The following is a 72,089-nucleotide window of genomic DNA, read 5'->3' on the forward strand; positions in this document are numbered from 1 at the left end:
ACATGATATATAACCCCCTGGCATCTCAGAGACCATATATACATGATATATAACCCCCTGGCATCTCAGAGACCATATATACATGATATATAACCCCCTGGCATCTCAGAGACCATATATACATGATATATAACCCCCTGGCATCTCAGAGACCATATATACATGATATATAACCCTCTGGCATCTCAGAGAACATATATACATGATATATAACCCCCTGGCATCTCAGAGACCATATATACATGATATATAACCCCCTGGCATCTCAGAGACCATATATACATGATATATAACCCCCACATCTCAGAGACCATATATACATGATATATAACCCCCTGGCATCTCAGAGACCATATATACATGATATATAACCCCCTGGCATCTCAGAGACCATATATACATGATATATAACCCCCACATCTCAGAGACCATATATACATGATATATAACCCCCACATCTCAGAGACTATATATACATGATATATAACCCCCACATCTCAGAGACCATATATACATGATATATAACCCCCACATCTCAGAGACCATATATACATGATATATAACCCCCTGGCATCTCAGAGACCATATGTACATGATATATAACCCCCTGGCATCTCAGAGACCATATATACATGATATATAACCCCTGGCATCTCAGAGACCATATATACATGATATATAACCCCCTGGCATCTCAGAGGACCATATATACATGATATATAACCCCCTGGCATCTCCAGAGACCATATATACATGATCTATAACCCCCCTGGCATCTCAGAGACTATATATACATCGATATATAACCCCCACATTCTGTCAGAGACCATATATACATTGATATATAACTCCCCTGGCATGCTCAGAGACCCTATATACATGATATATCATACCCCCTGGCATCTCGAGATGGACCCATCTATACGGTGATATATAAACCCCCTGGCTATCTCAGAGCACCATATATACATGATATATAACCCCCCACATCTCACGAGACCATATATACATGATATATAACCCCCAACATTTCAGAGACCATTATTATACATGAATTATTAACCCCCTGGCATCTCAAGAGACCATCTCACTTACATGATTATACTAACTTCCTAGCATCTTCAGCAGACCATATATGCTGATATATAACCCGCCTGGCATCTCAGAGAGCCAATATATACATGATATCATAATCCCCCCTGGCATCTCCGGAGGACCATATATACATGATCTATGAACCCCCCTGGCATCTCAGAGACCATATATACGTGATATATAACCCCCTGGCATCTCAGAGACCATATATACATGATATATAACCCCCACATCTCAGAGACCATATATACATGATATATAACCCCCACATTTCAGAGACCATATATACATGATATATAACCCCCTGGCATCTCAGAGACCATATATACATGATATATAACCTCCTGGCATCTCAGAGACCATATATACATGATATATAACCCCCTGGCATCTCAGAGACCATATATACATGATATATAACCCCCTGGCATCTCAGAGACCATATATACATGATATATAACCCCCTGGCATCTCAGAGACCATATATACATGATATATAACCCCCACATCTCAGAGACCATATATACATGATATATAACTCTCTGGCATCTCAGAGACCATATATACATGATATATAACCCCCTGGCATCTCAGAGACCATATATACATGATATATAACCCCCTGGCATCTCAGAGACCATATATACATGATACATAACCCCCACATCTCAGAGACCATATATACATGTTATATGACATTATGCGATCTGGAATCCCCCTGTCCTCATCCCCAGGGGCTGCCCACCTCCCACTATACTCGGCACTGTAAAGCCCCCCTCTCCCTGTCACACATGGCTAATGTAATGTTGGGGTCCCCAGTGTAAAGTCCTCATCTCACCCAGCTCTATGCAGAAATCCTTGTATGCAGCTCCCTTCCCTCCTGGTATCTGGTTAACCCATTCTTTGCTGTCAGTTTTGAGGGTCAGCCATAGTCTTCATGCACAGGGTGTCCTGTTTTGCAGGGTTCTTCACCCCCGGGTGCAGGGTCTGCTGCAGCTGTACAGGCATGCAAAGGGTTAACAAGCAGCAGTTGTTGCAGTTGGACTTGTAGCTGCTGCCTAAAATGTGGGCGGTGACAGGAGGAGGAGGTAGAGGAGGAGGAGGTGGAGGAGGAGGGAGATGGAGCTGCTGAAGTCCAGAGAACAGCACTGGGTGCAGGGACAGAGGTGGCTGTCATGTGCAGCCGCTGCTCGGTGCCTGTCTTCGGGTGACAGGGGGACTGGCGGCTGCATGAGGGAGCAGGGAGGACCCCGGTGAAGACTGCTCATTTGCATAGCTCCTCCCAGTATGGTTTAATGTCTGCAGTGCTGGGAGCGGGAGGCAGGAGCAGCAGCAGGAGGCAGGAGCAGGAGGCAGGAGCAGCAGCTGGAGGTAGGATCAGGAGGCAGGGCGAGGAGCAGCAGCAGGAGCAGGAGGCAGGATCAGGAGCGGGAGGCAGGAGCAGCAGGAGGCAGGAGCAGGAGGCAGGAGCAGCAGCTGGAGGTAGGATCAGGAGGCAGGGCGAGGAGCAGCAGCAGGAGCAGGAGGCAGGATCAGGAGCGGGAGGCAGGAGCAGCAGGAGGCAGGAGCAGCAGCTGGAGGCAGGATCAGGAGGCAGGGCGAGGAGCGGGAGGCAGGATCAGGAGCGGGAGGCAGGATCTGGAGCGGGAGGCAGAGCAGAGCTGCGATCACACCGAGCACTGGCGGCTGCCCCGCACGCAGCTCCCGTCCTGCGCTCCCCGGGCTGCTCTCCGCTTCTCTTCCAGCTGCGCCCGGAGCGCACGGGAGCCGCCAGCAGGCGCACAGGAGGCCGCATCTGGGCGCACAGGAGACCGGGGCGCCGGGACACCGGAGAGATTTACCGCTGGGATTACTGTCAGATTAGGAAGTCAGCGGGATGTGCCAGGCGGGCACCGGGCGCAAGGTGGAAGATGCTTCACTCTCCTGAGGGGGTTTGGATAACGCTGGAGACCCCCCGGGAGGAGCTGCGGGAGGACCGGACTCCTCACTGCTGGCCCGGCTCTCACACCCCCAGGGCTGCTGGATTGAGCCGCTGAGAAGCTGCACGAACAGGACCCCCACCCCAAAGTTTTCCTGGATTTCATAATTATTTTGGATTCACCAAGAGAGGAAAGAGAGGAACCTATAGGGGCTTCATGATGAGAGAGAAGAGGAGAGCGAGAGGCTGCCAGGTAAGGGGCCCGGGGACATGGGCTAGACAGATCTATAGGGCTGATGTCTGTGGGTGCTGATGTGTATAGGTGCTGCTGTCTATAGGTGCTGATGTGTATAGGTGCTGCTGTCTATAGGTGCTGATGCCTGTGGGTGCTGATGTGTATAGGTGCTGATGCCTGTGGGTGCTGATGTGTATAGGTGCTGCTGTCTATGGGTGCTGCTGTCTATAGGTGCAGATGTCTATAGGTGCTGAACTGCTGCTGTCTATGGGTGCTGCTGTCTATAGGTGCAGATGTCTATAGGTGCTGAACTGCTGCTGTCTATGGGTGCTGCTGTCTACTTTTCTCGGAATCTGTAAGCGCCCGGATCAGTAGCTATCTGGATCTGGAGGAGTCTCTGGCATCTACACTGATCATCAGGATCTTTGAGTATCACAATCTATAGATATTACCATATGTAGGTGTCCCAATCTATAGATATTACCATATGTAGGTGTCCCAATCTATAGATATTACCATATGTAGGTATCACAATCTATAGATATTACCATATGTAGGTGTCACAATCTATAGATATTACCATATGTAGGTATCACAATCTATAGATATTACCATATGTAGGTGTCACAATCTATAGATATTACCATATGTAGGTGTCACAATCTATAGATATTACCATATGTAGGTGTCCCAATCTATAGATATTACCATATGTAGGTGTCACAATCTATAGACATGGGAATCTGTAGGTGTCAGTGACTTAGCGCCTGTCTATAGGCAGCTGCTGTCACTGGCAGACAGGATCTATAGGTGATATATATTCCATAGACTATAGGTGACCAGTGACTTTTAGCTTCCCTTGGTGTGAATGGTTATGGAGCTGCTGCTATAGGGGATATAGGGGATACTGGTATGGGCTATATGGGCTCCTCACTATACTCGATCCCTTATGTAGGGAAGGCTATGGGGGGCGGATGTGCACTGATCTATAGTGATCGGTTCTGTAGGGAAAGATCTATAATGATCGGTTCTGTAGGGGAAGATCTATAATGATCGGTTCTGTAGAGGAAGATCTATAATGATCGGTTCTGTAGGGGAAGATCTATAGTGATCGGTTCTGTAGAAGATCTATAGTGATCGGTTCTGTAGAAGATCTATAGTGATCGGTTCTGTAGGGGAAGATCTATAGTGATCGGTTCTGTAGGGGAAGATCTATAGTGATAGGTTCTGTAGAGGAAGATCTATAGTGATCGGTTCTGTAGGGGAAGATCTATAGTGATCGGTTCTGTAGGGGAAGATCTATAGTGATCGGTTCTGTAGGGGAAGATCTATACAAGCGCTTATTTTGGGGGAAATGTTTCGGTCTTTTCCCGGTGATCTGTAGGAGATTATAACCTATAGGATCAATTCATTCGCAGATGATCAGATCTCAGGAATAGATTCTATGGCAACAGATGGAAAAACTCAGATGATCTTGTATTTGGTAAAGATCTATAGGGGATCAATTACTTAGGGGGCGATATAGAAGATCGTGTCTCCAGGAGGGGATCGGTACAGGGAGGGGATCTGTATAGCGGATCTGTATGGAGGGGTCTATGGGGATGAGATCGGTATGGAGGGGTCTATGGGGATGAGATCGGTATGGAGGGGTCTATGGGGATGAGATCTGTATGGAGGGGGTCTATGGGGATGAGATCGGTATGGAGGGGTCTATGGGGATGCGATCTGTATGGAGGGGTCTATGGGAATGAGATCTGTATGGAGGGGTCTATGGGGATGAGATCGGTATGGAGGGGTCTATGGGGATGAGATCGGTATGGAGGGGGTCTATGGGGATGAGATCGGTATGGAGGGGTCTATGGGGATGCGATCTGTATGGAGGGGTCTATGGGGATGAGATCGGTATGGAGGGGTCTATGGGGATGAGATCGGTATGGAGGGGTCTATGGGGATGAGATCGGTATGGAGGGGTCTATGGGGATGAGATCGGTATGGAGGGGTCTATGGGGATGGGATCGGTATGTGGGGATCTGTAGGGATCAGTGTCTGGATCTGTAGGGATCAGTGTCTGGATCTGTAGGGATCAGTGTCTGGATCTGTAGGGATCAGTGTCTGGATCTGTAGGGATCAGTGTCTGGATCTGTAGCCCTGACAGCTTTGTAGAGTTTATTCTCGGTCTCTGGGGATAATCGATTCTTTTCGGTTCTTCGTGTTGTCAGGGTTTGTTGGTTATGAAGTTGTCACCTCCATAAGTCTAAGGGGACACTCCTGCAGCTCTGCCCCCCTGCAGTGTGATTGTCACCCCCTCCCCAAAACACAGGCTGCACCCCCAAACCCGCCAGCACATGATGGACACGCCGGTATGAGGGGAAGGGAAGAGCCCCCCGAGCCCCCCTCCTAACTGAGCCCGGTCCTGGCATCCCAACCAGGGGGATTCTTCCATGTACAATATGGGATAAATTAACCCCCTCACTCCTGCACATTCATAGGTGACATAATAGCTGTCAGGGTTTATGGGATGAGTGACCAGGCTGAGCAGCTCCCATATAACAAGGTGAACTCATCCTCCTCATCTTCCTCCTCATCCTCCTCCTCATCCTCCTCCAGCACTGTGTTCGCACCATCTTCTCCTTTGCCCACATTACTGCAGTGATGCCACCCTGCCCCTGGCTGCCTCTCAGATTATAGACAAGTCTCCATCGCCATCACAGCTGAGGCTGCTGCCAGGGAGGCCAGTCCTGAGCTGCCAGCTGCCCCTCTCACCCTATGGCAGGCACAGTGACAGGCACAGGCAGCAGCATATGCGGTGACAGCTCAGACACTGATCGGGTGGCAGGCAATGCTTCCATTATGGATAAGTGGTAGTTCCAGGTTATGAGGCTCAGGGCAGGAGAAGCCTCCATCTCCAAGCCTGGACCTGATACAAGAAGGGGTTAACAGGCAGGTAGATGCAGAACATCTCTGCTCACCCTGCAGCACATTGCACCCCTGAACCTGATCAATAAATCCTGTTGCATTCAGCAGCAGAAGAACAAGGCTTTATAGTAAGAGGAGAGCAGGGGACAGGAGCAGGGGACAGGAGCAGGGCATAGGAGCAGGGGGTAGGAACAGGGGACAGGAGCAGGGCATAGGAGCAGGGGGTAGGAACAGGGGACAGGAGCAGGGGGTAGGATCCGGGGACAGGAGCAGGGCATAGGAGCAGGGGGTAGGAACAGGGGACAGGAGCAGGGGGTAGGATCCGGGGACAGGAGAAGGGCATAGGAGCAGGGGGTAGGAGCAGGGGACAGGAGCCGGGGACAGGAGCAGGGGGTAGGAACAGGGGACAGGAGCAGGGGGTAGGATCCGGGGACAGGAGAAGGGCATAGGAGCAGGGGGTAGGAGCAGGGGGTAGGAGCAGGGGACAGGAGCAGGGCATAGGAGCAGGGGGTAGGAGCAGGGGACAGGAGCCGGGGACAGGAGCAGGGGGTAGGAACAGGGGACAGGAGCAGGGGGTAGGATCCGGGGACAGGAGAAGGGCATAGGAGCCGGGGACAGGAGCAGGGGACAGGAGCCGGGGACAGGAGCAGGGGACAGGAGCCGGGGATAGGAGCAGGGGACAGGAGCCGGGGACAGGAGCAGGGGGTAGGAGCAGGGGACAGGAGAAGGGCATAGGAGCCGGGGACAGGAGCAGGGGACAGGAGCCGGGGACAGGAGCAGGGGACAGGAGCCGGGGACAGGAGCCGGGGATAGGAGCAGGGGATAGGAGCTGTGCTGTATGGGGCTGTGGCCTCCAAATAACATCACTGCAGCCACTATTCTATAGGAACATGGGAGTCCACAAAGAGCAGCATCAAATCCTGCAGCACTCTCCCCATAGACCGGAGGAGGATGAGTCCTGCAGAGATGGAAGGATCAGGTCAGAGACACTGAGTTACAGAGACAGCTCGCCCCTGGTGGTCTGGGGACTGAGGACTTGGGTTATTTCAGGAAGAGTTGGGGGGGGGGGGGGGGGGGGGGAAGGACCTGGAGTGACCCCCTGTGTGATGGATGAGGGGGGCTCAGACCCTATGGTCCCTGCCCCTTCACCTGATGGTATCCTATACTCTAGCTGCTGCAAAACTACTACTCCTATCATGCTCAGATCCTATGGCCTCTGCCCCTTCACCTGATGCCATCTTTAAGCTGTTGCAAAACTACTACTCCTATCATGCCCTGACAGCCGAAGCAACAGCTAGAGAGTCTGCCACTGGGGGCCCCTGCTATAGGTGACCCCAGAAGCAGGGGCCCCCACATTCCTGCACTCTCCTGCACTGACTGAGCAGTCTGTAGAGAGTTGATTCACATTCAGTTCAGTACTGACCTCTATCTGTAAGAACTGTGCAGCCATTGTTTGTGTGGAGCCATGAAGCTCTCTGCTCAGCCGCCTCCTCTCCCAGCTCAGGGGGGACACCATGTATCCCCTCCAGAAACCTGGACACATCGCACATTATACATGGAGAATATAGTGTCAGGCGGCGGCTGGGGATGTAGACGGGTCGGGGCAGGAAGAAGGGAGAAAACTGAGACATTAGTCTCCAAACTGTAAGATATTAGGACTTGTGATATTGGTGCAGGAGAAGGAGAAGAGAAGAAGACTGGAGACAGGAGGAGATTAGAGAGAAAAATACACACGAAATAATCATAAATTAATATAATAATAATAATTATAATTATTATTATTAGTGATAATAATCTCCTCCTCCTCCTCCTCCTCTCACCCCTGTGTGTTCCCCGGCTCTCTGCTCCAGGATACTGTGTTACCAGTGACTGCTCTCAGTTATTACTATAGGATACATGCAGATCCTTCTAGTAGGACTGTGAGCTCCATCAGGACCGATCTTCCCTCCAGGAGACACAGAATCAGGGGAGGGAAGGTCTCCCAGTCACTTCTCCCCCTCATTATTATTATTATTATTATTATTCCTGTAAAAATATGTTGTAATAATAAACAAGGAATAATACAAATAAAGTAATAATAATAATAATAATAATAATATATTATTATATAAAATAGGAACACAAGATTACTGTATGATGATGGGGGATGGGGATAGTAGTGAAGGTTACTTTTTATATTACTCTACTTCTTAGTCCTTTGTAACTTCATATACTATATATATATATATATATATATATATATATATATATATAGCCATGGATGTAAAGAGAGATAGATGAATACATAAATATATATGAGATTGATAGATAAATTAATAGATGACATAGCTAGATACTGTAGATAACATAGATAGGTAAATAAATTGACAGATATAGATAGATAGGAGATAGATAGAGAGATAGTTAGATAGATAGATAGATAGATGTGGAGTATACAGAGGTATATAGTGGAGTATACAGCGGTATATAGTGGAGTGTACAACGGTATATAGTGGAGTGTACAACGGTATATAGTGGAGTATACAGAGGTATATAGTGGAGTATACAGCGGTATATAGTGGAGTATACAGAGGTATATAGTGGAGTATACAGCGGTATATAGTGGAGTATACAGAGGTATATAGTGGAGTATACAGCGGTATATAGTGGAGTATACAGCGGTATATAGTGGAGTATACAGCGGTATATAGTGGAGTATACAGCGGTATATAGTGGAGTGTACAACGGTATATAGTGGAGTATACAGCGGTATATAGTGGAGTATACAGCGGTATATAGTGGAGTATACAGCAGTATATAGTGGAGTATACAGAGGTATATAGTGGAGTGTACAACGGTATATAGTGGAGTATACAGCGGTATATAGTGGAGTATACAGCAGTATATAGTGGAGTGTGCATCCGTGCACCAGAATGTGAGGTTTCCCTCTTTGCTCTCGGCCGCTTTGTTATTTGCAGGAACATTTCTGTTTTGTTGCATTAAATTTTTGCTTTTTGGAATAAAGAGGAGAGAATAAGAACAGTCAGATGCAGCGGATATCACAGACGTTTAGAGATTGTTACAATCCAGACTCTGTGTGATTGGTTTAGGGTTAGTATTCACTCTGGAGGTAAATGGTGAAGGCGTGCATAGCTGCTCCTACACCAGTCTCTGCTCCTACACCAGAGTCTCTGCTCCTACACCAGTCTCTGCTCCTACACCAGAGTCTCTGCTCCTACACCAGAGTCTCTGCTCCTACACCAGTCTCTGCTCCTACACCAGAGTCTCTGCTCCTACACCAGAGTCTCTGCTCCTACACCAGAGTCTCTGCTCCTACACTACAGTCTCTGCTCCTACACCAGAGTCTCTGCTCCTACACTACAGTCTCTGCTCCTACACCAGAGTCTCTGCTCCTACACCAGAGTCTCTGCTCCTACACCAGAGTCTCTGCTCCTACACTACAGTCTCTGCTCCTACACTACAGTCTCTGCTCCTACACTACAGTCTCTGCTCCTACACTACAGTCTCTGCTCCTCACACTACAGTCTCTGCTCCTCACACTACAGTCTCTGCTCCTACACTACAGTCTCTGCTCCTCACACTACAGTCTCTGCTCCTCACACTACAGTCTCTGCTCCTACACTACAGTCTCTGCTCCTCACACTACAGTCTCTGCTCCTACACTACAGTCTCTGCTCCTCACACTACAGTCTCTGCTCCTACACTACAGTCTCTGCTCCTACACGCCAGTCTCTGCTCCTACACCATAGTCTCTGCTTCTCACACTACAGTCTCTGCTCCTACACTACAGTCTCTGCTCCCTGCACTTGTATGGGACCTGTGTGCTGATCTTGTATGGGGCCCCTGTGCTGTGCTTGTATGGGGCCCCTGTGCTGTGCTTGTATGGGTCCCCTGTGCTGTGCTTGTATGGGTCCCCTGTGCTGTACTTGTATGGGGCCCCTGTGCTGTGCTTGTATGGGGCCCCTGTGCTGTGCTTGTATGAGGCCCCTGTACTGTGCTTGTATGGGGCCCCTGTGCTGTGCTTGTATGGGGCCCCTGTGCTGTGCTTGTATGGGGCCCCTGTGCTGATCTTGTATGGGGCCCCTGTGCTGTGCTTGTATGGGGCCCCTGTGCTGTGCTTGTATGGGGCCCCTGTACTGTGCTTGTATGGGGCCCCTGTGCTGTGCTTGTATGGGGCCCCTGTGCTGATCTTGTATGGGGCCCCTGTGCTGATCTTGTATGCGGCCCCTGTGCTTTGCTTGTATAGGGCCCCTGTACTGTATAGATGGCGGTGCTATAGAGTCTCTTCCAGGTGTTGGTTGGAGGATTTCCTTGCTTGTCCGCCCGTCTTGTGTTTCTTCTCCCCTTACTGTAAGAGGTTTTTTTTGTTTTGTTTCTGGAATTAGTAACATTCTGGGCTTTATTGTTATTTTTCTAAATTCTTGTTGTGTAGAGAAGCTTCTCATTATCTGCAGTCACATGGCTCACACGCCTCAGTGATGTCACTCGGTGTCCCATGCCTCGGTGATGTCACACGCCTCAGTGATGTCACTCGGTGTCCCATGCCTCGGTGATGTCACACGCCTCAGTGATGTCACTCGATGTCCCATGCCTCCGTGATGTCACTCGATGTCCCATGCCTCCGTGATGTCACACGCCTCAGTGATGTCACTCGGTGTCCCATGCCTCGGTGATGTTACACACCTCAGTGATGTCACTCGGTGTCCCATGCCTTGGTGATGTTACACGCCTCATTGATGTCACTCGGTGTCCCATGCCTCGGTGATGTTACACACCTCAGTGATGTCACTCGGTGTCCCATGCCTCCGTGATGTCACACGCCTCAGTGATGTCACTCGGTGTCCCATGCCTCGGTGATGTCACACGCCTCAGTGATGTCACTCGATGTCCCATGCCTCGGTGATGTTACACACCTCAGTGATGTCACTCGGTGTCCCATGCCTTGGTGATGTTACACACCTCAGTGATGTCACTCGGTGTCCCATGCCTCGGTGATGTTACACACCTCAGTGATGTCACTCGGTGTCCCACGCCTCAGTGATGTCACTCGATGTCCCATGCCTCCGTGATGTCACACACCTCAGTGATGTCACTCGGTGTCCCATGCCTTGGTGATGTTACACACCTCAGTGATGTCACTCGGTGTCCCATGCCTCCGTGATGTCACACGCCTCAGTGATGTCACTCGGTGTCCCATGCCTCGGTGATGTTACACACCTCAGTGATGTCACTCGGTGTCCCATGCCTTGGTGATGTTACACACCTCAGTGATGTCACTCGGTGTCCCATGCCTCGGTGATGTTACACACCTCAGTGATGTCACTCGGTGTCCCATGCCTCGGTGATGTTACACACCTCAGTGATGTCACTCGGTGTCCCATGCCTCGGTGACATCCCATAATTTCATGAATATGATTTGTCCCATAAAGCTCTGCTCCCGGTGAGCCGGTGACTCTTCCTCTTTATTAAAGTAATAATTCTGGTGGCAGCCGGGTTTACGCCGGTGACATCTCGCTGCTCTGACATAAACAATCATCAGCGGCCGTGTATCCTCCTGTACACGTAATGTTATAGATTATGTCCGGCTTAGATACTCAGCCATGACTAGCGGTACCGCGGCCCATAAATTATCTATGAAGCCTCATGAATGAATCTGATGTCTCTATGATCAATCGCCCTTGTACACTATATACAGGCCGGCCACGCTCCCTGTATACACACCGTCAATTATTAATGGTGATGGATAGAAAACAGGAGCAGCCTCCACCACCGGCCTCAACTACAACCGCAGCCTCCACCACCGGCCTCAACTACAACCGCAGCCTCCACCACCGGCCTCAACTACAACCTCAGCCTCCACCACTGGCCTCAACTAAAACCGCAGCCTCCACCACCGGCCTCAACTACAACCGCAGCCTCCACCACTGGCCTCAACAACAACCGCAGCCTCCACCACTGGCCTCAACTACAACTGCAGCCTCCACCACCGGCCTCAACTACAACTACAGCCTCCACCACTGGCCTCAACTACAACCACAGCCTCCACCACCGGCCTCAACTACAACTACAGCCTCCACCACTGGCCTCAACTACAACCGCAGCCTTCACCACCGGTCTCAACTACAACCTCTAAGAGTAAGAGTCCTTATGGGCCACCATGCAGGGTTAACTATAGCCTATTTTTCTCTTAAATCAACTGGTGTCAGAAAGTTATAGAGATTTGTAATTTACTTCTATTTAAAAATCTCCAGTCTGACACAGTGCTCTCTGCTGCCACCTCTGTCCATGTCAGGAACTGTCCAGAGCAGCAGCAAATCCCCATAGAAAACCTCTCCTGCTCTGGACAGTTCCTGACATGGACAGAGGTGGCAGCAGAGAGCACTGTGTCAGACTGGGGAGAATACACCACTACCTGCAGGACATACAGCAGCTCTTAAGTACTGGAAAACTGAAGGATTTTAAATAGAATTAAATTACAAGTCTATATAACTTTCTGACACCAGTTGATTTGAAATATATATTTTTAGCAGAGTGCTCCTTAAAAGAGTTCCCTTTTTGTTGGAAACTACCTAGGGGTTATCGGCTGACAGGATGTCCTGCTGATGGGACCGCAGAGACCAATAATGATCATCTGCACTGCAGCGCCTCCACAGGGGATATGGAGCATTACACCCTTATCACTGGACAGAGGCTGCTGGGTAATCCTGGGTCCTCCAGAGACTGATAGATGAGGGTCCTAGCATTTCCGCTGTGTTTCTTAGTTGCCGTCTGTCCTTCGTTTTGGTAAAAATAGAATTATAATAATAGAAGTAAAGAGGAGTATAGTGACTGTGAACTACGTTGCATACATTGTCTGGGTTCTCACCGAATGAGAGGAGAGCGTGAATGGTTGTGAAGGCCACAGCCCTCCTGCCGCTCCATGCATACAGTGCATATATATATATATATATATATATATATCTCACCCTCCTCGCTTTATACATACAGTATATATATATATATATATATATATATATATATCACCCTCCTTGCTTTATACATACAGTATATATATAATATATATATATATATATATATATATATCACCCTCCTCGCCTTATACATACAATATATATATATATATATATATATCACCCTCCTCGCCTTATACATACAATATATATATATATATCACCCTCCTCGCCTTATACATACAGTGCATATATATATATATCACCCTCCTCGCTTTATACATACAGTATATATATATATATATATATCACCCTCCTCGCTTTATACATACAGTATATATATATATATATATATATATATATATATATATATATATACAGTGTATAGACATACTATCTATAGGCTGCATTATGAGTCTCACAGGCAGGTGTCAAGGTCGCTGTGAGGAGAAAAGAGAATAGAAGAGAGAAAGGAATAATAAGAATTAATGTGACCTGTGAAGAACATGGTGTGACCCCAGCCGAGCCAGAACCCCACACACACTCACACACAACCCCCATTGTCTCCTCAGCCCAGTGCAAGAAGAACAGAAAAAAGATGCAGTTCCTGAAGCAGCCATTGGTGGCAGCAGAGGGCTCATGTTTCTCCTTATTCCTGCCAATGTATAAATGTGAAAAAGAAAATTTTTTATAACTGTATAAAAGATATGTAAGTGTATATATATATATATATATATCTACAGTGGCCATAGTGTGCCATCATATCATGTGATCCTCTGTATGTAGAATTTGTCACCCAGACTGTCCCCAATGATGTAATAAGTGATTACATGACGGCGCCGGAGGCTGCAGATTGCTGACACAGGAGTTTACTCCGGATCCGGTTATTTTTAGTTTTTCGCCATTATTTTGAACGTGGAGCAATACGTGGATGAGTCAGGGACCCCGTGTTCCCGGTTATTACAGAACACTGACTAACCAGCCCATTATCAGCAGGGAGGATCCCCCAGGCTGGAGCACTCAGAAGCTCACTGGCTCCCCCTATTGGTCACAATGAGAATGACCCTTGTAGCAGGACACAGGGGCGATTATCCAGAATATCATATACATTAGCTAAAGCTTTGGCTGTCCAGGCATGATGGGAGTTGTAGTTTTGCAGGAGAGCCGAGGTTCCTTACCCCCGGTGTCGGCTGTGCGGTGGGTTACGGAGGTCACGTTCGCCCTAGATGCAGCTCTTTGCCGGTGATATCAGAGCGTCGCTCCTTGTGATGTGTAATGAGCTGCATATTTCCGGTGTCATCTGTAGGGGCACATGGAAAGACAAGGATAATATTGTCGATTTAGAGCGTTCCTTCAGGCTGCTGAATTATTTACCGATAATTTATCCTGAGCCGCTGCAGAAAGCAGAACAAACCGTTAATGCCGACTAAACAAAGAGGCTCCCCGCAGATACGCCGGAGGGAAGGAGAGGGATGAAACAACAGAGGAGAGGAATAAAGTCAGAGCCGCCCCTCACAGGAGAACAACACACTCTCAGGCACCCCCATACTGTTTCTGGGGTCCCTGAAAATCTCTGCCCTCCCCCCACTATTGTGTGAGATCCAACAGAGCAGAGGATAAGCAGATGTGACAATTCTGAGCCGAATGGAGATGTAACCTCTTGTTCTATATATATTATAGTATAACCCATCTTATTATATTATAGTATTTCCTCCCAATCTGCTGCTGTCCTACATAAAACAGGACATAATCAGATTCCTCCTTACTACAGCAGCCTCTAGGGGGAGCTCCAGAGCTGACTGTACATTATGGGGTTCAGAGAGAGCTGTGTAAGTCTGTAAGCTGGGAGCTCCCCCTAGAGGCGGCTGCAGACAGAGTTAGGGCTACAGGAAACCATATTAGTGCTCCCAACTCACTAGTTTCTGCAAAACAACAACACCCAGCCAAACTACAGGCTGTGACCCCAGTTATCGCCCAATGCTTCTGGGGCCCTCCTTTACAGAGGGGTCAAGAAGGGACAGGGAGGTCTCGATAGGGATAGAGGAGTCTGGAGGGTACAGAGGTAACAGATCGGTCTGATAGGGTCTGTAGGGGGTGCAGGCTTTGTATTGCTCCCCCTGTTGGTGCAGCTTCTGTATGGCTCCCCCTGTTGGTGCAGGTTCTGTATGGCTCCCCCTGTTGGTGCAGGTTCTGTATGGCTCCCCCTGTTGGTGCAGGTTCTGTATGGCTCCCTATGTTGGTGCAGGTTCTGTATTGCTCCCCCTGTTGGTGCAGGTTCTGTATGGCTCCCCCTGTTGGTGCAGGTTCTGTATGGCTCCCTATGTTGGTGCAGGTTCTGTATGGCTCCCCCTGTTGGTGCAGGTTCTGTATGGCTCCCCCTGTTGGTGCAGGTTCTGTATGGCTCCCCCTGTTGGTGCAGGTTCTGTATGGCTCCCCCTGTTGGTGCAGGTTCTGTATGGCTCCCCCTGTTGGTGCAGGTTCTGTATGGCTCCCCCTGTTGGTGCAGGTTCTGTATGGCTCCCTATGTTGGTGCAGGTTCTGTATGGCTCCCCCTGTTGGTGCAGGTTCTTGCTCTGGACCCTCCAGTCTGTGCAGGTGGCAGCATATTGGGGCCCGGGCTCCGGTGACCACTGAGGTGAGGCCGGATCTCTAACTACAAGGCAGAACATCCATCTGGAATTGTAAATGTAAATTATACACGGATATTACAGAGGAGACGCGGGAGCTGCGGAACGTGTCGGTGACTGGAAAACACAAAGCTTCTCATTCTGCTCAGAGGATTGTCAATAGCCGCCTGGTATCTAAGCTGAAATCTATGGCGGTGCGGGGGCCACAGGAGCGTGCCTTATGGAGCCCGACCCTCAGCACTAATGCCCGACTAAAAGCATTCCTATAGCGTGATAAGCTGCGCCATTATCTGCTGCCCGCGCCAGACCCCACATACAGGGGCTCACAGGCTGAGATACACCCGACATCATGCCAGCTGCTTCTCTGTATCACACTTATCACGCTTAGATACTGGAGAGAGTATCACAAATGAATGGCTTAGATACTACAGACTGTATCAAAAAGGAATGGCTTAGATACTGCAGACAGTATTACAAATGAATGGCTTAGATACTACAGACAGTATCACAAATGAATGGCTTATATACTACAGACTGTATCACAAATGAATGGCTTATATACTACAGACAGTATCACAAAGGAATGGCTTAGATACTACAGACTGTATCACAAATGAATGGCTTATATACTACAGACTGTATCACAAAGGAATGGCTTAGATACTACAGACTGTATCACAAATGAATGGCTTATATACTACAGACTGTATCACAAATGAATGGCTTATATACTACAGACTGTATCACAAAGGAATGGCTTAGATACTACAGACTGTATCACAAATGAATGGCTTAGATACTACAGACTGTATCACAAAGGAATGGCTTAGATACTACAGACTGTATCACAAATGAATGGCTTATATACTACAGACTGTATCACAAAGGAATGGCTTAGATACTACAGACTGTATCACAAATGAATGGCTTATATACTACAGACAGTATCACAAAGGAATGGCTTAGATACTACAGACTGTATCACAAATGAATGGCTTAGATACTACAGACTGTATCACAAATGAATGGCTTAGATACTACAGACTGTATCAAAAGGGAATGGCTTAGATACTGCAGACAGTATCACAAAGGAATGGCTTAGATACTACAGACAGTATCACAAAAGAATGGCTTAGATACTACAGACAGTGTCACAACAGAATGGTTTAGGTACAGTGGTTCAGCAGATAGTGTCACACATGATAAGCTTAGATACATGCACGATGATGAGTAAAGTGATGTGGTGCCTGTATCCCACCTAATAAGCTGAGATACGCTGTTCCTGATCCCAGAAGCCGCCATCTTTGATTCCCTCCCGCTGTGTGACAAGGCGCAGTGTCCGGTATTTATGTCCGTTTACGGCCGGTCGCTGTTATATACTCCCTGATGTCCAGTAATGTGGCGGTGGATAAACCACTTTAGTGCGGTCACCGCGTCGCCGCCGCTTTGTTCTGCTGTCAGATTTTATCGCTCGTCTCTTGAAACGCTCATAAAGTGCTCTCAGCTCCTGGAATCCGCAGCGTATTCCCAGCCTTCCAGGGTCACAGCGGCCGCTTACTGCAATAACATTTCACCATCTCCCTGCGAAGACGATGAAACCAAACCGACCGTAACACTCTCCGAGATGGGTCTGACTGCCTGACCGGGAGACTGCACTACTGAGACTGAGGCTGCACTACTGAGACTGCACTACTGAGCCTGAGGCTGAACTACTGAGACTGCACTACTGAGCCTGAGGCTGCACTACTGAGTGTGAGGCTGCACTACTGAGTGTGAGGCTGCACTACTGAGCGTGAGGCTGCACTACTGAGACTGCACTACTGTAACTGGCTAATGACATCATCTGGGTCCCCCTCATTGAGATATCATTAGTGGTACCTTCACTGTGACATCATCTATGTATGACACTATTACATCACTGGTGTTCCCTTCACCACTACTTCATTTGACTCTCACAATGACATCACCTGTGCCCTCATCATGACATCACCTGTGCCCTCACAATGACATCACCTGTGCCCTCACAATGACATCACCTGTGCCCTCGCCATGACATCACCTGTGCCCTCGCCATGACATCACCTGACCCTCATCATGACATCACCTGTGCCCTCGCCATGACATCATCTGAGTCTCCATCATCATGACATCACCTGACCCTCACCATGACATCATCTGAGTCTCCATCACCATGACATCACCTGACCCTCACCATGACATCATCTGAGTCTCCATCACCATGACATCACCTGACCCTCACCATGACATCACCTGTGCCCTCACCATGACATCACCTGTGCCCTCGCCATGACATCACCTGACCCTCACCATGACATCACCTGTGCCCTCGCCATGACATCACCTGTGCCCTCGTCGTGACATCATCTGACTCTCCATCACCATGACATCACCTGACCCTCACCATGACATCATCTGAGTCTCCATCACCATGACATCACCTGACCCTCACCATGACATCACCTGTGCCCTCGCCATGACATCATCTGGGTCCCCCTCACCATGACATCACCTGTGCCCTCGCCATGACATGATCTGGGTCCCCTTCACCATGACATCACCTGACCCTCACCATGACATCACCTGTGCCCTCGCCATGACATCATCTGAGTCTCCATCACCATGACATCACCTGACCCTCACCATGACATCATCTGGGTCCCCCTCACCATGACATCACCTGTGCCCTCGCCATGACATCATCTGGGTCCCCCTCACCATGACATCACCTGTGCCCTCGCCATGACATCATCTGAGTCTCCATCACCATGACATCACCTGTTCCCTCACCGTGACATCCTCTTTCCCCCCTGCTGTCTCCTGCCGGACCCCCACCAGTATCTCCGCCTTAGCGGCCTCCATATTGTTACGTGGACCCCGATATGGATGGGATCTCAGACAGTAGGAGGATTGTACAGGATTAGAGAAACATGGCTGCTTTCCTCTAGCACACAGCGCCACCCCTGTGCACAGGTGACACCAGGTACTGCAGCTCCATACAGTCTCTTCTCTGGGGCCGAGCTGCAATACCACTAATGACCTGGAGCGGCGCTGTTTTATTTCTAAGCAGTTTAAATGGAATCCTGTGATGTTTCTCACAGCTGACGGTTTGCTACAACTCCATCCTGTGTGCAATAAGCCGCAGCTGTCCTAGGTGTGATCGTGTACTCTATTCCCTGACAGACAGCAGAGATAGTGGAAAGAACTGCGACTATTAGAGAGTTCCAGCACTTTCCATACAATAATCCCTTTAATTCCCCTCTGACCTCGGGAGTCTTTGCCGCAGTCACTGGTGACCCCTCGGTGACTCTCCATTTAATCCACAGATTTGCCGTTAATCTCTGTCAGTGCCGGGTCATCTCCCTGTACGGCGGCGGCGGCGGCTCTGAGGTACCGAGCAGCCAGGACGGTTCCCCGGGGAGCCAGGAGGGGGCGATACTGAGCGCTCACTGATTGGTCACCAGGAGCAGCGATCTCCCAGGCCTGATGATAGACATGGAGGTCAGGCCGGGCTGTTGCTAGGTAACGGGCTCTCTGTGATATGGCGGGAGTCTGTGGGCCCTGGTATCCTGAAGCAGCGTGATGGTGGGGGGCGCCGAGCCCCCCAGACCGATACATTGTACCAGCACAGGGGGAGGACTGACGGCTGCATGTAACTGTAACAAATCCTCAGCTGTGAGAAGTATCACACCGCAATATCAGCCTGAACATATATATAAGGGTAACATCACAGAGCTCACAGAGCATTGTCTACACTGGATACAGCTGAGAGCAGGACTAGCTATGTACAATGTATCAGTCTGGAGCTCACAGAGCATTGTCTACACTGGATACAGCTGAGAGCAGGACTAGCTATGTACAATGTATCAGTCTGGAGCTCACAGAGCATTGTCTACACTGGATACAGCTGAGAGCAGGACTAGCTATGTACAATGTATCAGTCTGGAGCTCACAGAGCATTGTCTAAACTAGATAGAGAGCAGGACTAGCTATGTACAATGTATCAGTCTGGAGCTCACAGAGCATTGTCTACACTGGATACAGCTGAGAGCAGGACTAGCTATGTACAATGTATCAGTCTGGAACTCACAGAGCATTGTCTACACTAGATACAGAGCAGGACTAGCTATGTACAATGTATCAGTCTGGAGCTCACAGAGCATTGTCTACACTGGATACAGCTGAGAGCAGGACTAGCTATGTACAATGTATCAGTCTGGAGCTCACAGAGCATTGTCTACACTGGATACAGCTGAGAGCAGGACTAGCTATGTACAATGTATCAGTCTGGAGCTCACAGAGCATTGTCTAAACTAGATAGAGAGCAGGACTAGCAATGTACAATGTATCAGTCTGGAGCTCACAGAGCATTGTCTACACTGGATACAGCTGAGAGCAGGACTAGCTATGTACAATGTATCAGTCTGGAACTCACAGAGCATTGTCTACACTGGATACAGAGCAGGACTAGCTATGTACAATGTATCAGTCTGAAGCTCACAGAGCATTGTCTACACTGGATACAGAGCAGGACTGGCTATGTACAATGTATCAGTCTGGAGCTCACAGAGCATTGTCTACACTGGATACAGCTGAGAGCAGGACTAGCTATGTACAATGTATCAGTCTGGAGCTCACAGAGCATTGTCTACACTGGATACAGCTGAGAGCAGGACTAGCTATGTACAATGTATCAGTCTGGAGCTCACAGAGCATTGTCTACACTGGATACAGGTGGGAGCAGGACTAGCTATGTACAATGTATCAGTCTGGAGCTCACTGAGCATTGTCTACACTGGATACAGAGCAGGACTAGCTATGTACAATGTATCAGTCTGGAGCTCACAGAGCATTGTCTAAACTAGATAGAGAGCAGGACTAGCTATGTACAATGTATCAGTCTGGAGCTCACAGAGCATTGTCTACACTGGATACAGAGCAGGACTAGATATGTACAATGTATCAGTCTGGAGCTCACAGAGCATTGTCTACACTGGATACAGAGCAGGACTAGCTATGTACAATGTATCAGTCTGGAGCTCACAGAGCATTGTCTACACTGGATATAGCTGAGAGCAGGACTAGCTATGTACAATGTATCAGTCTGGAACTCACAGAGCATTGTCTACACTAGATACAGAGCAGGACTAGCTATGTACAATGTATCAGTCTGGAGCTCACAGAGCATTGTCTACACTCGATACAGCTGAGAGCAGGACTAGCTATGTACAATGTATCAGTCTGGAGCTCACAGAGCATTGTCTACACTGGATACAGCTGAGAGCAGGACTAGCTATGTACAATGTATCAGTCTGGAGCTCACAGAGCATTGTCTAAACTAGATAGAGAGCAGGACTAGCTATGTACAATGTATCAGTCTGGAGCTCACAGAGCATTGTCTACACTGGATACAGAGCAGGACTAGCTATGTACAATGTATCAGTCTGGAGCTCACAGAGCATTGTCTACACTGGATACAGAGCAGGACTAGCTATGTACAATGTATCAGTCTGGAGCTCACAGAGCATTGTCTACACTGGATACAGCTGAGAGCAGGACTAGCTATGTACAATGTATCAGTCTGGAACTCACAGAGCATTGTCTACACTAGATACAGAGCAGGACTAGCTATGTACAATGTATCAGTCTGGAGCTCACAGAGCATTGTCTACACTGGATACAGGTGGGAGCAGGACTAGCTATGTACAATGTATCAGTCTGGAGCTCACTGAGCATTGTCTACACTGGATACAGAGCAGGACTAGCTATGTACAATGTATCAGTCTGGAGCTCACAGAGCATTGTCTACACTGGAAACAGCTGAGAGCAGGACTAGCTATGTACAATGTATCAGTCTGGAGCTCACAGAGCATTGTCTACACTGGATACAGAGCAGGACTAGCTATGTACAATGTATCAGTCTGGAGCTCACAGAGCATTGTCTACACTGGATACAGCTGAGGACAGGACTAGCTATGTACAATGTATCAGTCTGGAGCTCACAGAGCATTGTCTACACTGGAAACAGCTGAGGACAGGACTAGCTATGTACAATGTATCAGTCTGGAGCTCACAGAGCATTGTCTACACTGGAAACAGCTGAGAGCAGGACTAGCTATGTACAATGTATCAGTCTGGAGCTCACAGAGCATTGTCTACACTGGATACAGAGCAGGACTAGCTATGTACAATGTATCAGTCTGGAGCTCACAGAGCATTGTCTACACTGGATACAGCTGAGGACAGGACTAGCTATGTACAATGTATCAGTCTGGAGCTCACAGAGCATTGTCTACACTGGAAACAGCTGAGGACAGGACTAGCTATGGGTCCTCTGTTCCGTTCAGATACACCGCTCTATCGTGCACATATGGGGTTATGCTGTGACTTGTAGTCCCTCACATTAGTGACGTCTTCTCCCTGTGATTCCGGGCCGGGTCCTCGGTGTCGGGTTTCTCTGGTTTCCACGTTTCCTGTCAGACGTCTCGGGCCGTCACTTGCAGATTCTGGGGCCCAGGGCGATGTGATATTATCTGGTGTTTAGTCTGACGCTGGTGCAGGGACTGTGGCCGCCATTGTCTCGCTGACAGGGATTGGGTGACACGTCGCCTGCAGGCCGCTACTGACTGCTGGAGGAGGAAGAGCCGACACTGAGCTTCATTACACCCAGAGACATGTCTGCTCCTGGGAAAGCTGGGGGACAACAAGCATCTTCACCTGTCACCTCCAGAGCTGCACTCACTATTCTGCTGTTCCATTGTGTTTCATACTTTAGTCACCTCCAGAGCTGCACTCACTATTCTGCTGTTCCATTGTGTTTCATACTTTAGTCACCTCCAGAGCTGCACTCACTATTCTGCTGTTCCATCGTGTTTCATACTTTAGTCACCTCCAGAGCTGCACTCTTATACTGAAGAGCTGCATTCTCTGCTGGTTGCTTTGCCCCCCAGTATCTCATCTGTGATCCATCAGGAACCTTGTCTTGTGTAGCTCTACATCTCCCACAATGCCGTGCAGTGACGCATGCCCTGTACAGATATAGGATGAGCAAGATGCAGTAAGTAGGTTTCTAAAACAGTATAAGGGAGCGATCAATGTATGTGGAAAGTATTGGGGACCCCCTCCCCAATAATCCAGGAGCAGAGATAATAGAGGGGACCCCCTCCCCAATAATCAGGGAGCAGAGATAATAGAGGGGACCCCCCTCCCCAATAATCAGGGAGCAGAGATAATAGAGGGGACCCCCTCCCCAATAACCAGGGAGCAGAGATAATAGAGGGGACCCCCCTCCCCAATAATCAGGGAGCAGAGCCCATCTCTCCTGTACAGCGCTCTCTGGCCGTATACTCCCCCAGGCGCAGTCACCCGTATACTCCCCCAGGCGCAGTCACCCGTATACTCCCCCAGGCGCAGTCACCCGTATACTCCCCCAGGCCCAGTCACCCGTATACTCCCCCAGGCGCAGTCACCCGTATACTCCCCCAGGCGCAGTTACCCGTATACTCCCCCAGGCCCAGTCACCCGTATACTCCCCCAGGCGCAGTCACCCGTATACTCCCCCAGGCGCAGTCACCCGTATACTTCCCCAGGCGCAGTCACCCGTATACTCCCCCAGGTGCAGTCACCCGTATACTCCCCCAAGCGCAGTCACCCGTATACTCCCCCAGGCGCAGTCACCCGTATACTCCCCCAGGCGCAGTCACCCGTATACTCCCCAAGGCGCCTGTCATCAGAGCTGCAGAGTATTGCACAATGTAACCTCCATGGGGTGTGAATAGGTGCGGAGAGCGCCACTTAGTGACTGCGCTTCCATCATCACCCGCTCATCTGTCTGCTGAGAGGCGGCCATTATGGCGGCAGACAGAGCGCGTCCCCCGTGTCCGCCTGTCACCGTCACATCAGCGCTCATCTGATAAACCCCGAACTGTCTCAACGCGAAACCCCGTCACTGTCTGCAAATTCAGCGGCTGCAAATCTTCAAGATCAGCCCCCCCCCCTGTACAATACTGCTCATCCTGAGCTTCCTGGTTCATGGAGAGAATTCCAGCACTGCCCCCAGTATGATGGGGTGACGGGACTCGCCCGGGATCTGGAACCTTCTTCGCCTTTTTGTTCTTTTCCTCGGATTGTTCTGACTTTTTTCTTTTTGTGTAAACTTCTTTTCGGAGATCTGGTGGAACTAATTTGCCTTGTGACGGCGTGGACGTACCAGCAGGTCCGGCCGTGTCATTCATCCCTCACGACGTCCGGCCGTGTCATTCATCCCTCACGACGTCCGGCTGTGTCATTCATCCCTCACGACGTCCGGCCCTGGCCGTGTCATTCATCCCTCACGACGTCCAGGCCGTGTCATTCATCCCTCACGACGTCCAGCCCAGGCCGTGTCACTCATCTCTCGCGTCAGGCCCGGGCGCAGCACATGTCACTCGAGGGCGCGATGAACACGTTTATTTGTTATTTTCTGCTCCGGGCCGCGGCTCCAAATCCGATTACTCAGGAAGTTTCTACTTTAAACGTCGTTTCATGGTTTACAAGGGCAGAAAAAGTTGAGAAACTTTACAAATATTCATCTTTATTGTTCTTGTAGCCGTCCGTCTGCGTCTCCCGAGCGGCTGCCGCATATCTGCTTGTTGTCACTGAAAAGGGAAATTCAACTAGAGAGTTGTGCAGATTTGTGAATTATTTCTGTTTCAAAATCTCCAGTCTTCCATTACTTATCAGCTGCTGTATGTCCTGCAGGAAGTGGTGTATTCTCTCCAGTCTGACACAGTGCTCTCTGCTGCCACCTCTGTCCATGTCAGGAACTGTCCAGAGCAGCAGCAAATCCCCATAGAAAACCTCTCCTGCTCTGGACAGTTCCTGGCATGGACAGAGGTGGCAGCAGAGAGCACTGTGTCAGACTGGAGAGAATACACCACTTCCTGCAGGACATACAGCAGCTGATAAGTACTGGAAGACTGGAGATTTTGAAATAATTCACAAATCTGTACAACTCTCTAGTTGAATTTCCCTTTTCAGTGACAACAAGCAGATATGTGGCAGCCGCTCGGGAGACGCAGACGGACGGCTAGAATAACAATAAAGATGAATATTTGTAAAGTTTCTCTACTTGGAGTTGTCCTTGAATGAGCAGCTATTAATCAGCCAACATTATAACATTGTTTTATGGAGTGGGATGTCTTAAAGGGATTATCCAGAATTAGAAAAAGTTATCGTTTAAATACAGCGCCTGCCCAGGTTGTGTGTGGTATAACAACTCTGCTCCATTCACTTCAATAGAACTGAGCTTCACTGTCCAAACTGAGGACAAGAGTGGCGCTTTTTCTGAAAGATGTTTTTTTCGAATCCCTAATAAACCCTTTAAGCGTGAAAAAGTTTGCTACATATGTAGGTAACACAGGTCTGAGCTGAGGCAGTGCTTGTACTAAGGCTTTCTTCTCTAGTTACAGCTAAAGCTGCAGGCTATTATCCTTTCAGCTTTAGACATAACTAGAGAGGAAACTCTCAGGTTACAGGGGTTGTCCAGGTTTGAAAAAACTTGTGCGCTTTCTTCCAGAAACAGCGCCCCTCTTGTCCTTAGGTTGGATGTGGGTTGCCAGGTCATTTTCATTGAAATGAAGTTGTAATACCACACACAACCTGAGGACAGGGGTGGCGCTGTTTTTATTTGAAAGTGACTGTGATTTTTCTAATCCTGGATAATCCCTTTAAACTGTATACAGACATTGTCTAACACGTGGACCCCATGCCGTCGGGATTGTAAAGTTAGGGTTTGCTACCACTGTGAGGCACGGCTGTAATGAAAAGCCCCTTTAAGGGCGGTATTTTCACTCTCAGGACTCTCATTTACTACAGTGACATCATCAGCCTCTTCAGTTAATGTTGCAGGAGGGTCTCCTAGAGATGTCACTGTTGCAGGAGGGTCTCCTAGAGATGTCACTGTTGCAGGAGGGTCTCCTAGAGATGTCAAAGTTGCAGGAGGGTCTCCTAGAGATGTCAATGTTGCAGGAGGGTCTCCTAGAGATGTCAATGTTGCAGGAGGGTGTCCTAGAGACGTCACTGTTGCAGGAGGGTGTCCTAGAGACGTCACTGTTGCAGGAGGGTGTCCTAGAGATGTCAATGTTGCAGGAGGGTGTCCTAGAGACGTCACTGTTGCAGGAGGGTGTCCTAGAGATGTCAATGTTGCAGGAGGGTCTCCTAGAGATGTCAATGTTGCAGGAGGGTGTCCTAGAGATGTCAATGTTGCAGGAGGGTGTCCTAGAGACGTCACTGTTGCAGGAGGGTGTCCTAGAGATGTCAATGTTGCAGGAGGGTGTCCTAGAGATGTCAATGTTGCAGGAGGGTCTCCTAGAGATGTCAATGTTGCAGGAGGGTGTCCTAGAGACTTCAATGTTGCAGGAGGGTGTCCTAGAGATGTCAATGTTGCAGGAGGGTGTCCTAGAGATGTCAATGTTGCAGGAGGGTCTCCTAGAGATGTCAATGTTGCAGGAGGGTGTCCTAGAGACGTCACTGTTGCAGGAGGGTGTCCTAGAGACGTCACTGTTGCAGGAGGGTGTCCTAGAGACGTCACTGTTGCAGGAGGGTGTCCTAGAGATGTCAATGTTGCAGGATGGCTCACTATAGATCCCTTTCCGGCTCTGCGCTGCCCCTTTAAGTCATCGATCATGTAGATGGGAGATTACAGGGCAGTAATTTCTGGTAAACGTGTTTGTGATGTGGATTGCAGCTCTGAGGCCCTGCTCTTTCTGCCTCCATCTGCTCTCTCCAATTAGCGGCTCCTCTGGGGCGGCAGCCGCTCTCTGCCACTTTCACATGGAGATTAAGAGAATAATTCGACTTCTGCTGAAATTATAGAAGAACAATCAGAAGTTCCCAGCGCTCGGCTGTAATGGAGAGATAAATAATTCATGGCCGTTCTCTGCTCACTATTGGCCGTGCGGTGAATGGGAGGTGAAGAGGCCACTGGATGTGCCCTCCATTAACTCTTCACTCTCCGCAGAGTCTATAAGGATGTGGGTGACCCCCCCATAGACGCAGAGGAAGCCCCCCCCCCCCAATACCTGACCGGTCCCCATCCTACTGGTGATCACTGGGTGGGAGATCGCTCATAGCCGGACCCCTGTACATTGTAGGAGTAGGGAGCAGTGGTGAGGAGGGGGGACATCACCTGGGGGGAGGTGGGGATCAGCCGTCCTGTGCACCCCATACTGCTGGTTTATCCTTGTATTCTTCTTTGCTTCTTTGTTATTTTCTTCTTCTTCGTCCTTTTTACCCTCCTACATTATTCTTCTACTTCATATCTCTCTTCCTCCCCATTATCTCTCTTACTCCCGGCTCTTCCTCCCCTTTATATCTCACATACTCCCGCCTTTTCTTCCCCTTCATCTTTCTCATACTCCCGGCTCTTCTTCCCCTTCATCTTTCTTATACTCCCGGCTCTTCTTCCCCTTCATCTTTCTCATACTGTACCTCCAGCTCTTCTTACCCTTCACCTCTCTCACACGCCCAGCTAGTCTTCCCCTTTATCTCTGTCACACTCCCAGCTCTTCTTCCCCTTTATTTTCCTCATACTTCCAGCTCTTCTTCCCCTTTATTTTCCTTTTACTTCCAGCTCTTCTTCCCCTTTATTTTCCTCATACTTCCAGCTCTTTTCCCCCTTCATCTCTGTCACACTCCCTGCTCTTCTTCCCCTTCATCTCTGTCACACTCCCAGCTCTTCTTCCCCTATATCTGTCACTATCCCAGCTCTTCTTCCCCTTTATTTTCCTCATACTTTGAGCTCTTCTTCCCCTTTATTTTCCTCATACTTCCAGCTCCTTTCCCCCTTCATCTCTGTCACACTTCCAGCTCTTCTTCCCCTTCATCTCTGTCACACTCCCAGCTCTTCTTCCCCTTCATCTCTGTCACATTCCCAGCTCTTCTTCCCCTTTATTTTCTTTATATTTCCAGCTCTTCTTCCCCTTTATTTTCCTCATACTTCCAGCTCTTCTTCCCCTTTATTTTCCTCATACTTCCAGCTCTTCTTCCCCTTTATTTTCCTTATACTTCCAGCTCTTCTTCCCCTTTATTTTCCTCATACTTCCAGCTCTTCTTCCCCTTTATTTTTCTCATACTTCCAGCTCTTCTTCCCCTTTATTTTCCTTATACTTCCAGCTCTTCTTCCCCTTTATTTTCCTCATACTTCCAGCTCTTTTTCCCCTTCATCTCTGTCACACTCCCTGCTCTTCTTCCCCTTCATCTCTGTCACACTCCCAGCTCTTCTTCCCCTATATCTCTGTCACACTCCCAGCTCTTCTTCCCCTTTATTTTCCTCATACTTTGAGCTCTTCTTCCCCTTTATTTTCCTCATACTTCCAGCTCCTTTTCCCCTTCATCTCTGTCACACTTCCAGCTCTTCTTCCCCTTCATCTCTGTCACACTCCCAGCTCTTCTTCCCCTTCATCTCTGTCACATTCCCAGCTCTTCTTCCCCTTTATTTTCTTTATACTTCCAGCTCTTCTTCTCCTTTATTTTCCTCATACTTCCAGCTCTTCTTCCCCTTTATTTTCTTCATACTTCCAGCTCTTCTTCCCCTTTATTTTCTTCATACTTCCAGCTCTTCTTCCCCTTTATTTTTCTCATACTTCCAGCTCTTCTTCCCCTTTATTTTCCTCATACTTCCAGCTCTTCTTCCCCTTTATTTTCCTCATACTTCCAGCTCTTCTTCCCCTTTATTTTCCTCATACTTCCAGCTCTTCTTCCCCTTTATTTTCCTCATACTTCCAGCTCTTCTTCCTCTTTATTTTTTATCCTTCTGTCTCTTCTTTATACTATCTACAGGTCGTTCTCTAGTCTTGGCCTTTTCTTTATTTTTGCTGTCACCTTTTTTTTGTTCTACCACCTCTTTATATTTTTCTCTTTTTTTCTTTTCACCATCTATCCTTTTTCGTTCTTTCCTCTATTTTCTTCCCAATTCCTAATCAACCTCTCCTTTTTTATCCCATCTTTCTTTTCTCCATCTCTTCCCTCTCTCCTTTTCCTCTTATATATTTTTTCTATCCTCCTTTTCTTCCACCATTCCCTTCTTTTCTCCTTGTTGCTTTTCTTTTTTTTTTCCTTACGTTTTCTTTTTCCCATCCTCTCCTCTCTTCTTCTTTCTTCCTTCCTTTTTTTCTTCCTCCCCTTTTGACTTTTTATTGTCTCCTTTTATCCTGCTTCGTTCAGTTTTTTAGTCCATCTTTTCTTACTTTTTTCTTTCCTCTCTCTCGTTTTTCTTTCCTCACCTTCTCCCTTCTGCATCTTTCTTTTCTCCTTGTCGCTCTTCTCTAGTTTTCTAACTTTTGGTCTTTTGCCTTCTCTTCTTTTTCTGTTTGTCTTCTCCTTTTCTTATCTACTCCTCTCCCTGTCCTCTCCTTTCTCCTTTCTTGTTGTTCTTCTATTTTCTCTCTCTGCCCCTGTTTTTCTTTCTCCTTTTTCTCTCTCATCTCTTTACTCCTTTTTCTTTTTTGGCCTCCTTCGTTTCCTTCCCTTTCTCCGTGTTGCTGTTCTCTTTTTTCTCTCTTTTTCTCATTTTTTCTCTTTTCTATACTTCTCTCTCTTTTCACATACTTTCCTTTTCCACCTTTCCTTTCACATTTTCAAATTTTTCTCTCTTCTTTTTTATTTTCATTATTCCTCTCCTCTGTTTTCACCTTCTTCCTTTCCTTTCTCCCTTTTCTCTCTTCTTTTTCCTTCTTCCTTTTTCTCTCTCCTTTTCTTTATTCCTCCCCTCTCTCTTTTTACCTTCTTCCTTCCCTTTTTCTCTCTCTTCTTTTTCCTTTCTCCTTTTTCTATCTTCTTTTTTTTCTCTCTCTTATGGTTCTTTCTTTAATCCTCTCTCTTTTCACCTCCCTTTCCTTCCCTTTCTCTTTTTTCTCTCTTCTTTCTCCTTCCTATATTCTTTCCCTTTCTTTTTTCACCTTATTCCTTTGTCTCTCTCTCTTCTTTTTCCTTTCTTTGCTCCTCTCTCTTTTCACCTTCTTCTTTCCCTTTCTCCTTTTCTCTCTCTCTCTCTTCCCTCTCCTTCCTTTATTCCTCTCCTCTCTGTTTTCACCTTCTCCCTTCCTTTCTCCCTTTTCTCTCTTCTTTTTCCTTTCTTTGCTCCTCTCTCTTTTCACCTTCTTCTTTCCCTTTCTTCTTTTCTCTCTTCTTTTTCCTTCCTTTATTCCTCTCCTCTCTGTTTTCACCTTCTTCCTTCCTTTCTCCCTTTTCTCTCTTCTTTTTCCTTTCTTTGCTCCTCTCTCTTTTCACCTTCTCTCTTTCTTTCCCTTTCTCCTTTTTCTCTCTTCTTTCTCCTTCCTTTCTTCTTCTCCTCTCTCTTTTCACCTTCTTCCCCTCCTTTCGCCTTTGTCTCTCTCTCTTCTTTTTCCTTTCTTTGCTCCTCTCTCTCTCTCTTCACCTTCTTCTTTCCCTTTCTCCTTTTTCCTCTCCTTTTTTCTCTCTCTCTCCTTTCTTTATTCCTCTCCTCTCTCTTTTCCTTGGCTTTTCTTCCTCCTCTCTCTCTCTTCTTCTTGTGTTGTCAGGCAGCTCTCCCTATTCTTGCAGTGTAACTCCATCCTCCATTACTGAGCCCAGTCCCACCGATCCCATCTGTAAGGAATTAGAGTAAGTGGCGAGCGGCTGCAGATGAATGCTGTCTTAGTCTTAGTTTTCATGGAGCACTTTTTAATGTTTCTCTTTCCGCCCCCCGATTCCAGACTTTCATTTTCTTTCTGAATTCTTAAAAGACGACTTTTGGCTGATATAGCATGATGGGAGTTGTAGTTTTCCAATAGCTGGAGAAGTGCAGGTTTGTGACCATTATGGCAGAGCATCAAAGCTGATACTGTAGGACTGGGCTAGCTCTCCAGGCATGATGGGAGTTGTAGTTTTGCAACAGCTGTTGGGCCCCAGGATATAGCGGGATCAGGCATCCGCCGCCCCCCGGTGTTACGTGGTGATGGGCCCGTCTCCAGACACTTAGTCGCTCTCCGGGTTTCCTCAAAGACGCTTTTCAAATTACCCGAGAAGATTTTTTTTCCCTCCACATAAAAGCCGACCGCTGGCCTCATTGTGCAGAATAATTCTCATCGAGAAGAGCAATTTGCTAACTGCAGCCGCTCAGCTTTGCTTTCCATTGAGAGGCAGAAAGGGCCATTGGCTGAATAGGAGACACAATGCAAACTGCAGCATTACGGCCTATTGTCAGGAAGATTATTGTAAATCTCACCCCCCCCCCCCTCGCTCCCCCCTCGCTCCCCCTCCCATCTCCTCCATTTTCACTCTTCTGCCCACCTCTATCTTCTCTGGCTCTTATACAATGATACATTTATAGCTGTATAGTGTATGTGCTGATACCAGTGACACCTGCACCCCAGCTCCTTCCTATACACATGCCAGTGCTGGATGTGTGCCATATGTGCCATATATACAGAGAGGGCATAGAGACCCCTGGTGTGCTGACCCTTCTTCAGCCATGTCTTACAGAGCACTGTACTGGAGGTGACATACTTTATTCTATAAACAGCACCACCCCTGTCCTCAGGTCATGTGGGGTATTACAACTCGCTTCCATTCACTTCAATGCAACTGAGCTGCAATACCACCCCCAAACTGAGGACAAGAGTGGCGCTGTGTTTGGAAGAAATCAGCTATGGTTTTCTTAACCTTCAGTAACATTGTTAAAAGAGGTCAACCAGACTTTCTTCCATGAACTGTGCCACCACTGTCCTCAGTTTGGCTGTGGTATTGCAGCTTAGTTCCATTGAAGTAAATGGAGGCAAGTTGTAATACTACACAAAACTTAAGGTTGTATAATCCCATTAAAGATTTTTCCTTGGGTCTTCAGCCCTTGTTGAAGTTCCTCCCCCATATCAAACTCCTCCCCTTATTGAGGCTCCTCCCCTTTGCCCATGTGTCACAGTCTCCTGGTAATCTCTTTCTGCTGGTCTTGTGCTCATTCACAGGCAGAGCTGCAGTGTAAAGCATTGTGGGGACAATATCATATGCAGGGAGTCCATACTGTACAGGGAGATGCTGGTTATATAGATGTCTGTGTCTGCCTTGGGGTCTGTATAGCGGCTGTGATGTCCGGGGGTGCTGAGTGATTGGTGTTGCGGTCGCTGTAACATAAGTCCCAATGTAGACGTCACCGTCCCCGGAGAGAAGCTCAGCTGTCAGTGCTGGGACAGGTGGGCGGCTATTTTATCCCAGTGCTGATACATAAATATATATATATACACTGTGTATATGGTATGTGGCTGTATATACTCGTGTGTTTACTGTAAATGTGTGTCTGTGGGATGTGTTCAAATATTTTGTCTACATTGTATGTGTGTGGTATATTTTATGTATATGTGCAGTATATTGTATGTATATGTGTAGTATATTGTATGAATATGTGCAGTATATTGTATGTATATGTGTAGTATATTGGAGGTATATGTGCAGTATATTGTATGTATATGTGTAGTATATTGTATGTATGTGTGTAGTATATTGGAGGTATATGTGCAGTATATTGAATATATGTGTAGTATATTGTGTGTGTGTGTGTGTAGATTGTAGATATGTATGTATGTATAGTATATTGTGTATGTATGTGTGCTGTATGTGTAGTATATTGTGTATGTAAGTATGTGCAGTATATTGTATGTGTATGTATGTGTGCAGTATGTATGTATGTGTAGTATATTGTGTGTGTGTGTAGATTGTAGATATGTATGTATGTGCAGTATGTATGTATGTATGTATGTATGTGTGTGTAGTATATTGTATGTGTGTGTATATATTGTGTGTTGTGGGGGACATTACCCACTGCCAGTCCAAGGGGGACTCCAAATAAACTATTAGACTATGTTACCAGCTTGGGAGACATGACAGATACGGGATTCTGTGAAACCAGCTCATAGTTTATTGGACAAATCACATCTTTATACATATAGGAAAAGGCCAAAATCCAACTAAGAAGGACGTGGGCGGTTTCCAGGCTCCTATTGATCAGATGTCACATACATATTATTCCTTACTCTGATTGGACGGTCAGTTACATATTTCATCACCCGGCACTTCTTGGTATTTAGATTTGTGACTTATTATTCCGACTGTAAGATGCAATAGTAACAATAGTATCATCAGGGCTCACGGCCTTAATTGCTCTCTTCAAGGTGTCTGAACAACGGCCGCTTACATGAACTGCAGACATTCACAATTAACCATTTGTATGACCAGTATGACCACAGAAATCTCTCATCCCGTACAATATATGTACCATATAGGTTAATACTAGCACTAATATCCACATTGTTTATAGTAGTATTTTTCCAGGCCTCGCTGGCCCCGGCATCATCTGTCCTGGAGCGTGATATGATATACAACCTATTCTTTACATCCTGTTAGTAACATTCACTTACATTTACTGCGTCACCTTCAGTACTGGGGTAAATGTCCGCACAGTACGCCCCCATACTGCACGTGTAGCCTCATGGTGTAGGAGTCTCTGGTCCTGGTGACCTTGGTACAGTAAGTGCCATAGATCCTGTTGACTCTTCCGTGTAGGTTTGGCCGCACTCTTGGTCAGACGCACAGGGTAAGGACCATCAAAGCTGGGATCCTGGCTCCTTCTCAAGTCCTTTAATGGCCACCGGATCACCTGGTACCAAGGTATGGGAGCCCACTACCTGGAAGAGATCAAAACACTCGAGAGTACAGGTAGTTAATTGTTTCTGTAAAACTATAACCCAGGATCCTAAAACAGAAGTTACGACCATTAGAGATACCTATGGTGATATAGTAAGGGATCCCTTACAGGTGGTGGTAGATTTCCATGGACCCTCTCCATCCAGTGAAGGCGTTCGACATGGTGGAGTGGGGGTCCCTGCCGGCGACATTACGAGCTTTTGGGTTTGGAGCGGGAATATTGCGGTTTGGGAGAAAGTCATAGTGTACGCAGATGATGTATTCTTGTTTGTCCGGGATCTATGTCGGTGATTTCCGGTGGTTGTGGAACAGTTCGCTTTGTTTGGATAAATTGGAGAAATCTACTCTGTTAGAATTGGATCCATCACGGCTCAACAACGAGATAGATATTGGGGTGCAGAGAAATGCCGATTGATTGGAATATTTGGGGGTTAGAATGGCGGCAGAGGTGAAGAGATAAGCGTCCGTGAACATCAGACCCTATCTGAGTAACCGAGAGATAAAGATGGACGTGTGGATGAAACTAGCACTGTCCGTGGGCGGCAGAGCCTCTGTGGTTAGGATGGTATCCAGCCCCAGTTACTGGGTTTCTCCAGAGCAGCAGCGATATGGATCCTTGATATGTTTCCATATAGAGGCTTTATGTTATAGACTGATATATGGGGGGGGGGGAGATCTAGGTCCGGTTTCAGCGTTGTAGTGGGACAATATTCTGTACAACATCAGGGAGGCTTCTATTAGAAAGAGACATCAACTTATACAGTAAGATTGTGCGCCGATTGCATCATTATGTATCATGTATGTTTAAGATTGGGCAAAGGGAGTAAAAATTATATACACATGCTATGGCAATGCCCGAAAGTTGTCATCCTATGGCATAGCAATGATCAGTATTAGTAAAAATGTAAAAGTCCCCTAGGGACTTACAAAAAACAGAAAATAAAAAAACCATAGCCCCTCCCCCAATAATAGTTTAAATCTTCCCACTTTCCTATTTTATAAATAAAAAAACAAAAATAAGCGTATTATATACCATAACGTGCGTAATTGTCCGATCTATTAAAATAAAACATTATTGTTCCATGCTGCTCCATACAGCCCCGTAAGGGAAAACATAAAAATGAGTCACAATGCGGCCAGCGTAATCACCGATTTACAAAAAATAAGTTTTACTGTTAAAACCGTAAAACATTAGAAAAGTTTTATAACCTGCATATCGCTGTAATCAGACCGACCAATAGAATAATGTTATCATGTCCGTTTTACCATAAATTGCATTACGTAAACACAGAACCTCCACAAAATTTGCAGAATTGTATATTTTCCCCCAATTTCCCCCATAAATGATATTTTGGGGGTTCTGTCATTAATGTTATGGTAGATGGAAAGGATTATAAAGTCCAACCTGTTCCTGAAAACAACACTAAGCCCTCACATGGCCGATGGAGAAATAAGTTATAGCTCTTAGAAGACGAGGAGGAAAAAACAAAAAAATTGCCGCCATCCTTAAAGCGTAACTGTCATTTTTTATTTTTTTTTGCAGAAATCGGTAGTATAAACGATTTTAAGAAAGGCGTGACGGTCTTTGGCCCGTCACACCGTCATCTGTAACCATAAAAGCCGTCTAATGTTCTTGCGGTATCACAGGACAGACAACACATTATACAAACATAAAACACACATAGGCCCATGCATTCATAGCATACAATTCCTACTAAAGGAAGTGGTAAAATAAAACAAAACATGGAGCTCCTTAAAAAAAAAAACCAAAACATAAAATGCCTAAAAAATGTGGTTAACCATATAAAATAATGTATCTTTCATGGCCAAATTTTCTTTGTACAATTCCTAAAATTTAGACTGATAATTAATGTCATTGTCCCATAATTTAAGTTCTCGGCCTCCTTCCTGCAGAACTGGGGAAAAACACAAAAGAACTTTTCGTCAGGGCAGAACTCCCCTCCAGCTGTGAGAACGGACAAAATTCATTGTTAGGATCAGTATTATTTTTCAGATCAAATGAGGTACAATCATCTATATCATCATCATGGGGAGTTTTCTTCTTCTGTTCCACAGTTCTTATGGTTCCATGACATCCGCGAAATGGGAGAGCCGCCTGGGGACCGCAGGGGAGGGGAGACATTGTGTCACATGGACAAGTTGTCACATGACCAGCGCAGTGATGAAAGATTCTAGCACATCCAATCTGGAAGATGCCCCTGTAAAGTAGATGGGAGACCCCAGCCTGCCCAGATGTGGCCAATCAAATTGAGAAACCTATCGCACATCCCATCCACTATACAGCGGCATCATTCAGCATGGAAGACACCAGCTTGCTGCATCCTCCACCCTACTCCAGGGGCACAGTACTGCCTTAGTGTATAGTATGTATGTGCGGTATATAGTATGTGTTTGTGGTATATTCTATGTATGTGCGGTATATTGTATGTGTATGCTGTATACTGTATGTGTGTATATGTGCGGTATATTGTATGTGCTTGCGGTAGGGGTGCGCCATGTATCACATTGTTATATTGTTTTACCTCAAGGAGCTGCGATAAAACATAAGCCGATTATACGGTAACACCACAGAGCCGTCTTTAAGGTTACATAAGAGCTGAGTATAAATGTCTGTCTGGTTACATAACCCGAGAGATCTGTGGACGTGTGCGGCCCCCCTCCATGTATTCTGCGGCCCCCCTCCATGTATTCTGCGGCCCCCCTCCATGTATTCTGCGGCCCCCCTCCATGTATTCTGCGCCCCCCTTCATGGAATCTGTGGCCCCTCTACATGTATTCTGTGCCCCCCTCCATGTATTCCGCGCCCCCCTCCATGTATTCCGCGCCCCCCTCCATGTATTCCGCGCCCCCCTCCATGTATTCTGCGGCCCCCTCCATGTATTCTGCCCTCCCCCCTCTCCATGTATTCTGTGCCCCCCTCCATGTATTCCGCGCCCCCCTCCATGTATTCTGCGTCCCCTCTCCATGTATTCTGCGGCCCCTCTCCATGTATTCTGTGCCCCCCTCCATGTATTCCGCGCCCCCCTCCATGTATTCTGCGGCCCCCCTCCATGTATTCTGCGTCCCCTCTCCATGTATTCTGCGTCCCCTCTCCATGTATTCTGCGGCCCCCCTCCATGTATTCTGCGGCCCCCCTCCATGTATTCTGCGGCCCCCCTCCATGTATTCTGCGGCCCCCCTCCATGTATTCTGCGCCCCCCTTCATGGAATCTGTGGCCCCTCTACATGTATTCTGTGCCCCCCTCCATGTATTCCGCGCCCCCCTCCATGTATTCCGCGCCCCCCTCCATGTATTCCGCGCCCCCCTCCATGTATTCTGCGGCCCCCTCCATGTATTCTGCCCTCCCCCCTCTCCATGTATTCTGTGCCCCCCTCCATGTATTCCGCGCCCCCCTCCATGTATTCTGCGTCCCCTCTCCATGTATTCTGCGGCCCCTCTCCATGTATTCTGTGCCCCCCTCCATGTATTCCGCGCCCCCCTCCATGTATTCTGCGGCCCCCCTCCATGTATTCTGCGTCCCCTCTCCATGTATTCTGCGTCCCCTCTCCATGTATTCTGCAGCCCCCCTCCATGTATTCTGCGGCCCCCCTCCATGTATTCTGCGGCCCCCCTCCATGTATTCTGCGGCCCCCCTCCATGTATTCTGCGCCCCCCTTCATGGAATCTGCGGCCCCTCTCCATGTATTCTGCGGCCCCTCTCCATATATTCTGCGTCCCCTCTCCATATATTCTGCGGCCCCTCTCCATGTATTCTGCGGACCCTCTACATGTATTCTGCGGACCCTCTCTATGTATTCTGCGGCCCCTTTCCATGTATTCTGCGGCCCCTCTCCATGTGTTCTGCGGACCCCTCCATGTATTCTGCCCTCCCCCCCTCTCCATGTATTCTTCGGTCCCTCTCCATGTATTCCGCGCCCCCCTCCATGTATTCTGCGGCCCCTCTCCATGTATTCTGTGGCCCCCTCCATGTATTCTGCGGACCCTCTCCATGTATTCTGCGGCCCCCTCCATGTATTCTGCGGACCCTCTCCATGTATTCTGTGGCCCCCTCCATGTATTCTGCGGACCCTCTCCATGTATTCTGCGGCCCCCCTCCATGTATTCTGCGGCCCCTCTCCATATATTCTGCGGACCCTCTCCATGTATTTTGCACCTGGACGGACACAGACCCCCCATTTCTAAGGGCCTGTGTAACATGTCAAGGGTTAAAACTGGGAAGACCCCTTTAATGTTTGCAGAGTACTCCTATAATGTATAATGCCAGCAGAGTGCCCCCTTACTGTGCCAGCAGAGTGTCCCCTTACTGTGCCAGCAGAGTGTCCCCTTACTGTGCCAGCAGAGTGTCCCCTTACTGTGCCAGCAGAGTGCCCCCTTACTGTGCCAGCAGAGTGCCCCCTTACTGTGCCAGCAGAGTGCCCCCTTACTGTGCCAGCAGAGTGCCCCCTTACTGTGCCAGCAGAGTGCCCCCTTACTGTGCCAGCAGAGTGCCCCCTTACTGTGCCAGAAGAGTGCCCCCTTACTGTGCCAGCAGAGTGCCCCCTTACTGTGCCAGCAGAGTGCCCCCTTACTGTGCCAGCAGAGTGCCCCCCTTACAGTGCTAGCAGAGTGCCCCCCTTACTGTGCCAGCAGAGTGCCCCCCTTACTGTGCCAGCAGAGTGGGTTTCCATCCCTGCAGCAGTCCAGCGACCTGTATACCCCAGAAGGCGATCAGTTATGCTTCTGTCCAGCAGGGGGCGTCCCTCCTGGTATATATGGTGGATCAGCCTACACTATATATATTTTATTATTGTGCATTTCATGGATTTTCACCACAATTTCTGCAACAAATCTACCCTGTATGAACGCACTCTGTCCCACTATCACCCCCATCATCCACCAGCTCTGGCCTGTGGGTGATCTCTGTCCTCAGGTGGCGCTCTCCTGCCCTCCGCTCATCTTTGGCCCCATTCCCATAGGCCGCCATGTTCCCTTGTGCTTGCCTTATTGCGAGACGATGGTTATAAATAGCCGGGCGCACGTCTCTCCGCCAGATCTGTGAATGCTGAGAATCCGGGGAGGATGCGGGCGATGTAATTACGTGCTGGAGTCTATCCCATTAATATCTGATCTGCTGATAGTGACAGCGACAGCTCTGCGAATACTCACAAACTCCACTTCCAATTGTCCCTGTAATCCTGCTAAATCTTCATCAGACAAACGGCTGTCAGGTCCCATTGTCAGGCGCTGCGCTGCGGTCCTAGCCGGCAGCCATATCTGCTAATTAATCAAGGTGTGGACTCCCGCGCCGCGGCCTCACATTCCGTCAGGCGGCCACCAAAGCCGCCCATACAGCGCATTGGGTTTTCGGTCCACTGTCACTTTAAATTTACAAGCAACACTAAGAAATTTTTTTTTTTCTTCAAATTTTATTTTTCAACTTTGATTGATAGAATTTTTATGTTAAAGACGGGACAATGACCAGCGAGACGGCTCGGCGTTAGTCAGGGTCTGCAGCCGCATCAGCCGCTGTCATGTCTGACCTTGTCCTCTAAGAATGCGCAGAAATTCTATCAGTAACAAAATATTGGAGGTGACGCGACGGCAGAACAGGTTTCAGAACAGGTTAATCCATCCCTGGGCCAAACCCAACGCTAATGACTGGTCTGAGCCGGGGAACGTGACTGACACCTGCTGGTCAGATGAGGAATCACTGCGGCCCAGGGAAAAGCGGACAAGAGAAGGGTTTAAAGGGGTACTCCAGACAAAATCTTATTCTTTCAAATCAACTAATAGTTATATAGATTTGTAATTTACTTCTATTAAAAAATCTCCAGTCTTCCAGTACTTATCAGCTGCTGCATGTAGTAGTATATAGACCTGACACAGTGCTCTCTGCTGCCACCTCTGTCCATGTCAAAAACTGACCAGAGCAGCAGCAAATCCACATAGAAAAGTACTACTGCTCTGGCCAGTTCCTGTCTCGGCCAGAGATGTCAGCAGAGAGCACTGTGTCTGAATGAAAATAAAACAACATTTCCTGCATGACATACAGCAGCTGATAAGTATGGGAAGACTTGAGATTTTTTAATAGAAGTAAATTACAAATCTGTATCACTTTCTGACACCAGTTGATATGAAAGAAAAAGATTTTCGCTGGACAACCCCTTTAACTATTTGTGATTGTTTTATAGAATGAGAGAGATGAGCGCCCCCTATAGCTGTGCAGTGATATCCACCCCAGTGCAGGGATCCGCTTTCCAGGTGGAATCTCATACAAGAGATTAGTGCAGGATTCTTCTCCTCAGATGTGTCTCCTCCATTCTGGTTCATCTGCATTTCTGGAGAAAGTCTGTTCCACCCAGAGACACCACTTATAGTATAAATCTCTATATAATCCCAAGTCTGTGAATACCAAGCCTCACCTGTCTGGCTACAGCACGTCCCATACTTACATCCAGAGCTGCACTCACTATTCTGCTGATGGGGTCACTGTGTACATACATTACATTACTGATCCTGAGTTACATCCTGTATTGTACTGCAGAGCTGCACTCACTATTCTGCTGGGGGGGGTCACTGTGTACATACATTACATTACTGATCCTGAGTTCTATCCTGTATTATACCCCAGAGCTGCACTCACTATTCTGCTGGTGAGGTCACTGTGTACATACATTACATTACTGATCCTGAGTTACATCCTGTATTGTACTGCAGAGCTGCACTCACTATTCTGCTGGGGGGCGGGGGGGTCACTGTGTACATAGATTACATTACTGATCCCATATTATACCCCAGAGCTGCACTCACTATTCTGCTGGTGGGGTCACTGTGTACATACATTACATTACTGATCCTGTATTATACTCCAGAGCTGCACTCACTATTCTGCTTGTGGTGTTACTGTGTATAAACATGAGGGAATGTCTACACTGAGCTGACAGAGTGTAGGTAAATAATTGAGAAATGTCAGAATTGTGATTGCATCTCTGGATGTAACATTCAAGCGTTCCATCTGGTAATCTCTTGCACAGGGAGGAGATGGTTGCAGGGATTGTGTGTGACGTCCAGTATGGATGATAAGTCCCAGCATGGAATGGGTTAACCCGATGTGTAACTGTGACAGCGTGGTCAGGGCCGCAGCGAGAGATTCCACAGGGATAAAGTGTCGTCCCAAATATTCGGTGTCAGGTCAGGTGTGAGTTTATATATCACCCTGAGGAGAGCTGGGAGAAGATGAGCGTGTATATATATATATAGCCCTGTGCACACTACATACAATGTACTATATATAATCTGCTCTGCGCTACACTTAAAGGGGTCCTCCAGCAAAATTTTTCTTCTTCTTTTTAAAAATCTCCATTCGTCCAGTACTTATCAGCGGCTGTATGTCCTGCAGGAAGTGGTGTTTTCTCTCCAGTCTTCCAGTAGTTATCAGCTGCTGTATGTCCTGCAGGAAGTGGTGTATTCTCTCCAGTCTTCCAGTAGTTATCAGCGGCTGTATGTCGTGCAGGAAGTGGTGTATTTTCTCCAGTCTTCCAGTAGTTATCAGCTGCTGTATGTCGTGCAGGAAGTGGTGTATTCTCTCCAGTCTGACACAGTGCTCTCTGCTGCCACCTCTGTCCATGTCAGGAACTGTTCAGAGCAGGAGAGGTTTTCTATGGGGATTTGCTGCTGCTCTGGACAGTTCCTGACATGGACAGAGGTGGCAGCAGAGAGCACTGTGTCAGGTCTATATACTTAGTACACATGACCAGCAGGGGTGTATATATAGGGGGGCAGATTTATGTACTAGTCCACATGTATAGGGGGGAGGCCAGGACTATATACTAGTACATGTATGGGGGGCAGGTCTATAGTTGGGGTCCTGGTCCCTGCAGGCACCTCTCTCTCTGCCGGAGTTCCCCCACAATGTCAGTCAGCCCTTGTGTTCTCCCAATTGTCATTCTGCTTTCAGCTCTGGAGCCATTAACCCCTTCTGGCGTGTGTCTGCGCTCCTCAGCGGTTCCTTTAATGACCGATGTTTATTAAGCGTTGATGGAATTTGCTTCCAAATGTAGAAAACCCGTAAGCGACCGTCTCATCGGCCTCCGCCAGTCACCTTCTCCGGGTGGAGCGGCTGCGGTTAGCCGGGATCCGGGCACCTGACACCGGCTGCGAGGAAGCCGCCAGCTCAGCACATTCACACCGGCCCGGACGTTCTCCAGCGGCTTCTGTTAAAGGGACAAAGCAGAAAATACAGGGAAAACGGCCGTGATGGAAAACGTTACATTGTACCCTGTTACTGTAAATTATTATACATGTCTGTCTCTGGTATAGTAGTACTATCGCCTGTTACAATGTTGCAGTATGTAGCTCTGGTATAGTAGTACTATTACCTATTACAATGTTGCAGTGTGTCGCTCTGTCATAGTAGTACTATTACCTGTTACAATGTTGCAGTGTGACGCTCTGGTATAGTAGTACTATTACCTATTACAATGTTGCAGTATGTAGCTCTGGTATAGTAGTACTATTACCTATTACAATGTTGCAGTATGTAGCTCTGGTATAGTAGTACTATTATCTATTACAATGTTGCAGTATGTAACTCTGGTATAGTAGTACTATTACCTGTTACAATGTTGCAGTGTGTCGCTGTGGTATAGTAGTACTATTACCTATTACAATGTTGCAGTGTGTCGCTCTGTCATAGTAGTACTATCGTCTATTACAATGTTGCAGTGTGTAGCTCTGTCATAGTAGTACTATCGTCTATTACAATGTTGCAGTGTGTAGCTCTGGTATAGTAGTACTACCTCCTGTTACAATGTTGCAGTGTGACGCTCTGGTATAGTAGTACTACCTCCTGTTACAATGTTGCAGTATGTAGCTCTGGTATAGTAGTACTATCGCCTGTTACAATGTTGCAGTATGTAGCTCTGGTATAGAAGTACTATTACCTGTTACAATGTTGCAGTGTGTCGCTCTGGCCCTGTATCTGTTATAGTCACTTCCCATAGTATGACTATACACAGGCTGGTTGGAGGGGTCTCCCCACCTCTATGGGGGTCCTCCGCTTCCCAGGGTAACCCCCGCTGTGCTGATCCTGCCCCCACCACTGCTATTAGGGATATATTGGGGTGTAGTCCCCCCTTCCGCCGGCTTATGTGTTCCCGAGGTTGTCTCTGTATCCAGGGGATATATTATATATCTCATCATCTGCTTCTCTATTCACCTACAACAAGTCCTGTCTGCCATTCAGGACTCTGGGAAAGCTGAATAGTAATGTCAGGAGTTTAATAAACTGTTCTGTCCCCTCTCCATTCTCTATGGCAGTTGTGGATAGAAGAGAACATTGAAAACTGGGAAAATCCCTTTAAGTAATAGCGCGGGTAACGAGGGTAACCCCAAAAAAGTTCATAGAGCCCAAAGAGACAGAAACCTACTGCTAAACTCCAACACTGATCCTAAAAGCCACAAACAAAATGTAGGTTCACTTTCCTTGTAAAAACAAGGGAATGTTTGAGCCTCAGCCCATAGTGTGAACACAGCCCAGATTCTCCAGCATGGCTGACGCCTTACCACTATCAGCCACTAGAGGCAGTGTTCTATGGGAGTCCATTGATAATGTGCCAAGTAGAGGTGTCACATGTGACTGGGGGCCACAACACTGGGGCCCTGACCTGCTCTGTGCGGTTACAATGGTCTCCTCGCCGTTTGCATTGTTTCCCAGAATTCTGCTCTCCTAGTGGAAAACTTAGTGATTCTCCTGGTACATCTCCATGTCCGCAGAGCTGTAGTGCAGTTTGTTTTTTAGGCTTAGGTTGTGTTCACACTTGACTCCATTAAAGTGAATGGATACATTGGACTCTTGGCTTGCGGAGGAACAATGCCGCAGCCTTAGGGCGCTATTCCACAGGACGATTTTCTTTCAAAAAATCATTAGATCGCTCGGATTTGAGCGATAATCGTTTCGTGTAATAGCAGGCAACGATTAAACGACCAACGAGAAATCGTTGATAGTTTAATAGGATCCGGACCTATTTTTAGCGTTTGATCGTTCGCACAACGTTTGGTGGAATAAGAAGTCATAGCTGAAACGTACGCAATAGTGACGACTACACGACCACAAGAACGATCATAAATAACGATTATCGTTCGTGTAATTGGGTGAACGATTTCGGGTCCTTTAAGATCGTTTATCGTTAGTCCTTAAAAAAAAGGCTTGGTGTAATAGTTCCCTTAGTCACCGCCGCCGCGCCGTGGGCGACACTTTCCCTAGATCAGTTTTTCTCTGGATTTTTATTCGGTATTTTTTTATTTTTTTTGTGATGTAATTTACAGGGACGTTTTCATTGTTACCGGCGTCATCTGATTGGCCGTCGCTGTCGTGCGGCGTAATAACACGCTGCCGCAGACCGGAGCGCTATTAACTTGTCAAGCGCTGCGGATGACAATGGAGGCAGCTGCGCCATTCTTCTTCCAGGGCTGAAGGGGTTAAGTTAACGTGTCGGGCCGCAGGAGCAGCTGTTCTGCAACGTCCCAGAAGCCATTGAGATTCAATTCACACGACAAGGAGAAGATTCGAAAACAAGACGGCGCGATCAGACACGAATCGCGGAGCGTTAAGAGGGATAAACTGTGACTGTCACAATTGAGTTAGGACCCTAATCCAGTTAGAGGAGCTTCTTATGCAGACGCACGTCATCCGCAGTAATTGCAGCCAAGCTGTCCCCTCTCAGGCAGCCACACGTGCAGCAGAGACGAGTGCGTCATGCAGGAGGCTTTGGCTGGCCGGGCATGCTGGGAGATGTAGTCCTGCAATAGTTGGAGGGCCACAGGTTGCAGACCACATGTCACATGCTGAAGAGCTGAGAGCACTATGTACTTGTATGTGTCAGATGTAGCAGAGCTGAGAGCACTATGTACCTGTATGTGTCAGATGTAGCAGAGCTGAGAGCACTATGTACCTGTATGTGTCAGATATAGCAGAGCTGAGAGCACTATGTACCTGTATGTGTCAGATGTAGCAGAGCTGAGAGCACTATGTACCTGTATGTGTCAGATATAGCAGAGCTGATAGCACTATGTACCTGTATGTGTCAGATGTAGCAGAGCATAGAACACTATGTACCTGTATGTGTCAGATGTAGCAGAGCTGAGAGCACTATGTACCTGTATGTGTCAGATGTAGCAGAGCTGAGAGCACTATGTACCTGTATGTGTCAGATGTAGCAGAGCTGATAGCACTATGTACCTGTATGTGTCAGATGTAGCAGAGCTGAGAGCACTATGTGCCTGTATATCAGATGTAGCAGAGCTGAGAACACTATGTACCTGTATGTGTCAGATGTAGCAGAGCTGATAGCACTATGTACCTTTATGTGTCAGATATAGCAGAGCTGATAGCACTATGTACCTGTATGTGTCAGATGTAGCAGAGCTGAGAGCACTATGTACCTGTATGTGTCAGATGTAGCAGAGCTGAGGGCACTATGTACCTGTATGTGTCAGATGTAGCAGAGCTGAGGGCACTATGTACCTGTATGTGTCAGATGTAGCAGAGCTGAGGGCACTATGTACCTGTATGTGTCAGATGTAGCAGAGCTGAGAGCACCATGAACAGTACTTGTATGTGTCAGATGTAGCAGAGCTGAGAGCACCATGAACAGTAATTGTATGTGTCAGATATAACAGAGCTGAGAGCACTAAGTACCTGTATGTGTCAGATGTAGCAGAGCTGAGGATATTAAAGGTGACCACAACAGCATGCAATACATAACCTAACAGTGACCAATGTAGCATGGCTGGAGATGTTATAGCTTCTGTGAGTATGTCAGATGCCGCAGAGCTGAAAACTTGGTGTAGCTGAGCTGTATATGTCAGATGTAATAGGGCTACATATGCTGGAGGAGTCATTCAGTACTATAACTTAGGTCAGATGCAGCAGAGCCGAGCAGCATATTGTAGTTTTCATGAGTTTGTGATATGCAGCAGAGCCGAGAATACTACAACTTAATTGTGGAAGAGCTGAATATGTCAGATGCATTACACTAGCAGAGATGAGTTTGTCACTTTGCCCTGCTAGATGAGTGGCGGTGGGGAGAATGTCTTCATCCTCTATCGGGCTGATGATGGCAGGGAATATTAATTGCCGGCGGTAATGGCTCTGGCATTGATCCGGCTCCTGGTATAATGCATTCAGCTCTGACAGAGACGGCAATTTGCAGATTAGAGATGGAAAGACTGTGAAGGACGTGGCTGCCCGGGTGTCGCTGGGTGCTGCTGGATGTCGCTGGGTGCTGCTGGATGTCGCTGGGTGCTGCTGGATGTCGCTGGGTGACGGTGGATGTCGCTGGGTGCTGCTGGATGTCGCTGGGTGACGCTGGATGTCGCTGGATGTCGCTGGGTGACAGTGGTTGTCGCTGGATGTCGCTGGGTGACAGTGGGTGCCGCTGGATGTCGCTGGGTGACAGTGGGTGCCGCTGGGTGCTGCTGGCTGTCGCTAGGTGTTGCTGGGTGACAGTGGTTGTCGCTGGGTGACAGTGGGTGCCGCTGGATGTCGCTGGGTGACAGTGGGTGCCGCTGGATGTCGCTGGGTGACAGTGGGTGCCGCTGGATGTCGCTGGGTGACAGTGGGTGCCGCTGGATGTTGCTGGGTGCCGCTGGGTGCTGCTGGCTGTCGCTAGGTGTTGCTGGGTGACAGTGGTTGTCGCTGGGTGACAGTGGGTGTCGCTGGGTGACAGTGGGTGCCGCTGGATATCGCTGGGTGACAGTGGGTGCCGCTGGATGTCGCTGGGTGTCGCTGGATACCGCTGGATGTCACTGGGTGCCGCTGGATGTCGCTGGGTGCCACTGGGTACCGCTGGATGTCACTGGGTGCCGCTGGATATCGCTGGGTGACAGTGGGTGCCGCTGGATATCGCTGGGTGACAGTGGGTGCCGCTGGGTGTTGCTGGATGTCGCTGGATGTCGCTGGGTGTCGCTGGGTGCCGCTGGGTGCTGCTGGGTGCTGCTGGATGTCGCTGGGTGCCAGTGGGCGCCGCTGAGTGTTGCTGGATGCCGCTGGATGTCGCAGGGTGACAGTGGGTGCCGCTGGGTGTCCATGTGTAATACTGCTGGATGGAATAGTGCAGAACTCTACAATACACAGTATATATATATATATATATATATATATATATATATCCCACAGTACAAGGGGCCCCGACTATGAGCTAGGGCCCCAGAGATGTCCAGAGCTATGGGGGTCCTCTGGTGTCAGGGGGGTCCCACTAGGTCCTGTGCTGTTGATCCCCCAATGGTGTACCATACAATAAATGCCCAGCCTAGTGGCGCCCCCTTCTGTAGTGACAGGCAACACAGGGACGGGGCCTCACATGCTCCCAGCCCCCGGGTCGTATTAACAACTGCTGCTGCCCTGGGCACTAAACCTGAAGACGTCCCATCTTGGGGAACCTGGTTTCATACAAATGCATTTCTCTACATATAGAAACACTGTCTGAATCGTGTATTTCATGGCTTTTAACTGTTGAAAACATAAACTGTGACTGGATAACACCGCCATACCAGACCTGACCAATACCGCCATACTGTGACTGGATAACACCGCCATACCAGACCTGACCAAAACCGGCACACTGTGACTGGATAACACCACTATACCAGACCTGACCAATACCGCCATACTGTGCTGGATAACACCGCCATACCAGACCTGACCAATACCGCTATACTGTGACTGGATAACACCGCCATACCAGACCTGACCAAAACCGGCACACTGTGACTGGATAACACCACTATACCAGACCTGACCAATACCGCCATACTGTGACTGGATAACACTGCCATACCAGACCTGACTAATACCGCCATACTGTGACTAGATAACACCGCCATACCAGACCTGACCAATACCGCCATACTGTGACTGGATAACACCGCCATACCAGACCTGACTAATACCGCCATACTGTGACTGGGTAACACTGCCATACCAGACCTGACCAATACCGCCATACAGTGACTGGATAACACTGCCACACCAGACCTGACTAATACCGCCATACTGTGACTGGATAACACTTCCACCAGACCTGACAAATACCGCCATACTGTGACTGGATAACACTTCCACCAGACCTGACTAATACCGCTATACTGTGACTGGGTAACACTTCCACCAGACCTGACCAATACCGCCATACCCCTCCCTCGAAAAGACACCAGATTTACTGGCAAGTCCGAACTGGAGGTGGGAGACTAAAAAAATAAAAAAATAATAAGTTGTTTGCTTCCCCCTGCGCCCTGACCAGCCCCTAAAATGTGGAAAACCATTGAGGTCAAGTGAAGTTATCCATAGAGGTTTAGGTAATGGCGCCATCTACTGACCACAAGAGTACTAAAAATGTGAATGGACTCGGCTATAGGATAGCGGCAACAGATGCAGCAGAGCTGCCGGTTTGCACACGCAGTACAGTAAGGCAGGGTTTGTCATGAGGAGCAAAGCTGAACTGGTGCAACAGAGCTGGATAGGGCAGATCTAGCAGAGTTGGGTTGGTTATATGCAATAGAGCTGGATGTTTCAGATGTAGCAGAGGTGAATTAGTTATGTGCAGCAAAGCTGGGTAGGGCAGATGTAGCAGAGCTGGGTTGTTATGTGCAGCAGGGCTGGGTAGGGCAGATGTAGCAGAGTTGGGTTGGTTATATGTCAGCAGTCGCGACCGGAGGAGAGAGACGTAACCGCATTACAGGAGACACGGGGACGAAGTGCGTCTTACATGGGACTGTAACAAGTAGACACGGGGACGGAGTGCGTCTTACATGGGACTGTAACAAGTATCAGACAACACTGAGCGAGACCCCCGAGACCCCACAGTGCCCCCATAGATAGATGATGACCTGTCAGGACAAGAAGCAGAGGATATGGAGAGGACAGGGCCCACGCTCTTCCTATTTCTGTCACAGAGTCTGCGGTCGATATGAATGGCCAAGGCAGTAGTGTAATTTGGTGGGGGCAGAGGGGGCAGTCGCTCCCGGGCCCACACAGGCAGGGGGCCCACTGAAGACTTTTCCAGATAATGCTGTCTGAAAAAGTTATTACTTTTGCAGACAGACTTAACAAATGTCTATTGGCTGTAGGTGGCCCCTGGCCAGCAACCAATGCTCCTGGGGGGCCCAAACGGCTACTGAATGTTGTGTCTGACCATTTATCTAACCACCAGGAGGATTAGCAAGGAGATTACTGCTGGGGAAGGGGGTGGCTGCATGGGGAATACATACCAGGGGGATTACCTACATGAGATGGTGCTGGAGGGGATGCCTACATGGAGCATACTACCTCTGGGGGATTGCCTGTACAGAGAGCTCTAAATACTAGATAGAAACACAGAGAGGAGTCTACCTTCTATATGAGGGCACAGAGGGCCCTGACTACTACTACAAAGAAACACAGGAAAATAATTACTATATTGGGGCACAGAGGCCTAACTACTATATGGGTGCACAAAAAAGCTGCATTTCAATATGAAGGTACAGAGGGGCCTGACTACTATATGGGGGTGCACAGGGAGGGTCTATCTACTATATGGAGAAACAAGGGGGGATAATTTTCTGTGTTAGGGAATAGATGTGGCCTTTTTACTATATGAGAGCACAGAGGAACCCTACGAACTATATGAGGGCTAAAATTGGGTCTAAATATTACATGGAGGCATAAATTGGCTGCTCTCATATATGATGTTTCTGGAAAAAGGCAGCTATGTTTTTGCAATGCTGGATAACCCCTTTAATTTTTACATTCCCTGCATCCATCCCCTCTTTGTATATCCCCCTTCCCTGCATCCATCCCCACTTTGTATATCCCCCTTCCCTGCATCCATCCCCTCTTTGTATATCCCCCTTCCCTGCATCCATCCCCTCCTTGTATATCCCCCTTCTCTGCATCCATCCCCTCTTTGTATATCCCCCTTCCCTGCATCCATCCCCTCTTTGTATATCCCCCTTCCCTGCATCCATCCCCACTTTGTATATCCCCCTTCCCTGTATCCATCCCCTCCTTGTATATCCCCCTTCCCTGTATCCATCCCCTCCTTGTATATCCCCCTTCCCTGCATCCATCCCCACTTTGTATATCCCCCTTCCCTGCATCCATCCCCTCCTTGTATATCCCCCTTCCCTGCATCCATCCCCACTTTGTATATCCCCCTTCCCTGCATCCATCCCCACTTTGTATATCCCCCTTCCCTGCATCCATCCCCTCCTTGTATATCCCCCTTCCCTGCATCCATCCCCACTTTGTATATCCCCCTTCCCTGCATCCATCCCCTCCTTGTATATCCCCCTTCCCTGCATTCATCCCCTCCTTGGTTGAACTTGATGGACATGCGTCTTTTTTTAACCGTATAAACTAAGTAACTATGGTTATATATGTGAGATGTAGAAAGTCTTTTCCACTGGTCTCAGTCTCTGCTCACTATGAATAATGAAGTAGAAAATACCCTTTATTATTCGGAAAGCGGTGGTACACGGGGCAATATGGCTTGATCAATTCATATACAGACACTCTGGTGTTGATTTTTAATATAGGCCTAGCGGCATTAGTATCAGCCATAGATGGGATGTGCAGCCGTTCCATTCTCTCCAGTTCGTGTTATTCGGAAAGCATTGTCATCTATTGGGGTTCCCTATGGGTAACATAATCGGTTGGGGGCCCACTGAGACTTACTCGCCCCCCTAGGCTGAACCCCTAGCTACACCCCTGGGCCAAGGCCATGGTTTGTTTATCTATCATCTATCTATCTATTATCTATCTCCTATCTATCTATCTATCTATCTATCTCCTATCTATCTATCTCTCTCCTATCTATCTATCTATCTATCTATCTATCTATCTATCATCTATCTCTCTATCTATCTCCTATCTATCTATCATCTATCTCTCTCCTATCTATCTATCTATCTATCTCCTATCTATCTCCTATCTATCTCCTATCTATCTATCTATCTCTTATCTATCTATCTCCTATCTATCTCCTATCTATCTATCTCCTATCTATCTATCTATCTATCTATCTATCTATCTATCTCCTATCTATCTATCTCCTATCTATCTATCTATCTATCTATCTATCTATCTCCTATCTATCTCCTATCTATCTATCTCCTATCTATCTATCTCCTATCTATCTATCTATCTATCTATCTATCTATCTATCTATCTATCTATCTATCTCCTATCTATCTATCTTCTATCTATCTATCTATTTCCTATCTATCTATCTATCTATCTATCTATCTATCTATCTATCTATCTATCTCCTATCTATCTATCTATCTCCTATCTATCTCCTATCTATCTCCTATCTATCTATCTATCTATCTATCTATCTATCTCCTATCTCTCTATCTATCTATCTATCTATCTATCTATCTATCTATCTATCTATCTATCTATCTCCTATCTCTCTATCTCCTATCTATCTATCTCCTATCTATCTATCTCCTATCTCTCTATCTATCTATCTCTCTATCTCCTATCTATCTATCTATCTATTCTCAGTTGATGATCAGGTTCTGTGGAATCTTTGTACTTTTTGCCTGTAAATGGTTCAATAATCCTTTCTAAACCCCAAATTGCGGATAATCCCCCCCATCCGGGATCCACCATTAGTGATGATGATGATGATGATGATCTCCACCATTCCTTATCTAGAACAATTAGCAGATCTCTCCGCAGCAGCAGCCGCACAATCCTCAATCCCTTTAGAAGGATGAAGCAATGTGCTGGAGGGCGGCGGCGGCCGAGCGGATTTACTGACCTGCTTAACTACATCATTGGCCTGTAAACTGCTCCAGTGCCAGTAACCTGGGGATTATAGAACGTCAGCAGCGTTATAAGAGGAGCGGCTGATATCAGTCACATATGATGTAATGTCTGGAGGTTATATCAGTACTGGAGCGTTATAAGAGGAGCGGCTGATATCAGTCACACATGATGTAATAGGAGGATATATCAGTGCTGGAGCGTTATAAGGGGAGCGGCTGATATCAGTCACATAGGATGTAATAGGAGGTTATATCAGTACTGGAGCGTTATAAGAGGAGCCGCTGATATCAGTCACATATGATGTAATGTCTGGAGGTTATATCAGTACTGGAGCGTTATAAGAGGAGCGGCTGATATCAGTCACATATAATGTAATAGGAGGATATATCAGTACTGGAGCGTTATAAGGGGAGCGGCTGATATCAGTCACATAGGATGTAATAGGATGTTATATCAGTGCTGGAGCGTTATAAGAGGAGCTGCTGATATCAGTCACATATGATGTAATAGGTTATATCAGTGCTGGAGCGTTATAAGAGGAGTGGCTGATATCAGTCACATAGGATTTAATAGGTTAAATCAGTGCTGGAGCGTTATAAGAGGAGACGCTGATATCAGTAACATATGATGTAATGTCTGGAGGTTATATCAGTACTGGAGCGTTATAAGAGGAGTGGCTGATATCAGTCACATAGGATGTAATAGGAGGATATATCAGTACTGGAGCGTTATAAGAGGAGCAGCTGATATCAGTCACATATAATGTAATAGGAGGATATATCAGTAGTGGAGCGTTATAAGAGGAGTGGCTGATATCAGTCACATAGGATGTAATAGGAGGTTATATCAGTGCTGGAGCGTTATAAGAGAAGCGACTGATATCAGTCACATATGATGTAATAGGTTATATCAGTGCTGGAGCGTTATAAGAGGAGCGGCTGATATCAGTCACATATGATGTAATAGGAGGATATATCAGTGCTGGAGCGTTATAAGAGGAGCGGCTGATATCAGTCACATAGGATGTAATAGGAAGTTATATCAGTACTGGAGCGTTATAAGAGGAGCGGCTGATATCAGTCACATATGATGTAATAGGAGGTTATATCAGTACTGGAGCGTTATAAGAGGAGCGGCTGATATCAGTCATATATGTAATAGGAGGATATATCAGTACTGGAGCGTTATAAGAGGAGCGGCTGATATCAGTCACATATGATGTAATAGGAGGTTATATCAGTGCTGGAGCGTTATATAAGAGGAGCGGCTGATATCAGTCACATAGGATTTATTATATAGTAAATGGGGGCAGGGAGGTCTATGTTACTGTCACTTATCCCATTGACACTACAGTCAACTTCTGCTGCATAGAAGATGGCTGATAACAGGGAACAGTAGATGTAGCATGTGTTTTTTCTTTGAAAAGTCTTGATGCTTCCGATCTCCAGATTGGCTTTTTGGGGAAGGGTCGTGTTCTAATGCAGTTGGGTGGCAGGTGTATGTGTAGTGATGCAGGTGTATGTGTAGTGATGCAGGTGTACTATATGTGTAGTGATGATGTGTAGTGATGCAGGTGTACTGTATGTGTAGTGATGCAGGTGTACTGTATGTGTAGTGATGCAGGTGTATGTGTAGAGATGCAGGTGTACTGTATGTGTAGTGATGCAGGTGTATGTGTAGAGATGCAGGTGTACTGTATGTGTAGTTATGCAGGTGTATGTGTAGTGATGCAGGTGTATGTGTAGTGATGCAGGTGTACTATATGTGTAGTGATGATGTGTATGTGTAGTGATGCAGGTGTATGTGTAGTGATGCAGGTGTACTATATGTGTAGTGATGATGTGTATGTGTAGTGATGCAGGTGTACTGTATGTGTAGGGATGCAGGTGTTTGTGTTGTGATGATGTGTATTGATGCAGGTGTACTATGTGTGTAGTGATGATGTGTATGTGTAGTGATGCAGGTGTACTATATGTGTAGTGATGATGTGTATGTGTAGTGATGCAGGTGTACTGTATGTGTAGGGATGCAGGTGTTTGTGTTGTGATGATGTGTATTGATGCAGGTGTACTATGTGTGTAGTGATGATGTGTATGTGTAGTGATGCAGGTGTATGTGATATTGTTTTGGAGTCGTCGCTTTGTCCGATGATTTACTGACATGTCTTTCTTCCTTGCAGGTCCGGCTGTTGGAGATTGGAGCAGATCTTCCATAGAGATAGGATCCTCCACTAACAAGGTCCCCCTCTGGAGGAGCACGGTGCCAGTCCCCGCTCAGTGTCAGTAACTTGGGGAGCAGAAGCTAATTCCAGGACCTCCATCCATGGCAGCGGCTGGCGGCGGCAGCGGAGGAGCCCTGCACCTTTAGCCCGTGGATCGCTCTTCTTGCCCGATGGTCGGACACAAGCACATTAAATGCTGAGATTTGCACTGAGTCTTTGCTTTTGCACCTGTAGTTTTAGCAAAGGCCTTTCCCCAAACCAGATATGGGCCAGCAGACAGAACTTTGGCCCAAGGACTGGGTGTCATTTTTGAAGTCGTGGATTGTGTTTGCGCTTGGGCTCTCCATGCAGATAAGTCTCTCCAGGACCTGCCCCACCGTGTGCCGATGCGACCGGAACTTTGTCTACTGTAATGAGCGGAGTTTGACCTCAGTGCCTCTTGGGATTCCGGAGGGTGTAACAGTGCTCTACCTCCACAATAACCAAATTAACAATGCTGGATTCCCCGCGGAACTGCACAATGTCCAGTCGGTACACACAGTCTACCTGTACGGCAACCAACTGGACGAGTTCCCCATGAACCTACCCAAGAATGTCAAAGTGCTTCACCTCCAGGAAAACAACATCCAGACCATCTCCAGGGTGGCACTCGCTCAGCTGCTAAAACTGGAAGAGCTGCACCTGGACGATAACTCCATCTCCACTGTGGGGGTGGAGGACGGAGCCTTCCGGGAAGCTGTCAGCCTAAAACTGCTGTTCCTCTCTAAGAACCACCTGAGCAGTGTGCCTGTTGGACTTCCCTTTGGTCTCCAAGAGTTAAGGTTGGATGAGAACCGCATTGCGACCATTTCAGACCAGGCCTTCCAGAACCTGACCGGCCTGGAGAGACTGATCCTAGACGGCAACCTCCTCACCAACAAAGGGATTACTGAAGGCACCTTCAGCCATTTACCCAAACTGAAGGAGTTCTCTATGGTACGTAACTCCCTCACGAGCCCCCCTACTGATCTCCAGGGCACCTACTTGGTAAAGTTGAACCTGCAGGACAACCAAATCAACCACATCCCCGTGTCAGCATTTGCCAAACTGCACAAGCTCGAGAGATTGGATATTTCCAACAACCGGCTCCAATTTTTGGTCAAGGGAGTCTTTGATAACTTAAAGAATCTGAAACAGTTGACGGCACGGAACAATCCCTGGTTCTGTGACTGCAGCATCCGATGGGTGACCGAGTGGCTTAAATCTCTTCCAGCTGCTATTAATGTCCGTGCTTTTATGTGCCAGGGGCCAGAGCATTTCCGGGGGATGGCGGTGAGGGAGCTCAATGTCAATCTGCTCTCTTGTCCGACCACCACACCCGGTATAATCCCTGTTACCCAGCCTCCTCCAACAACAGCTCCGACCACCCTTCCCCCAACTGTTTTCATCCCGACCCCCACTACAGAATCTCCTGCCCCAACACCGACCCCAACACTAGAACCTACTACTGTGCCTGAGCCGGAAATAGTGGTCATAGGTAAGGTCACCCCTGCCAACCGAGAGAGGCTCCAGCTCTTCATCCGTTTCCTCAATGACACAAGTGTCCAGGTCAGCTGGTTGTCCGTTGTGGCGGTGGTGTCCTACAAGTTGACGTGGGTTAAGATGGGGCACAGCTTGGTGGAGGGCATTGTGCATGAGCGCATAGTGAGTGGGGAGAAGCAACACTTGAGTTTATTGAACCTAGAACCCAAGTCCACCTACAGGATTTGCTTGGTTCCCTTGGACGCTTTTAATAACTACCGAGCAGGAGAAGAGACTGTCTGCACCGAGGCCACCACCAAAGCTTCCCTGCTCAACAACGGCACCAACAGCCCCTCCAGCCACGAGCAGGCCACCCCCCAGAGCTTGGGCTCGCCGTTTCTGCTGGCTGGGCTCATCGGGGGGGCAGTCATTTTTGTACTTATAGTCCTCCTCAGCATCTTCTGCTGGCATATGCACAAAAAGGGTCGCTACACATCTCAGAAATGGAAATACAACCGCGGGCGCCGGAAAGACGACTACTGCGAAGCGGGAACAAAGAAGGACAACTCCATCCTGGAGATGACGGAAACCAGCTTCCAGATCGTCTCCTTAAACAATGACCAGCTCCTTAAAGGAGGTTTCAGACTGCAGCCCATTTACGCCCCAAATGGGGGCATCACTTACACAGACTGCCACATCCCCAACAACCTGAGGTACTGCAACAACAGCAGCGTTCCAGACCTGGAGCACTGTCACACGTGATGCCCGGGGAGGGGGGGGAGGGGGCCCAGCCGCGGCCGTGTGACCGGACTCAATGGGCGGACATTACAACGTAGGATGGAACGCAGACACAAGGATCCCATTTACATTTGATAAATGTTAGCGAGATGCGTTTGTGCATCGGAATTCTCTGTAATTTATACGGTGTACTATATAATGGAATTTAAAACAAAAAGTGCTATCTTTTCTATTTCCAGTTCATTGCAAACAGTTTTGTAACTCTTTGCTTTTTAAATCTTTAAAAATTGCTGAAGTACTGTACAGGGTTGTACAATAAGAACCCGTTTGCCATGATAATACACGATTGCTTGTGTCTGGTTTTGTTACACAATCACATGACTGCACGTCACATGGTCATTGCGCCCATCACATTATCGTGTCACATGTAGGGTCAGACCCGCCCCAGCAGCAGAATAGTGAGTGCCGCTCTGGAGTATAACACAGGATGTAACTCAGGATCAGTAATGTAATGTATGTACACAGTGACCCCACCAGCAGAATAGTGAGTGCAGCTCTGGAGTATAATACAGGATGTAACTCAGGATCAGTAATGTAATGCATGTACACAGTGACCCCAGCAGCAGAATAGTGAGTGCCGCTCTGGAGTATAATACAGGATGTAACTATGGATCAGTAATGTTATGTACACAGTGACCCCAGCAGCAGAATAGTGAGTGCAGCTCTGGGGTATAATACAAGATGTAACTCAGGATCAGTAATGTATGTACACAGTGACCCCAGCAGCAGAATAGTGAGTGCAGCTCTGGAGTATAACACAGGATGTAACTCAGGATCAGTAATGTAATGTATGTACACAGTGACCCCACCAGCAGAATAGTGAGTGCAGCTCTGGGGTATAATACAGGATGTAACTATGGATCAGTAATGTTATGTACACAGTGACCCCACCAGCAGAATAGTGAGTGCAGCTCTGAAGTTTTTTACGGGATGATCAGTTTATTATCCAGGTGAGGGTTCCTGTATTTCCTGGTGATTCTCTGTATTACTGTGACCCTGCTTCCTCTCTGGTCCTTCCTCTCCTGCACACATAGATGACAGTATCACGGCTGTATACTCTAACAAGGTTTGGTAATTTCTCGCTGTATACAGTGTAACAATCTTTCGGGATTACTATCAGTGACAGGCGAGGGTTTTGAAGTCACATTTGATATTTTCTCCCTTAGGGGATTCTAAGTAATTTCTGAGGGGGGGGGGGGGATTCCTTTGTGACTTCATTATCTCACTTTACTTCTGCTGCGATTGTGCTGTCACCGGTATCTGTGGGATCAGAGTCACGTCGGGCTCTGTTCACATCAGCATTGCGGATCTCATGAAAGTAAAAAGTGTGGGGGAGGGTAGGGGATGTGGGGAAAAAAGCAAAGTACCTCCTGGTGCACATAGCCTTGGTGCCATAGGTTCTGGGTCCTGTTGAAATCTGTCAGCCATCTGCAGCTCTTCAAGCTAAAAAGTCACATACCCAGGTGATGCACTGCCTGCTCAGCCAATCAGTGACTGGGGCGGGGCTGAGACATTGCAGCTGGAAGACCTGAGTCCAGGACTTAAAGTGAAACTGGCTCAGTTGCCCCTAGCAACCAATCAGATTACACCTTTCATTCCTCACAGACTCTTTGGAAAATAAAGGTGGAATCTGATTGGTTGCTAGGGGCAACTGAGCCAGTTTTACTTTACACCATGTTTAATAAATCTCCCCCAAGGTGCTTTGGAGAAGAAAGAGCTTTGCAGTAGAGAGGAGAGGAGAGGGGGTGCCTGAGGGGCCTTGTCCAAGGTTGAAGTATACTCTGCTGGAACAGTTGTAGGCGTATAGAAGAGAAAAAGAGAATACTCATACGTATAGCCACTAGTCTGACCGCCTTCTGCCCCTTAGTTGCGGGCTACCCGTCTTAGTTAGTATGAACCCCAGGCCAAGTTATCTGGGCTAAGCAGACTTCCAAGACTTCCCAGTCCTCTGGCACTGCACAATGGAATACGTAGACTTTCTGTACCTTTGTTCCACTGGGGTCAGTTTCTATGAGTGCTGAGGTAACTGCCCTGCACTTTTAGGGTACAAACCCACTTGACGTATTTGCTGCGTGAATCAGTCTTAAAAATAAGCAGGCAAAACGCAGGTTGGCTTTATACGATTGTTCTGCGTTAAAATGCGTATTTTTGAAGCGTGAAGCTTGTGTTAGCAAAGCATCAGTTGTTAACAACCTGTGCGAAAAACGCATGTAGCTTCACGCTTCAAAAATACACAATTGCGTATTTTAACGCAGAACAATCGTATAAAGCCAACCTGCGTTTTGCCTGCTTATTTTTAAGACTGATTCACGCAGCAAATACGTCAAGTGGGTTTGTACCCTTAGAGAGTTTCCTGGCGTGGACAAGGTGTTCCCTGTGTGGTTTCTCTCCCCTGGTACTTCCTTAGCCCTGAAACTGGTTCTGTTGCTTATACAAAAAGGTTAGAAAAAAGAGGGAAAGCACCTGCACCTGTGAGTGGGTGGAGAACAACATGTGACACATAACAGTTAACCCTTATCCTTCTTCAGCCTTGCATATAAAATATCAGAGACACCTTTAGTGACACCTTGTGGGAAAAACACTAACTGCAGTGGATACCTCATCCCACTTGTGTGAACCTGAAGGACTTGCCTTACTCAGGTGCAATAAAGGCATAGATTCCTGTACTGGGTCACCACACTAAGAGGGGGCACAACTACAGATATGGGCACTAAGAGAGGGCACAACTACAGATATGGGCACTAAGAGAGGGCACAACTACAGACATTGGCACTAACATGGGGCACACCTACAGACATGGGCACTAAGAAGGGGCTCAAGTACAGATTGGATCCCAGCTACAGAATAAGGCATAAAGAACATAACTTTAGGGGGGGGGGGGAACACATGGGGGACATTCACTTAAATAACACACATTACAATGTTGTATAACTTTGTAATGTGTGTTATTTAGTGAAAAAATGTATTAGACCTTCACTTAAAATGTCACTACCCCTTTAAGGCGGCCATTTAAGGTGGCACTGGCGCACACACTGTTACTGCTCAGTGCTGTAGTAAACCTTGGCAGCACTAAGCTTCAGACAGTTTTCTTTTTATATGGTCCAAGCTACTGCTGTTCGATCGAAGAACCCCCACCATCGACACATACCGCACACAGTGTCCCCCCCCCCCCCCAATTCCCACATCGCACATGGGACACAGAGCCCCCCAACGACACATCACACATAGGGCACAAAGCGTTCCCCCCATCCACACATCACACATAGGGCGCAGGGCCCCCCAACCACATATCACACATAGGGCGCAGAGCGTCCCCCATCCTCACATCACACATAAGGCGCAGAGCCCCCCCCATCCACATATCACACATAGGGCGCAGAGCCCCCCCCCCATCCACATATCACACACAGGGCGCAGGGCCCCCCATCCACATATCACACACAGGGCGCAGAGCCCCCCATCCACATATCACACATAGGGCGCAGAGCCCCCCCCATCCACATATCACACATAGGGCGCAGAGCCCCCCCATCCACATATCACACACAGGGCGCAGAGCCCCCCATCCACATATCACACACAGGGCGCAGAGCCCCCCCATACACACATCACACATGGGGCGCAGAGCCCCCCATCCTCACATCACACATAAGGCTCAGAGCATCCCCCATACACACATCACACATAAGGCGCAGAGCCCCCCATCCACATATCACACACACAGCGCAGAGCCCCCATCCACATATCACACACAGGGCGCAGAGCCCCCCATCCACATATCACACATAGGGCGCAGAGCCCCCCCCATCCACATATCACACATAGGGCGCAGAGCCCCCCATCCACATATCACACACAGGGCACAGAGCCCCCCATCCACATATCACACACAGGGCGCAGAGCCCCCCCATCCACACATCACACATAGGGCGCAGAGCCCCCCCATACACACATCACACATGGGGCGCAGAGCCCCCCAACCACACATCACACATAAGGCGCAGAGCGCCCCCCAATCCACATATCACACATAGGGCGCAGAGCCCCTCCCCCCATCCACATATCACACATAGGGCGCAGAGCCCCCCCCATCCACATATCACACACAGGGCGCAGAGCCCCCCCATCCACATATCACACACAGGGCGCAGAGCCCCCCAACCACACATCACACATAGGGTGCAGAGCCCCCCCAACCACACATCACACATAGGGCGCAGAAACCCCCAACCACACATCACACATAGGGCGCAGAGCCCCCCCAACCACACATCACACATAGGGCGCAGAGCCCCCCCAACCACACATCACACATAGGGCGCAGAGCCCCCCAACCACACATCACACATAGGGCGCAGAGCCCCCCCAACCACACATCACACATAGGGCGCAGAGCCCCCCCAACCACACATCACACATAGGGCGCAGAGCCCCCCCAACCACACATCACACATAGGGCGCAGAGCCCCCCAACCACACATCACACATAGGGCACAGAGCCCCCCAACCACACATCACACACAGGACGCAGAGCCCCCCAACCACACATCACACATAGGGCACAGAGCCCCCCAACCACACATCACACATAGGATGCAGAGCGTCCCCCCTCCACTCGCCTGTGCCAGGATGTATTGCATTAATTTGCCGTTTCTATACGCGGCGCACACCCAGTCGGGTAATCCACCATCTGGCGTATTATACAAGCAGTGAGTGTTTACAGGCGTCGCAGTGATCGGGGCTGCGTACAGTCTGCGGACGGCGTCTGTTCCCCTCGCACTTCCCTAAACTGTTATAATTGCTGATATAAAATTTAAAGACTTTGCTGCAGCAACAAATCCCGTCACACAAAGCCTCATCACACTGCCAGAGCCCGGGAAAGCTGGGTGACTACTAATCCACATTACACTGCCAGAGCCCGGGAAAGCTGGGTGACTACTAATCCACATTACACTGCCAGAGCCCGGGAAAGCTGGGTGACTACTAATCAACATCACACTGCCAGAGCCCGGGAAAGCTGGGTGACTACTAATCCACATTACACTGCCAGAGCCCGGGAAAGCTGGGTGACTACTAATCAACATCACACTGCCAGAGCCCGGGAAAGCTGGGTGACTACTAATCCACATCACACTGCCAAAGCCCGGGAAAGCTGGGTGACTACTAATCCACATCACACTACCAGAGCCCAGGAAAGCTGGGTGACTACTAATCCACATCACACTGCCAGAGCCCGGGAAAGCTGGGTGACTACTAATCCACATCACACTGCCAGAGCCTGGGAAAGCTGGGTGACTACTAATCCACATCACACTGCCAAAGCCCGGGAAAGCTGGGTGACTACTAATCCACATCACACTACCAGAGCCCAGGAAAGCTGGGTGACTACTAATCCACATCACACTGCCAGAGCCCGGGAAAGCTGGGTGACTACTAATCCACATCACACTGCCAGAGCCTGGGAAAGCTGGGTGACTACTAATCCACATCACACTGCCAAAGCCTGGGAAAGCTGGGTGACTACTAATCCACATCAAACTGCCAGAGCCTGGGAAAGCTGGGTGACTACTAATCCACATCACACTGCCAAAGCCCGGGAAAGCTGGGTGACTACTAATCCAGCTGTCCATAACATCAAACATAACATCACACAGCTTTCCTGGAGCCCTGAATGGCAGTCCAGGTATACACTAATGTATGATGCATGTATTCAGGGGACAGGGAAAGGAGAATAAGAGTCTGTAGTTATCCAGCATTCCCAGTTATAATTATATCAAGCAGAGAAAGCTGGGTGACTACCAATCCAGCTGTCCATAACATCACACAGCTTTCCTTGAGCCCTGAATGACATGACAGTCCATGCATCCAGTAATGTATGATGTATCATTACATATTAAGCTAGATTTGCCATTTAGGGGACAGGGAAAGTGTTAAAGGGGAACTCTGGCTAAATTATGTTTTCCTACAAATCACCTGGTTATATGGTTACAAAGTTATATGGATTTGTAATTTACTTCTATTTAAAAAAAACTCCAGTCTTCCAGTACTTATCAGCTGCTGTATGTCCTGCAGGAAGTGGTGTATTCTCTCCAGTTTGACACAGTGCTCTCTGCTGCCACCTCTGTCCATGTCAGGAACTGTCCACAGCAGCAGCAAATCCCCATAGAAAACCTCTCCTGCTCTGGACAGTTCCTGACATGGACAGAGGTGGCAGCAGAGAGCACTGTGTCAGACTGGAGAGAATACACCACTTCCTGCTGGAAATACAGCAGCTGATAAGTACTGGAAGACTGAAGATTTTTAAATAGAAGTAAATTACAAATTTATATAACTTTTTGACACCAGTTGATTTGGAAGAAGAAACATTTGGCTGGAGTTCCCCTTTAATATCTACTATAACAAAAGTGACTAGTTATCATCCAGCTTTTCCGGCTCCCGGATATATATATATATACCTTGTAGTAGAAGCCAATAATGCTTAGAAACCTGTAATAATCCGGTAATAAACGCCGTCCTCGCTCTATAAAGTCGCTATTGATCGGCGCTCTCATAACCGCGTCGCCCTTTTTACGCTTCAGCCTTCAAGTTTAATGTTAAGATACAAAATGGAGAAGTTGTAATGATTTGCTCCTTGTCCCTGAGTCTCTCCCGGTCATCATTAATAAGGGCTCCGGAGTGTAATACCGCACGCGGCTGCAGCTTCACATCGCTGTGTAATTGTATGGCAGATATTATCCTAGGATGGCGGCAGACGTGAGAGTAACCGTGCACAACACTGCGAGGGGGGGTGGGCCGCTGTCTGCTCCGCCAGATAAATTACATCCAATTAGAGGGGCGGCACACGGACACCGCGGCGGCTGCAGGTTCTCTCTCGTTTCTTTAAGGATATGAAAAGTTTCCTCTAGTGTAAAAATTACCGAGTAACTGCAAAGCGTAAATGTTATAAATGGGAATGCGGATGGATCAGGCGGGGGCGGAAAGTGCGCGAAACAGCAGAAACCTACAGCGCCGACTAATGATAGTGACGTCACGTAATACAGGAGGCAGCTGATGTAAGACATATATAGCGGGATGTCTCTGGAGGTTATATCAGTACTGGAGCGTTATAAGGGGAGCGGCTGATATCAGTCACATATGATGTAATAGGAGGATATATCAGTACTGGAGCGTTATAAGAGGAGCGGCTGATATCAGTCACATAGGATGTAATAGGAGGTCATATCAGTACTGGAGCGTTATAAGAGGAGCGGCTGATATCAGTCACATATGATGTAATGTCTGGAGCTTATATCAGTACTGGAGCGTTATAAGAGGAGACGCTGATATCAGTCACATATGATGTAATAGGAGGTTATATCAGTGCTGGAGCGTTATAAGAGGAGCGGCTGATATCAGTCACATAGGATGTAATAGGAGGTTATATCAGTACTGGAGCGTTATAAGAGGAGCGGCTGATATCAGTCACATATGTAATAGGAGGTTATATCAGTACTGGAGCGTTATAAGAGGAGCGGCTGATATCAGTCACATATGATGTAATAGGAGGTTATATCAGTGCTGGAGCGTTATATTAGAGGAGCGGCTGATATCAGTCACATAGGATGTAATAGGAGGTTATATCAGTACTGGAGCGTTATAAGAGGAGCGGCTGATATCAGTCACATAGGATGTAATAGGTTATATCAGTACTGGAGCGTTATATTAGAGGAGCGGCTGATATCAGTCACATATGATGTAATAGGAGGTTATATCAGTACTGGAGCGTTATAAGAGGAGACGCTGATATCAGTCACATATGATGTAATAGGAGGTTATATCAGTGCTGGAGCGTTATAAGAGGAGCGGCTGATATCAGTCACATAGGATGTAATAGGAGGTTATATCAGTACTGGAGCGTTATAAGAGGAGCGGCTGATATCAGTCACATAGGATGTAATAGGTTATATCAGTACTGGAGCGTTATATAAGAGGAGCGGCTGATATCAGTCACATATGATGTAATAGGAGGTTATATCAGTGCTGGAGCGTTATATTAGAGGAGCGGCTGATATCAGTCACATATGATGTAATAGGAGGTTATATCAGTACTGGAGCGTTATAGGAGGAGCGGCTGATATCAGTCACATAGGATGTAATAGGAGGTTATATCAGTGTTGGAGCATTATAAGAGGAGCGGCTGATATCAGTCACATATGATGTAATAGGAGGTTATATCAGTACTGGAGCGTTATAAGAGGAGCGGCTAATATCAGTCACATATGATGTAATGTCTGGAGCTTATATCAGTACTGGTGCGTTATAGGAGGAGCGGCTGATATCAGTCACATATGATGTAATAGGAGGTTATATCAGTGCTGGAGCGTTATAAGAGGAGTGGCTGATATCAGTAACATATGTAATAGGAGGTTATATCAGTGCTGGAGCGTTATAAGAGGAGCGGCTGATATCAGTAACATAGGATGTAATAGGAGGTTATATCAGTGCTGGAGCATTATAAGAGGAGCGGCTGATATCAGTCACATATGATGTAAAGTCTCAGGCTGGATGCCAAAAGTTCTGATAATAGAGAGAACTGTGTGGTTAAATAGTTACAGCTGCACTGTCCTCTAATCTCCTTTGGAACTCAAGGGCATGAGGTGCAGTCTATACTAGAGAAATGGGGCATGAGGCGCAGTCTATACTAGAGAAATGGGGACATAAGGTGCAGTCTATACTAGAGAAATGGGGACATAAGGTGCAGTCTATACTAGAGAAATGGGAGATAAGGCGCAGTCTATACTAGAGAAATGGGGACATAAGGCGCAGTCTATACTGGAGAAATGGGGACATAAGGCGCAGTCTATACTAGAGAAATGGGGACATAGGGCGCAGTCTATACTAGAGAAATGGGGGATAAGGTGCAGTCTATACCAGAGAAATGGGGGATAAGGTGCAGTCTGTACTAGAGAAATGGGGGATAAGGTGCAGTCTATACTAGAGAAATGGGGGATAAGGTGCAGTCTATACTAGAGAAATGGGGACATAAGGCGCAGTCTATACTAGAGAAATGGGGGATAAGGTGCAGTCTATACTAGAGAAATGGGGACATAAGGCGCAGTCTATACTAGAGAAATGGGGACATAAGGCGCAGTCTATACCAGAGAAATGGGGAATAAGGCGCAGTCTTTACCAGAGAAATGGGGGATAAGCTGAAGTCTATACCAGAGAAATGGAGAATAAGGCGCAGTCTTTACCAGAGAAATGGGGGATAAGGCGCAGTCTTTACCAGAGAAATGGGGGATAAGGTAAAGTCTATACCAGAGAAATGGGGACATAAGGCGCAGTCTTTACCAGAGAAATGGGGAATAAGGCGCAGTCTTTACCAGAAAAATGGGGACATAAGGCACAGTCTATACTAGAGAAATGGGGACATAAGGCGCAGTCTATACCAGAGAAATGGGGAATAAGGCGCAGTCTTTACCAGAGAAATGGGGGATAAGCTGAAGTCTATACCAGAGAAATGGAGAATAAGGCGCAGTCTTTACCAGAGAAATGGGGGATAAGGCGCAGTCTTTACCAGAGAAATGGGGGATAAGGTAAAGTCTATACCAGAGAAATGGGGACATAAGGCGCAGTCTTTACCAGAGAAATGGGGGATAAGGCGCAGTCTATACCAGAGAAATGGGGAATAAGGCGCAGTCTTTACCAGAGAAATGGGGGATAAGCTGAAGTCTATACCAGAGAAATGGAGAATAAGGCGCAGTCTTTACCAGAGAAATGGGGGATAAGGTGCAGTCTTTACCAGAGAAATGGGGGATAAGGCGCAGTCTTTACCAGAGAAATGGGGGATAAGGTGAAGTCTATACCAGAGAATGGGGGATAAGGTGCAGTCTATACTAGAGAAATGGGGGATAAGGTGCAGTCTATACCAGAGAAATGGGGACATAAGGCGCAGTCTATACCAGAGAAATGGGGACATAAGGCGCAGTCTATACCAGAGAAATAGGGGATAAGGCTCAGTCTATGCCAGAAAAATGGGGACATAAAGCGCTGCCAGTGAAAATGCATCTTAGGAGCAAGTCTGTGAGAGAGATGGGGCATAAGGAGTTGTCTGTGTGATCTGGAATTTATTCCCTTTCCAGTCCCGGTCTTTCCTTTCCAGTCCCGGTCTTTCCTTTCCAGTCCCGGTCTTTCCTTTCCAGTCCCGGTCTTTCCTTTCCAGTCCCGGTCTTTCCTTTCCAGTCCCGGTCTTTCCTTTCCAGTCCCGGTCTTTCCTTTCTAGTCCCGGTCTTCCCTTTCTAGTCCCGGTCTTCCCTTTCTAGTCCCGGTCTTTCTTTTCTAGTTCGGTCTTTCCTTTCCAGTCCCGGTCTTCCCTTTCTAGTCCCGGTCTTCCCTTTCTAGTCCCGGTCTTTCCTTTCTAGTCCCGGTCTTTCCTTTCTAGTCCCGGTCTTTCCTTTCTAGTTCCGGTCTTCCCTTTCTAGTCCCGGTCTTTCCTTTCTAGTCCCGGTCTTTCCTTTCTAGTCCCGGTCTTTCCTCTCTAGTCCCGGTCTTCCCTCTCTAGTCCCGGTCTTTCCTTTCTAGTCCCGGTCTTTCCTTTCTAGTCCCGGTCTTTCCTTTCCAGTCCCGGTCTTTCCTCTCTAGTCCCGGTCTTCCCTTTCCAGTCCCGGTCTTTCCTTTCTAGTCCCTGGATTCCCTTTCCAGTCCCAGTCTTCCATTTCTGGTTCCGGTCTTTCCTTTCTAGTCCTGGTCTTTCCTTTCTAGTCCCTGGATTCCCTTTCTAGTCCCGGTCTTTCCTTTCTAGTCCCTGGCTTCCCTTTCTAGTCCCGGTCTTTCCTTTCTAGTCCCTGGCTTTCCTTTCTAGTCCCGGTCTTCCCTTTCTAGTTCGGTCTTTCCTTTCTAGTCCCGGTCTTCCCTTTCTAGTCCCGGTCTTATTATTCAGGGATAATTCTGCAGCTGTTTGAGCTGTTCAGCACTATATTTGTGGGTGATTTTGGTCACAAAGGATTAAAGGAACAGTGTGCATGGTTCCCTATCAGGTTCATAGTGGGGATCACAGTGCGGACCCCTGGATATGTCACCCAGTATCGCTCTGTATGGCAGTCCCTTATACTGTGGAGCGGTGCTGATGCTGAGGGAGGGGGTAGGAGCTGCAGGGACACCTCTCCTCTCTGACACTTGGATTGCTTGCTGGCTGTTATGTTCTCCCCCAGGATTTGTCTAATACATTGCACAAGTCTTGCCATGTAAATAATAACTTCTATTTGTCATGTAAACAATGGGGCGTGTACTGGGGGCGATGTGCAGACATTGCACTGGGGATTCGGAGCATGCAGAGCATTGCACCAGACCAGAGATACAGAGAATGCAGAACATCACACAGTAAATGGTGTACAGAACCCTGCTCTGGATATACAGAACATGCAGATCATTGCACCAGACCAGAGATACAGGATATGCAGAACATCACATAGAACTAAGCATTGCAGATGCCCAATATACACAACATTGCAATGTGTAAGTGCAGACACTAGAGACTATAGCAGCGGACGATGCTGAACACCAGCGACAGCCAATCCTCCTCAGCAGACGTGGATGAGGCTGCTTCCTGTGCACAGGTGTAAGCTGCAGGGAGGATGGGGGTCACCGGAGCAGGAGGTGCAGCAGCTGGATGGAAATGACCTGTAACCTGCAGGGAGGGGGCACAACTAATGATATGTAGCACTAACAGCTCCTGTCTGGATGGGTCAGATGTGCAGGTGTGTGTGCGACAGGTACGCTGCTGAGAGAGAAGCACATCGCTGTCTGTTCCTGTCAGTAAGAAGTCTATAGAGCAGAGAATGTAAGGAGGGCCCAAAAGAGCAAAGGTGCAGGAAGAGTCTCAGGGAGAGGTGACCCTGCAGTGCTGTGCACCGTATATGAAGGGGATCAGGCAGCTCTATGTATCTGGAGGGGATCAGGCAGCTCTATGTATCCGGAGGGGATCAGGATGCTCTATGTATCTGGAGGGATCAGGAGGCTCTATGTATCTGGAGGGTTCAGGATGCTCTATGTATCTTGGGAGGATCAGGATGTTCTATGTATCTGGAGGGGATCAGGATGCTCTATGTATCTGGAGGGTTCAGGATGCTCTATGTATCTGGAGGGGATCAGGAGGCTCTATGTATCTGGAGGGGATCAGGAGGCTCTATGTATCTGGAGGGATCAGGATGCTCTATGTATCTGGAGGGGATCAGGATGCTCTATGTATCTGGAGGGGATCAGGATGCTCTATGTATCTGGAGGGGATCAGGAGGCTCTATGTATCTGGAGGGGATCAGGAGGCTCTATGTATCTGGAGGGATCAGGATGCTCTATGTATCTGGAGGGATCAGGATGCTCTATGTATCTGGAGGGATCAGGAGGCTCTATGTATCTGGAGGGGATCAGGATGCTCTATGTATCTGGAGGGATCAGGATGCTCTATGTATCTGGAGGGGATCAGGATGTTCTATATATCTGGGGAGGATCAGGCTGCTCTATGTATCTGGAGGGGATCAGGATGCTCTATGTATCTGGGGAGGATCAGGATGCTCTATGTATCTGGAGGGGATCAGGATGCTCTATGTATCTGGAGGGGATCAGGATGCTCTATGTATCTGGAGGGGATCAGGATGCTCTATGTATCTGGGGAGGATCAGGCAGCTCTATGTATCTGGAGGGGATCAGGATGCTCTATGTATCTGGAGGGGATCAGGATGCTCTATGTATCTGGAGGGGATCAGGATGCTCTATGTATCTGGAGGGGATCAGGATGCTCTATGTATCTGGAGGGGATCAGGAGGCTCTATGTATCTGGAGGGGATCAGGATGCTCTATGTATCTGGGAAGGATCAGGATGCCCTATGTATCTGGAGGGGTTCAGGATGCTCTATGTATCTGGAGGGATCAGGATGCTCTATGTATCTGGGAAGGATCAGGATGCTCTATGTATCTGGAGGGGATCAGGATCCTCTATGTATCTGGAGGGGATCAGGATGCTCTATGTATCTGGAGGGGATCAGGATGCTCTATGTATCTGGAGGGGATCAGGATGCTCTATGGATCTGGAGGGATCAGGATGCTCTATATATCTGGAGGGATCAGGATGCTCTATGTATCTGGAGGGGATCAGGATGCCCTATGTATCTGGAGGGATCAGGATGCTCTATGTATCTGGGAAGGATCAGGATGCTCTATGTATCCGGAGGGGATCAGGATGCTCTATGTATCTGGAGGGGATCAGGATGCTCTATGTATCTGGAGGGGATCAGGATTTTCTATGTATCTGGAGGGGATCAGGATTTTCTATGTATCTGGAGGGGATCAGGATTATCTTCACTAATATGTGATATTTCTCTTCCTGTACGACTACTCTCACTAAGAATTGGATTATATACAGCTATGAATTAAAGGGACACGGTTCCCATATATAGTCAGGCAATGGCGCGCTCCGGAACATTCCCTGGATGTTGTCATCCGTAAATAACCCTCATAGAGAACAATAGGAGCGGCAGAGACGACGCTTCGCTCCTGCGATGATCTGGATCTGAACATTTCAGTTGCTATTTTTACAAAACAAAACGTCTGCTCCAGATTTATTTTATTATTGTTTCCTTTTATTTTTGTTCCAAAATATTTTTCATATAAATAAAGAAAATTCCACAATTTTTCCAAAGATTTAAAGGGCCAGACCAGTCTAAAACGCTTAATCATTGTATAGCTGCAAGTTCTAACAGACTATGAGGTTCCATCTCTCAAGTTCAAGATCTCTGCTTCATGTCAGTGACCGGCAACATTCACTTCACAAAGAGAATAAAGACCAATTCTGACTCTGCTGATCACCCTGACCACGCCAACCACTCTGACCACCCTGATCACATTGACCACCTACAGCACTCTGACCACCCTGATCCTGATTGCACTCACCACTCTGACCACCCTGATCACACTGACCACCCCAAGCACAGTGACCATCCTGATCCTGATCACATTGACCACCTACAGCACTCTGACCACCCTGATCCTGATTGCACTGATCACCCCGACCACTCTGATCACCCTGAGCACATTGAACACCCTGAGCACAGTGACCACCCTGACCCTGATAACATTGACCACCCCCACCACTCTGACCACCCTGAGCACAGTCACCACCCTGATCACACTGACCACTGTGAGCACTCTGACCACCCTTATCCTGATCACATTGACCACCAGGAGAGAAAGGGTTTTGTTCTGGAAACCTTATGGACGCTTATGGGCACTATGGAACCTCTTTGAGCGGAGGTACGCAAAGCCTTCCTTTGAAAAAGATAAAAGGCGGGATTCGGCGTGGAGTCCACGGGCGGGGGTTCTGAGCAGAATTTGGGTGTAGATTCCGGAGTGTGAACGGGCCCTTAGCCTTGGGATGTATAATGTCGGGATGGGTAAACAAAAAATATTCCTCTTCACTGATCAAGCACAATGAGGAAACGTCTTATACAGTGATGACGCTATATATTGCAAAAACTATTGCCACCCGCTCTGTTCATAAAGAGCTGAGGGTTTGCTACAATGGTGCCCAGTCCAGATCAGTGTTTCTGATTCTAAATACCCCCTATATAAATGAACCCCATCAAGTACCCAAGGCTATGATCCTACACATGGGCATTTATTAAAGGGATTATCCAGGATTAGAAAACATTGTTGCTTCTTTCCAGAAACGGCACCACTCTTGTCCTCAGTTTGGGTGTGGTATTGCAGGTCATTTTAAGAGAATAGAGCCAAGTTATAATACCGCACACAACCACTGGCACTGTTTTGGGAAGAAAGTAGCTGTGTTTTACTAATTGTGTATAAGACTAGAGATGTTTACAAATCTATAGAACTTGATTTGAAAGAATTTTTTTTTTTTTTTTTTTTTTGCTGGAGTACCCCTTTAACAAAAATTTTATAACTCTCTGGAACATTCCATTAAAGTTCTTCCAACAAAAAAGGCCCCGGTGAGAAGTCGTCTTTGCCTCGCGATGCTCCGTGGTGAGCAGACTCTGGTGACAATTAGTTTGGATCAAAGCTGAAGTCATTGCACGTCTCCGAAGTGATGTCATCGCTGTTTATTGCTCCATCCCGGGATAATGAATTACCGAAATTGGTAGAGAGGCAACAAAGGCATTAACGTTCCTCTCGTCCCGCATTCCGCCAGCCTGTAATACGTTGCAGATTGCAGAATGGCGTCTGAATGGAAACGAGAGGAGAATGTCGCTGCCTTTCCCGAGAGACATAAACATCAACATATTGCGCTGATGGGTTTTTCTGTGTTTTTTTTTCTTTTTTTTGTGGTTTACTCAATTAAAAATAAGCTATTATGTGGTGGCTGAGGATTCGGCATCGGCTCAGCTCGCTGCACGCCGCCATGATACAGAGGAGTTAGAAGAGGCTAATAAGTACTTGGATCATAGGACTCAGTCACTGCGGACCCTGACGGGGGAACATTGCCTTGTGCTGTAGACATGAATGCATCTGATTTATTGCAGAAAGCTGTAATGCCTCAGCATGGCCTCTAGATGTCACTATTATTGACAGAATTTTACTTGACACCTACTGCACTATAAAAGCCTCCTATATGATTGGTGTAAGCTGTAGCTGTCCTGGGGTAGATCATGTCATTGCTACTGGATCTATCAGATGGAGATCTCATTGCCATCTATGTCCCTTCCAAGCTTAAAGGGGTATTCCCCCAAAAAATTATTTTTGCATTAATACGTTGCCCACCCATAGCTTTCCATCTTTCCAATATAAAGTTATTACGGATTCTGCACAGTTTTGCTGTTATCTAGGTACATTCACCCCCACCAAACCTATAGAATCATCAACTCTCAGTCCAACCCGACACCACTCCCTGCTCCTGGCCCCCACCCTCCGTGTCGGCATCTCGTGTCCTCCTTCTCTTCAATGGGCCAGGATAGCGCTTCTAACCCAGCCAATCTGAAGTGAAGGAGGACGGCGGTGGCTGCTGTTAGAGAGGGAGATAGTGATGAGTGCAGCTCACTGTCTCCTTCTCTAACAGCAGCCACCCCAGTCACCGGAACCGTGTGCCCGCCCTCCCCAGCCCCAGAGCTCACCCCCTGACTGTGACCCGTCACTCTCGGCACCAGTGCCGCCCGCGGCACCCCCCATCTCCATGTACACCATGCCACCACCCACGGCTTGGCTCAATCGCCGTCACCCATGGCTCACCCATGCCGCTCACCCGTAGCGCCCTGCGGCACTCCCCCCCCCCCCCCCCCCCCCCGTGGCTCACTGTCCCCCGTCACCCGCTGCTCCTTCAC

The 72,089-nt window shown here is 47.8% G+C and overlaps 1 protein-coding gene across 1 annotated transcript; it reads left to right on the forward strand.

Moving 5' to 3' along the window:
- The first annotated feature begins 2,732 nt into the window (after positions 1–2,732).
- FLRT2 (fibronectin leucine rich transmembrane protein 2) lies at positions 2,733–56,066 on the forward strand. The gene is made up of 2 exons (XM_069950468.1): positions 2,733–3,266; positions 53,446–56,066. Exon 2 carries the CDS (start codon positions 53,752–53,754, stop codon positions 55,747–55,749), a length of 1,998 nt encoding a protein of 665 aa, XP_069806569.1. The 5' UTR covers positions 2,733–3,266; positions 53,446–53,751; the 3' UTR covers positions 55,750–56,066.
- Positions 56,067–72,089: the final 16,023 nt, after the last annotated feature.

Source organism: Dendropsophus ebraccatus, chromosome 13, assembly GCF_027789765.1.
Source record: "Dendropsophus ebraccatus isolate aDenEbr1 chromosome 13, aDenEbr1.pat, whole genome shotgun sequence".
Lineage (NCBI taxonomy): Eukaryota > Metazoa > Chordata > Amphibia > Anura > Hylidae > Dendropsophus > Dendropsophus ebraccatus.

Excerpts from the sequence above, each read along its gene's own strand:
- FLRT2 (XM_069950468.1), top strand. The coding sequence starts at position 53,752 with ATGGGCCAGCAGACAGAACTTTGGCCCAAGGACTGGGTGTCATTTTTG.